At 33.3% G+C, this 72,089-nt stretch overlaps 5 protein-coding genes and 1 non-coding gene across 19 annotated transcripts; 4 read left to right on the top strand and 2 right to left on the bottom strand.

The window, feature by feature from the left end:
- Positions 1–1,459: 1,459 nt before the first annotated feature.
- LOC121218937 (small nucleolar RNA R71) lies at positions 1,460–1,566 on the bottom strand. The gene has a single exon (XR_005915418.1). It is a non-coding gene; the product is annotated as a small nucleolar RNA R71 (small nucleolar RNA).
- A 24,054-nt stretch (positions 1,567–25,620) lies between these two features.
- On the bottom strand, positions 25,621–26,706 carry LOC107902012 (fasciclin-like arabinogalactan protein 3). The gene has a single exon (NM_001398372.1). It carries the CDS (start codon positions 26,666–26,668, stop codon positions 25,796–25,798), a length of 873 nt encoding a protein of 290 aa, NP_001385301.1. The 5' UTR covers positions 26,669–26,706; the 3' UTR covers positions 25,621–25,795.
- A 2,797-nt stretch (positions 26,707–29,503) lies between these two features.
- On the top strand, positions 29,504–30,180 carry LOC107900430 (flowering-promoting factor 1-like protein 2). Its single transcript, XM_016826029.2, has one exon. The coding sequence runs from the start codon at positions 29,582–29,584 to the stop codon at positions 29,879–29,881; it is 300 nt and encodes a 99-aa protein (XP_016681518.1). The 5' UTR covers positions 29,504–29,581; the 3' UTR covers positions 29,882–30,180.
- A 15,703-nt stretch (positions 30,181–45,883) lies between these two features.
- On the top strand, positions 45,884–51,654 carry LOC107902013 (HBS1-like protein). 9 transcript variants are annotated; one of them, XM_041095437.1, is made up of 12 exons: positions 45,884–45,963; positions 46,305–46,488; positions 46,640–46,732; positions 46,949–47,104; positions 48,198–48,718; positions 48,829–48,939; positions 49,021–49,505; positions 50,230–50,398; positions 50,544–50,555; positions 50,649–50,888; positions 50,977–51,111; positions 51,223–51,654. In XM_041095437.1, the coding sequence occupies exons 3-12, from the start codon at positions 46,651–46,653 to the stop codon at positions 51,352–51,354; spliced, it is 2,043 nt and encodes a 680-aa protein (XP_040951371.1). In that variant the 5' UTR covers positions 45,884–45,963; positions 46,305–46,488; positions 46,640–46,650; the 3' UTR covers positions 51,355–51,654. The 9 variants fall into 9 exon arrangements, with proteins under 9 accessions (XP_040951371.1, XP_040951370.1, XP_040951376.1 ...); XM_041095436.1 differs by having other exon boundaries at positions 46,301–46,488; XM_041095438.1 differs by lacking the exon at positions 45,884–45,963 and adding an exon at positions 46,013–46,184.
- Positions 51,655–51,869: 215 nt separating this feature from the next.
- On the top strand, positions 51,870–54,627 carry LOC107902014 (uncharacterized). Of its 5 annotated transcripts, XM_016828225.2 has the most exons (4): positions 52,137–52,410; positions 52,544–52,587; positions 52,781–53,800; positions 54,430–54,627. In XM_016828225.2, exons 3-4 carry the CDS (start codon positions 52,902–52,904, stop codon positions 54,464–54,466), a joined length of 936 nt encoding a protein of 311 aa, XP_016683714.2. In that variant the 5' UTR covers positions 52,137–52,410; positions 52,544–52,587; positions 52,781–52,901; the 3' UTR covers positions 54,467–54,627. The 5 variants fall into 5 exon arrangements, with proteins under 5 accessions (XP_040951378.1, XP_040951379.1, XP_016683712.2 ...); XM_041095444.1 differs by lacking the exons at positions 52,137–52,410; positions 52,544–52,587 and adding an exon at positions 51,870–52,098; XM_041095445.1 differs by lacking the exons at positions 52,137–52,410; positions 52,544–52,587 and adding an exon at positions 51,939–52,114.
- Positions 54,628–55,708: 1,081 nt separating this feature from the next.
- On the top strand, positions 55,709–57,516 carry LOC107902015 (COP9 signalosome complex subunit 5b). 2 transcript variants are annotated; one of them, XR_001685551.2, is made up of 6 exons: positions 55,709–56,197; positions 56,311–56,592; positions 56,676–56,823; positions 56,894–56,967; positions 57,042–57,126; positions 57,202–57,516. XR_001685551.2 is itself a non-coding variant. In XM_016828227.2 (6 exons), the coding sequence occupies exons 1-6, from the start codon at positions 55,817–55,819 to the stop codon at positions 57,244–57,246; spliced, it is 1,008 nt and encodes a 335-aa protein (XP_016683716.1). In that variant the 5' UTR covers positions 55,712–55,816; the 3' UTR covers positions 57,247–57,516. The 2 variants fall into 2 exon arrangements, 1 of the variants encoding a protein (XP_016683716.1); XM_016828227.2 differs by having other exon boundaries at positions 55,712–56,197; positions 57,049–57,126.
- Positions 57,517–72,089: the final 14,573 nt, after the last annotated feature.

Raw genomic sequence — 72,089 nt, 5'->3', positions numbered from 1 at the left:
TCTATGAGATTTGTGTTCTGTTGGGTGTATGTTACTGAATTAAAATGTTAGGCTTAGATTGTGTCAGTGTATGAAGAGTCTGTAAAATGAGTTTGTTTCTGTACACCGTGATGTAATAAAGTCCTTCAGGATAAAAAAAATACGAACTCTAATATGAAACATTGAAGGAAAAGCACATGGCCATGGCATACTCTGAAAAGATCTATTCAATGGCATCTTACCTAGTGGGGTTCTCTGTGTGTTGATAACTCTTGAAAAGAGCTATAATTCATGCCTTTAGATTTGGTCATTTGTCTGTACTTAAGTGAACTTAGCTTCATTTTAGGATATTATTTTAGCATTTTCAGACCATTGCATAAGAATCTTGAACGGTGCTTAAATATTATTATTTTTTACTTTTAATTGCATATGGAAAGCTTGTGCAGGTTGAGGAACAAGAGATAAAGGAGTGAAGGCTTACCGGGGTAAAAGGCTTTACTTGTACCAGAAAAATCTGCCAAAAAAAAGAGAAGATAATCCTGGGCTGTTGGTTTTTATCATAGAAAAAAGAATTTAAAAAGAATATAATCTTGGGTTTTTGAAAAAAGAATTTAAAAAGAGGAGAAGATAAACATGGGATTTACCCTAGGAAAAAACCTATAAAAATGCAAAGGAGGAACCCCAAAAAGACGAAAAAGAGGAAGAGATTCTTAGGAAACAATAGAGTGTAGCGGCTAAGTAGAGATGAAAATAGGAAGAAGACGAAAAAGGAATCATTTTACACGTGACAAGTTTTTGGCATCATTGCCTCGGATCGACAATTTGGTGAAACTTGGTTTGGTTATTTAACTTAATTCCATTAGTTTTATTTAACTTAGTTTAATTTAATCTTTATAGATTTGCTGACAGAAGAGGTATTCCTGCTGCTAAAGAGTATACTTTTAACCTAGAGATCGATAGAACTTTGCGAAGAAGGCGAAAAAAATTGAGAAATATGGCTAAAAACAGGAATGATCCTAGTTTCAATGAAAATCCAAATGGTTGTAGTCTCAACCAAAATCCAAATGGCCAAGATGCTAATCCTCCCATTCGATGTGTGATAGATGACCAAGACAGACCAATTCAAGAGCATATTTTCTCGATGATGGATGATTTGAATCCAGGGATAGTTAGACCAATCATACAGGCTCAGCAATTTGAACTAAAATCTGTAATGTTTCAGATGTTGAAAACAGTAGGGCAATTTAGTAGACTACCCACTGAAGATCCAAGACTGCATTTAAGAATTTTTCTAGAAGTCTATGACTCATCTAGATAATAGGGTGTCCATGCAGACACTCTGAGGCTTAAGTTATTTCCATATTCTTTAAGAGATCGTATAAGAGCGTGGCTGAATACTTTACCATCGGGAACAGTGGCATCATGGAATGATCTTTGCCAAAGATTTTTGCTACGGTATAATCCCCCAAATATGAATGCCAAGCTTAGAAATGACATCACGTCTTTTTGGCAATCAGAGGATGAAACACCATATGAAGCTTGGGAATAATTTATAGATTTAATTTGAAAATGTCTGACGCATTGGTTTCAACACTAGACACAGATGAAGATATTTTATAATAGATTGAATGCACATACAAGGATGGTAGTTTATGCATTTTCCAATGGTACATTTTTGGATAAAACTTATAATGAAGCATATGAGATCCTGAAAAAGATTGCCAACAACAATTATCAGTATCCAACCACGAGAGTTGGGACAAGTAATAGAGTTGTCGGTACCATCGAGCTTGATGCAATCAGTTTTTTAACGGCCCATGTATATTCTCTAGCTAATATGATTAAAATAATGAAAAATCCAACTATAGTTCATGACATCAAAGAAGTCGAGCTAGCATGTGTTTATTGAGATGAAGATGTGTTTGAAAAATGCCCATCAAACTCAGCGTTAGTATACTACATGGGTAATTTCAACCGGAATAATAATCCCTATTCTAACACATATAATCCAGGGTAGAAGCAACATCCAAACTTTAGATGGAATAATCAAGGTTCAAGGAATTTTGACAATGCTGCAAGATAGAATGCCATCAGTGCACTACCTGATTATATTCAACCTATGCCGCGGCAAAATGTGCAACAAAGTCACGCATCATCATCTATTGAAGACTTGTTGAAAGAATATATGGCCAAGAATGATGTCGTATTTCAGAGTCAAGCTACATCTCTACGAGCTCTTGAGAATCAAGTGGGGAAAATAGCGAATGCTTTAAATTTGAGGCCACAAAAAGCATTGACAAGCGATACTGGGAATTGAAGAACATAATGGAAGGAGCAGTGCAAGGCCATCACTCTTAGAACTAGGACCCAATTGAAATAAGTTGTTCAAGATGCCACGGTAGAAGAAGACAAATCCAACCGCAGTCAGGAAAATATCTCAGAACCTACTGAATGACAGACAGCACTTAAAAAGGGTACACTTAGAAATGTTGTGACAAAATCAGATCATGTTACCAATAAAAATGCCACAACAAAATAATATCAGCAATCTGAAGGACGACCACCTTTACCTTTTCCTTAGCTATTTTAGAATTCTAAACAAGATATTCAGTTTAAAAGGTTTTTAGATGTTTTGAACCAAATCCACATCAACATAACATTAATGGAAGCTTTGGATTAGATGCCCAATTATGTGAAATTTATGAAAGATATATTGTCGAAGAAGCAAAAATTGGGAGAATTTTAGATTGTTGCTCTCACTAAAAGGTGCACAGGAATGTTGAAGAATAAATTACCTCTAAAGTTGAAGGACCCAGGGAATTTCACTATCTCATGTTTCATTAGAAATCATTCTATTGGTAAGGCGTTATGTGATTTAAGAGAAAGTATAAATCTAATGCCTATGTCTATTTTCAGGATGCTAGGAATTGTGAAAGCAATGCCTACTACGGTTACATTGTAACTGGTTGATCGATCCTACGCTCATCCGGAAGGTAAAATTGAAGACGTACTGGTAAGGGTAGATAAATTTATATTTCTTGCAGATTTTCTTATTTTAGAATGTGAAGTTGACCATGATGTGCCAATTATTCTAGGAAGACCTTTTCTTGCTATTGGCAGAACTTTAATTGATATGCAGAATGATGAACTAACTATGAGGATGAATGATTAGTAGATCACGTTCAATGTATTTAATGCACTGAAATGTGCTAATGAAAATGAAGAATGTCACGCCATTGACTTGATAGGAGCAGCAGTGAAGGAAGAGTTCACAAGATTTTGCCACAGCAATTCTGGCAGTGATGAAGATTCATTTGAGCGGAAACCCTTGTGCACTTTACTGAAGCAAAATAGACCTTTCAATTTTGATGAACAATGCTTGGTAACTCATGTATATCCGCATGGAGTTGTTGATGTCAGAGACATGAAAACGGGGGTTACATTTAAAGTTAATGGACAACACTTGAAGCACTACTGGGGTGCTCATGTAGAGTGAGACAAACAGTCCATTCATCTTCAAGATATTTAACTTCAAGATCTTGAAAATTATTTTTATTTTAATTTTATTTTGTCAATTTAAATTTCTCTTAGTTATTTCATTTCCTTTGTTTAATAAATTACAGGAATGGAAGGGGTCAGTCACACAGAACCCATTGACATGAATCCTGCCAATGAAAAGAATGCACCCAAAGCACCGAAGGAAGAACCAGAGAAAACAGAGTCTGTCAGCATTGAGATTGGTCGTGAGGATGAATACGAAGTAAATCTCTCAGCTGCACCACTAGTGGACAGCACTGTGGTTGTTCCACCTCTTTCTATTGAACCGATGACTGAACAGGATAGTGAGATTGATAGGATTATTAATGAACTCACCATATTTGATAATGAAGAGGAGGATATACCACTCAATTTACTTAAAAAGTCAATGTGTTATAAGATGAGTGCACGAAAGACCACTCGCTGCAATTAAAATACCACCATTCAGTTCCAAGCCAAGGAAGTTTTCTTTCCCTATCTCATGCATTTTACTTCTTTTGCCATGACATTTTCTATGCATATCTATCTTTTGTTTCCTATTACATATCTGTACATGCATTGACAACAATGCATCCCTTAGGTTTGGGGGTGTATTGTGCATCTAGACTGCATTAGATATTTATTGAGCATGCGTGTTTTAGTATTTTGTTCATTTTCCATTCATTTTGCCATAGCACACATAATTGCAAAAAAAAAATTTAGACTGTGATGAGTGTATGTTTTTCTGTGATGTTCAATGAGGAGTTTAATTCTTCTATAAACTTATAAAGTTGTAACAATGGATTAGGCGACGTTAGCTTAGGATAGTTTGCTTGTAAATTGATCCCTAAAATTAGGATATCATAACTTCGATTACAATTGATCTATAGTAAGTTTCATTTGATAAACTTAGAGACTCTTAAAGCTATTTGGTAACATAGAAATACTCAATAATGAATAAAGTGGCAATGTCTAAGAAAATTCTTTAAAAAAATACCATCAAAAACTCCAATGCTTAGAATTGTCGAGTACGCCAGCATCATTTTGTTTGTTCCATCGTGCTATTGACTAGAAGGGTGAGTTTAAGTAAGAGTGTGTAATAAAAAAAATTAGGGGCACTCCACTGTAGTAATGGGTTGAGAAGCTAAAAGGGTAGTTGTTTGCTCTATCCATCTTTTTAGTCAAAAGCTTTAGCTTTATGAGTGAGTATTCAAATCGTGACATGACTGGGTATTCAGCAATTTATTGTATGCCCCATTGCAATTGTCAAGTCAAAGAATCATGTGACGAGCTAAATCCCCTAGTAAGAAAAGAGAAAAAAAAGGCATAATAAATGGATATGTATGTATTTGAGTATGTATAAGGCCAGATGAAAAAAAAAGAAGGAAAAATGAGTTAGCTAAAAGATAAATTAAGTAAATTACAAGGTACATGCTATAGTGAAAATTGAATGAATACTTTCTGCACTGTCTTTGCTAAATAAGCTTATGAAACTTGATCAAATTTTTAGACATTGAAGATTGCTGAGAACTGAAGAACAAAATGTTCTCTTAAGGGTCTCACAATGCAAAGGTGATTATGTTGCTATGGCAATTAGTACATTCATGCATTCATGCATATCTTGCTTGAAGACAAGCAATAACTCAAGTTTGGGGGTGTGATAACTCTTGAAAAGAGTTATAATTCATACCTTTAGACTAGGTCAATTGTCTGTACTTAAGTGAACTTAGTTGTATTTTAGGATATTATTTCAACATTTTTAGAACATTGCACATGAAACTTGGACGGTGCTTAAATATTATTATTTGTTACTTTTAATTACATGTGGAAAGGTTGTGCAGGTTGAAGAACAAGAGATAAAAGAGTGAAGGTTTCCTGGGGCAAAAGGTTGAAAATTTTGTCAGTACAAATGTTGTGGTAATTCTAGGAAGACCAAGTCAACACTCAACACAAACCATTTTCATCCCAACTATACTTGTACTAGAAAAATCTACCTAAAAAAGAGGAGAAGATAATCCTGTGCTATTGGTTTTTATCCTAGAAAAAAGAATTTAAAAAGAAGAAAATCTTGGGTTGTTGAAAAAAGAATTTTAAAAGAGGAGAAGATAAACATGGGATTTACCCTAGGAAAAAGCCTATAAAAATCCAAAAGTGGAACCCCAAAAAGAAAAACAAGAGGAAGAGATTCTTAGGCAAAAATAGAGGATAGCGGCTAAGTAGAGACAGAAAGAGGAAGACGAAAGCAGTCCCTCGCAGCCATCGCAGTACATTGTGCCACTGGAGTGTGAACTGGACACGCGAAAGCTGTCTTCCTGAAGTCTTCTGTATTTTTTACTTTGTTCTTATGTGAATTGAATGATGAAAATGGTGTCAGATGTTATTTTGGTTTTGAATTTTATGAGCCAACCTATGAGCTAAATCTCATAGGGTTGGGATTACATGATGAAACTTTTATTTTATTTAATGGTTGAAGCACAAATCCGAATCAATTTACTATTTCATTCAATTGTTTTATTTTTAATTTTATGTGTGCAATCCCTAGACATAGATGATTGTGCAGCATGTCCATAAACTAATCTAATTCTGAAAAGGTTAAAGTATTTAGACCAAAATTGAATGATATGAGCAATTACTCGATCGATACTTGCAGTAAACTCTAGACATAGAGCAGCGTTCATACAGAAGGAAAATAGTGCAGGGTACCATATTAAAAGCTCACAAACACGGGCAAGGTAATTTGAGGTTTTTACTCTCGAAAGAAACAGACCATTTTAGAACACTTCTGAGTAGTAAACTGAGTATGATTTTGCTGAGGAATTATTGACAGTAAAGGTAGATTCTTAGTAATCTCGACCTTCCAAATTGACATCATATATCATTTATTCTTTGTCATCATATCTTTACCATATCATTCTTCGTTATTTACTTGATCATTTACATAATATTCTCATAGTGCCTCTCATAATTTCCATTACATCTCTACTTTCGTTTTGCCATAGCATTTCTAGTTATTCATTAATTCCACGTGTTGCTTACATCATTACTCCACTAATTGCCACTGTATATTTATCATTGAATTTGCCATAGCATTAATCGTATTTTATTATAATAACTTGACAACTTTTGTGCCTCAATCAGATCCTCATGAAACCGATACTCACTCATCATTTTATTACTTGATTCGACATGTATACTTGCATAAAATCGCATATCCTTTTACATGCGACATGTGTCCCAAGGAGAAGATGGACAAACCTTACTCTATGTGAGTTTAGGCAAATCCATATCGCAAACACGACAGTTTTTTATATCTCTATGGCACACTCTGGAAGGAATGCCTTTATGGCATACTCTGGTCGAATCGCCTTGGTGGTGTATTCTCTATGTCTACTTGTATGGCGTATTCTGTTAAGCCTATATGGTGTGAACTGATAGGATTTTTTGGTAAGACTTGAATCTGAATGATTGACCTTATGGTAGGATATGAGTGAATCCTATTAGTTTTGTAATAAGAGTGACCAAGATAAGGCATTGATATGTTGCGGGTTAATAGTTGAATAAATCTTAAGGGTTTCTACAAAAAGAGATGTGTATCAGTATGTTAAGAAGGGTATCTATCATTACGATTTGTAAGTATTAAAGGTGAGTTGTATTTTAACTTCATCTACAATCATTCTAAATATGAGTCAATGTTATCTTGAATTATGGGTTTCTGATATAACATGATATGGGTTCCATCTGAATGGACTATGTTGTGAGCTATCAGTAGGAAAACTGTGTGGCACTGAATCAGGGTACGTCTTATTGTGAATTAAAGGCATTAAATTATGTGTAAGTATTCGCCAAGCCTATATGTTTCCACCCGCGATAAATGTCAGTTAACATCTGTTGAAATAAGTGCATGGGTTAAGACATGGGTTCTCGGAAGTGGACTATAAGGATATGTTATGCTAAAAAAGTACTAGGGGACTAAGGATTTATGAATTGAATGGAAGGATCTCTTAGTTGACCAGATAAAGAAGACTTGGTTTGATAAGATCAAGATAATTGGCATATAAGAGAATGATAAAACTGTAATAGTATTAGTCAAAATAAAGGACGTAGAATAATGGTTAACTCGTAATATTTTTCAGAATATATCGAAGCATCCGTCAAGGAATGGTTATCATTCAACTCACTAAGTACTCATGTACTTACGAGATTTAGTATTTTCTTTTCAAGCATTTGTGAAAAGGCTTCGTCTGAAGGGACAACATCAGGAGTACACCAAGTTGGTCGTGAGGTAGGCTATTATGTATTCAGTGGATTTTGCGGCGCAGTTTGAATACGCCTTTTGAGTTTTTTATAAATAAAATTCTAACTTGTAAAGATTTGTATCAAGAATGTTGCAATCAAATATATTTTAAATACTTCTCTATTTTTTTATAATAAGTATTTAATTAAAATGCCACCGAACATGTTTAAAGAAATAGAAAACTGTAAATTGTTTTGGCTAATGATTAAGTTTTCTGTAGTAACACCTAAAATTTTGACCCAGTGAATCAGGTCGGGTTTGGGGCGCTACAATACGTAAACCTCTTGTTTGGTCACGTATATGAGTTCATAGCCATATCGTCAATAATTTGACAGTCTCGCTCATATGTGTGGTTCATTAAAGCACCTCTGAATGCTCCATCCACTGCGGATCTTATATTGTTGTCTAAATCATTATAAAATATTTTCATTTGAAGCCACTCTTGCATTCTGTGATAGGGACACATCCTCAACAGTGACTTGAATCAATCCCAAGCTTCATATAGATTTTTTCCTTCAAATTGCTTGAAGTTGGCAATCTCTCGGAGGAGTTGAATGGATCTACTAATCTGGAAAAATTTATGTAAAAAATTTCATGCTAATTCATCCAATAAGGTGATGGAACCTGGTTCCAATGAGTTTAACCAATCAACAGCATGGTCACATAAAGAAAAGGGGAAAAATCGAAGACACACTGCATCATCAGTTACCTCATTGTATTTGAAAGTGTCACATAATTAGAGGAATCGCTTCAGGTGATTGTTTGGATCTTCCATCATGTTTCCTCAAAACTTCAAGGTGTTTTGGATCATTTGGATCGTTTCCGTCTTGATCTCAAAATTATTGGAGTTTATCGTCGATCGTTTAATTCTGCCTTGTACAACATCGAGTGTTGGTAGTGCAAACTCACGCAATGTTCTTTGAGCCATCAGTAGCTCTCCACAAATATGGGCTTGTGGTTCAAGTGGATCGTCAAATAAAAGATTTTCTCAAGCTAAATCAGTTACCGCAGGTGAATCGTTTTGCATGAATTGACAGTTGCCTCTCAATAGTCTCTTCAGATCATGATATGGCTCGATTTGAGTACTTCCACTTCGGCTCATAAACTGAAAAAAAAAAAGAAAAACAATATTTTTGATATATTCAGTAAAATTTAAAATTAAAAAAATATCTAAAATCTTTAAGGTTCCTATTTATCTTACTAACTGTAGATAAATAAATTTAGATTCATCAATGTCAAAACCTCCCCGGCAACGACGCTAACAACTTGAGTGCCTCCAAACATGAAAATGTTTAGAGTATAAATCATGAAAATAAAATTATATAAAATCAATATGGTATCTATAAGTGAACATGTCAAATTCTAATATACATGTGTGTTACAACGAAACACTAAAAAGTATTCCAAGGATTGTACCTAATGGAAGTTGAATTAAATCTAAAAATATTATTATCTATAGCAGTAGGTCTAAATAGTAATTATTAAAAATCTTATTATGACAATCAATATTAAAGATTAAGATAAGAAAATAATATTAAGAATCGAAACTGCGCAAATAACGTTAACAAACGAAAATCCCTCGAATAATAGACAAAAGATTAACTCGCTTCAATGGTTGTAATCAACTTCAGACTTAAGGGTTTTATGAGAAGATTAATTATTACCTAGACAATATTACTTCTTGGCCTCTACTGCCTAACTAATCAACCAGTACATGCTTACCTCTCAGCCTCACTTTCCTAACTAGGATAAATACATGATTTACTCGGTAACCTCGTCTCTCGATCTGTTTACCTATATTACTTCCTAGGGTCGTGAAGCCTAGGGTTTAAGAACACATGCATTCACACCAACTATGTAACACCCCGTACCCGAGTCCGTCGCCGGAGTCGGACACGAGGGGTTTGCAGACTTAAATCACTTCTTTGCACAATCCATTTTAAAATTTTCCAGGCAAGCTGGCTAACTGCGTCACTGTCACCTTAAAAATCATATCTTGAGTTTTACAATTCGAAAATAAGCTTCGTGATTTTTCCCTGAAACTAGACTCATATATACATCTACAAATTTTTTTCTAGAATTTTTGGTGGGCCAATTAGTACAGTTTATTAGCCAAAGTCTCCCATGTTACAGGGATCGACTACATTGACCTTTGCGCATTACGACTTGGATATCTCCCTGTACAGGGCTTTAATACTGATGTCGTTTGTTTCTATAGAAACTAGACTCAAAAAGGAATCTATTCATATATGGCATGACTTCTAATTATCTCTGGTTAATTTATAATGAATTTCCAAAGTCGGAATAGGGAATCCAGAAACTGTTCTGGCCCTGTCTCACGAAAACTTTAGCATCTCATAATATACTGTTCATATGAATGTTTCGTTACTTTCCTATGAAAATAGATTCATCAAGGTTCGTTTGCATAATTTATTCACTATTTAATTCCATTCCTACTATTTTTAGTGATTTTCCAAATCTACATCACTGCTGCTGTCAGCATCTGCCTTTAAGGTAGACTTTACCTATTTCATAGTTTCCATGATTCAACTAGCCCTTTTAGCATAAATAGCACAAATTATGATAGTGATTAACCATTCCCATGGCCAATCCTTGTTAAGCATATCCATACCAAATGAGTATAACATTATGCTCAAACATATATAAGCTATTTTCGCATGGCTATCCAAAATTATACAAATCCAAAGGGTCCATGACCCACAACAAAAAGGGTAGTCCTATACATGCCATTTCGAAGTTCAACCAAAATTGTACCAAAAGGGGGCTTTGATAGTGTGGGCGACTTCGACTTCAAAATCCCGAGTCCGATAGCTGAAGAACCAAAATCTATAAAATAGAGAATCAAAGAAACGGAGTAAGCATTAAATGCTTAGTAAGTTTTGAGCAAAGAATTTAGACACAACCAAAGTATAGCATTCATGTAGCTAAACGGATAATTTCATATGCACAAATTTTCAATATCATACTTACTTCACATTACCAACCCTTTTATCCATACACAAAGATCAACTTAGCCAAAGGCCGGTAGCTCATTTATCAACTGAGCGAATACTTATTTGTAAGGGCTCAACTAATTCAAAGCACATACGAAACATACCTCAATGTTGGGATGTTACAAGCGTATTAACCGAAATTTTTACAGCAAGATCGTTCATTCCCGAATCACGTACCTTCGGAATTTAACCGGATATAGCTACTCGTTCAAATGCCTTCGGGACATAGCCCGGCTATAGTAACTCGCACAAATGCCTTCGGGACTTAACCCGGATTTAGTAACTCGCACCAATGCCTTCGGGCTTAGCCCGAAATTAGTAACTCGCACCAATGCCTTCGGGCTTAGCCCGGAATTAGTAACTCGCACAAATGCCTTCGGATCTTAGTCCGGATATGGTCACTTAGCACAAAGCCTTCGGGACTTAGCCCGGACATCATTCGAATAACCGTGCACATTTAACAATAAATCATGACACATTCGTATTTCATTTTCATTAGCGAAACTCAAACACAAGACACTTATCACTCTTGCAATTTCGGCTCAATAGCCACACACAAAGAGCATGATTTTGATTTGCTTAAAACATGATCTAATCAAATCATAATTTAAGCTCTATTACTCAAGAACTTACCTCGGATGTTGTCGAACGGTTTCGACGGCTATTCGACCACTTTTTCCTTCCCTTTATCGGATTTAGTTCCCCTTTGCTCTTGAGCTTAATTCAAACAAATTTAACTCATTAAAGTCTCATTTTGCTAGCTTATGGCCGAATATGACAAGGAGTTTGATAGGTCATATGGCCACCTTTTAGCTCAAATACACAATGGTCATACGCATTTTTAATCACATCAAGCAATTTAATACAATTCATTCGAACATCAAAAGAGAAGCTCAAGGTACTTAGCCCATATATACATTAGACACTAGAGTCACATATGTACGAAATCACGAATCGAATTCAACATACTAGCTAATATTTCCCCTTAGCCGAATTTTCTAAGTCAAGCTAAAGCCATCAATAGGCTACCTATGGCCGAACATACACATAACTTATGTACTTATTCATGTGGCCGAACATACATGTTTATGTTGGGGCCGATTGCATCACAACACCATACCATTTCAATTTTTGGTCATGGTTAAACAAAGAACTTAATGTCTCACTCAAAAATGCTAAAAAGAAGATTCAAGAATCATCAATCCACCATCACATGCACCATTACAAAGCTTCACTTTTAGCATGCAAATGATATCAACACCAATCCACCTTGGCCGAATATCATCTCCATGACATAGTAAATATTTGAACCATGGGTTATCTAGAACTCAAGCTAACTACTAAAACATGCATGCATCTCATGGAACATCATCAAACATACCTTAGTCTATCAAACCACCATAGCCGATTTCCTCAAAGCTCTTTTTCCTTCTTTTTCTTTCTCCTATTCGGCCAAGAACAACATGAGAGCTTTTCTCTTCTTTTCTCTTTTTTTTTCTCTTTTTTTTGGTCATGCATGAGAATGATGAACACATTTTTTTCTCTTTGTTTTCTTCCTTCAATTTCTTATTAGTTTATTGCCCATGCTTCTTATTTTATTCTTCCATTAACACAACATGTTTCATGACATGTTTTGCCCATGCTTCTTATTTTATTCTTCCATTAACACAACATGTTTCATGACATGTTTTGCCCATGCTTCTTATTTTATTCTTCCATTAACACAACATGTTTCATGACATGTTTTGCCCATCATCCCTTGTCATGGCCGGCCACTAGTACTTAAATGGGGGAAATTGACATGCAAGTCCACCCCTTTGATTACATGCACTATTAGGCCACTTGCATTTGCCTAGCACATTTCTAAATTTTCTCACATAAGTCCTATCAACTAAATTCACATGCAATTAATTAAATCGAAGCTTAAAACTTTCACACATTTATATTCACATATTTTAGGCAATAATTATCACATTCAAATAATTTGGTGACTCGGTCTAGCGGTCCTGAGACCGCTTTCCGACTAGGGTCATTTTAGGGCTGTCACAACTCTCCCCCACTTAAGAAATTTTCGTCCCCGAAAATCTTACCGGTAAATAGGTTTGGGTATCGTTCTTTCATCGAGCTCTCGGTTTCCTAAGTAGCTTCCTCGATCCCGTGTTTGAGCCATAACACCTTTACTAACGGAACCCTTTTGTTTTGCAACTCCTTCACTTCACGAGCTAGGATACGCATCGGTTCTTCTTCATAACTCATATCGGCTTGAATTTCAACCTCTGATGGGCTAATTATGTGCGATGGATCAGATCTATAGCGTCGAAGCATCGAAACATGAAAGACGTCGTGAATCTTTTCAAGTTCAGGGGGCAAAATCAATCGATACGCAACTGGACCAACCCGTTCGGAGATTTCGTACGGCCCAATAAATCTCGGACTCAACTTGCCCTTACGGCCAAATCTGAGTACCTTTTTCCAAGGCGAAACTTTAAGAAACACTTTATCTCCCACCTGATATTCAATGTCTTTTCGTTTCAAATCCGCATACGATTTCTGACGATCTGTGGCTGCCTTCAGACTTTCACGGATTACCTTTACTTTCTGTTTAGCATCTTTAATCAAATCAACTCCGAAAATTTTACTTTCACCGAGCTCGGTCCAAAACAATGGTGTACGGCATTTACGACCGTACAAAGCCTCGTAAGGTGCCATCTTAATACTTGATAGAAAACTGTTGTTGTAAGCGAATTCAATCAAAGGTAAATACCGTTCCCATGAACCGCTGAACTCGAGGATGCAACATCTCAACATATCCTCAAGTATCTGAATTATCCGCTCGGATTGACCATCGGTTTGGGGGTGAAAAGCGGTGCTAAAGTGCAGCTTGGTACCCAAAGCTTCTTGCAATTTCTTCCAAAATCGCGAGGTGAATCTCGGATCTCTATCCGACACGATAGAAATAGGTACCCCGTGTAATCTCACAATCTGAGAAATATACATTTCAGCTAGTTTATCCAATGAAAAATCCGTACGTACGGGGATAAAGTGAGCCGACTTAGTCAGTCTATCCATAACAACCCAAATGGCATCTTTCTTACTTGCCGATACTGGCAACCCAGATACGAAATCCATCGTGACTCGATCCCATTTCCATTCAGGTACCATGATTGGCTGGAGTAAACCCGTAGGCACTTGATGTTCCGCCTTTACTTGCTGACATATTAAACACTTCGAAACAAAATCGGAAATGTCTTGTTTCATACCATGCCACCAAAACTGGCGTCTCAGATCGTTGTACATTTTCGTACTCCCCGGGTGAATTGACATTCGGCTACAATGGGCTTCGTTCAGAATCATCGAAATGAGTTCTGAATTTCTTGGAACACACAACCGACTTCTGAACCTCAAACAATCGTCATCATCAATTTGAAATTCAGATTCCATATTCGGAACACATTCAGCCCGTTTTGCAACCAATTCATCGTCAACTTTCTGAGCTTCACGAATTTGATGAATCAATAATGGTTTGGCCTTTAATTCAGCTACTAACACATTGTCGGGTAGAACAGACAAGTGTACATTCATCACTCGTAAAGCAAACAGTGATTTCCGGCTTAAGGCGTCCGCAACCACATTAGCCTTTCCCGGGTGGTAATCAATGACAAGCTCATAATCTTTCAACAACTCAAGCAAACGTCTTTGTCGCAGATTTAAGTCTCTTTGAGTCATCAAATATTTGAGACTTTTGTGATCCGAAAATACATGGCACTTTTCACCAAATAAGTAATGTCGCCATATTTTTAAAGTGAATACGATGGCAGCTAGTTCGAGATCATGGGTCGGATAATTTTTCTCATGTGGCTTTAATTGTCTCGACGCATAGGCCACAACTCAACCTTCTTGCATCAATACGCAACCTAACCCAAGTAGGGACGCATCACTATAAATGACAAACTCTTTGCCTGATTCGAGCTGCACTAGAATTGGAGCTTCGGTCAAATAAGTTTTCAGTTGATCGAAACTTTTCTGACATTTCTCCATCCATTCGAACTTAACATCCTTTTGAAGTAGCTTCGTCATTGGTGTGGCTATCATCGAGAAACCTTTTACAAACCGTCGGTAGTAACTTGCGAGTCCCAAAAAGCTCCGAACCTCAGTAATATTTCTCGGAGGCTTCCAGTTAAGTATGGCTGAAATTTTGCTCGGGTCAACTCGAATACCCGATGCAGATACCACATGGCCTAAGAAGCTAACCTCTCTTAACCAGAACTCACACTTACTGAACTTAGCATACAACTACTTATCCCGTAAAATTTGCAACACTAATCTCAGGTGCTCAGCATGTTCGGTCTCATCTCTTGAATAAACCAAGATGTCATCAATAAACACAACTACGAACCGATCCAAATATAGTCCGAAGATCCGATTCATCAAATCCATAAATACCGCAGGGGCATTAGTGAGCCCGAACGGCATCACTAAGAACTCATAGTGACCGTACCTCGTTCTGAAAGCAGTTTTGGGTACGTCCGAATCTCGAATCCGCAACTGATAATAACCCGATCTCAAATCTATCTTTGAAAACACTGAGGCTCCCTTTAGTTGATCAAACAAATCATCAATACGCGGTAATGGATATTTATTCTTTATCGTCACTTTATTCAGTTGACGATAGTCAATGCACAACCTCATGGTTCCGTCCTTCTTTTTCACGAACAATACTGGTGCACCCCAAGGTGAGAAACTTGGTCGAGCGAAACCTCTACCCGTCAACTCTTGCAACTGAGCTTTCAATTCTTTTAACTCGGTTGGTGCCATACGATACGGAGCTATCGAAATTGGCGCAGTTCCAGGTACAAGCTCAATACCAAACTCTACCTCCCGAACAGGTGGTAAACTCGGTAATTCTTCAGGAAAAACATCCGGGTATTCACAAACCACCGGCACAGATTCGGGTTTCTTTTCTAATTCTTTGTCATCAAGTACATACGCAAGGTATGCTTCGCACCCTTTTCTTACATATTTCTGGGCCAACATTGCTGATATTACAGCTGGCAACCCATTTAAGTCCGTAGACTCAACTCGGATTATCTCGTTATTTGCGTACCTCAAATCAATAGTCTTGCTTTTGCAATTCACAACTGCATCATGCGCGGTCAACCAATCCAAACCAAGAATAACATCAAATTCATCAAACGGCAAAAGCATCAAGTCCACCGGAAAACAGGAATCTCGAATTACTAGGGGGCATTTCTTACACACTTTGTCGACAAGCACGTAACGACCCAAGGGATTTGACACCGGAATTACGAACTCAGTAGACTCAATAGGTAAAGTCTTACTGGATGCTAAGGTTTCGCATATATAAGAATAAGTAGAACCAGGGTCAATCAAAGCAATCACATTAGTATCAAAGAGAGTAAAAGTACCGGTAATAACATCTGGCGCGGAAGCATCCTCGCGTGCGCGTATAGCATAAGCTCTAGCAGGAGCGCGAGCCTCGGATCTGGTCGTAGCATCTCTGGATCCTCTCTGACCACCCCTAGCATTGCCCGTATTTCTAGATGGTCTACCTCGAACAGTGGTAGCACCCGGTTTCTCGCTTTGATTTATATTCTGTTCAGACAACCTCGGGCAATCCTTAATGAAGTGGTCAGCTGATCCGCACTTGTAACAGGAGCGATCATGGAATCTACAACTCCCCGAATGCCTTTTACCACAATACTGGCACTCCGCTCTGTCCCGACGATCATTTCCAACACTAGCGACCGAAGTGACTCGTGCATCCACAGGGGGTCGATCGCGATCTCGTCTAGAAAAGTCTGAAGTGTCTCTAGATCGGCCTAAGCCATCTCTAAATTTCTTCGATGACTGTGGGAAGGGCTTCCCCGAAGACCTCTTACGAAACTCCTTTGCTCCCACCTTAGCTTTTCTTTTCTCCATATTGAGCTCCTCGGCCTTGCAAGCTCGCTCGACAAGTGCCACAAATTCTCGGATTTCCAAAATGCCTACATACAGCTTTATATCGTCATTCAGCCCATCCTCGAAACGTTTACACATCACGGCTTCTGAGGAAATGCATTCTCGTGCGTACCAGTTAAGCCTCACAAATTTTCGTTCATAGTCGGTAACCGACATGGAACCTTGTTTGAGTTCAAGAAATTCCTTCCGTTTTTGGTCAATGAATCTCTGACTGATATACTTCTTTCGAAACTCGGTTTGGAAAAACTCCCAAGTTACTTGCTCTCTAGGCACAACAGAAGTCAACATATTCCACCAATAGTAGGCAGAATCACGTAGCAAGGAGATAGTACACTTTAGGCACTCATCGGGTGTGCAAGATAGTTCATCTAGTACCCGGATAGTGTTGTCCAACCAAAATTCCGCTTGCTCGGCATCATCGCTGTCCATGGCTTTAAATTCAGTAGCCCCGTGTTTTCAGATTCTGTCAACTGGGGGCTTATTTGACCTTATTTGGTCAGTTACCGGAGGTATCGTAGGTGCGGGGGTGGTATTTGTCGGGAATGGAGGTTGTGGAATAGCCGTATTAGTTCGAATGTATTGGTTGAACCAATCATTCATCACGCTATAGAAAGCTTGTCTAGCTTCATCATTCGGGTTACTAGCATTAGGTTGAGAGTCCACCGGTGCTGTCCCTTGTGCGGGAGTAGGCGCTACACTCTCAAGATCATCAGCTACCGTTCGGTCGGGATCGGGATCCATTACTATAAATAAACACATTTGCAAATGTCAGAAATCACCACACTATCAAATAATCACATAAAATGGCATGTATAGCTAGACCCAACGCATTACAGTAGTCCTAGAATCGACTAAACCGTAGCTCTGATACCAATAAAATTGTAACACCCCGTACCCGAGTCCGTCGCCGGAGTCGGACACGAGGGGTTTGCAGACTTAAATCACTTCTTTGCACAATCCATTTTAAAATTTTCCAGGCAAGCTGGCTAACTGCGTCACTGTCACCTTAAAAATTATATCCTGAGTTTCACAACTCGAAAATCAGATTTGTGATTTTTCCCTGAAACTAGACTCATATATGCATCTACAAATTTTTTTCTAGAATTTTTGGTCTAGCCAATTAGTACAGTTTATTATCCAAAGTCTCCATGTTATAGGGATCGACTACACTGACCTTTGCGCATTACGACTTGGATATCTCCCTGTACAGGGCTTCAATACTGATGTCGTTTGTTTCTATAGAAACTAGACTCAAAAAGGAATCTATTAATATATGGCATGACTTCTAATTATATCTGGTTAATTTATAATGAATTTCCAAAGTCGGAACAGGGAATCCAGAAACCGTTCTGGCCCTGTCTCACGAAAACTTTAGCATCTCATAATATACTATTCATATGAATGTTTCGTTACTTTCCTATGAAAATAGATTCATCAAGGTTCGTTTTCATAATTTATTCACTATTTAATTCCATTCCTACTATTTTTAGTGATTTTCCAAATCTACATCACTGCTGCTGTCAGCATCTGCCTTTAAGGTAGACTTTACCTATTTCATAGTTTCCATGATTCAACTAGCCCTTTTAGCATAAATAGCACAAATTATGATAGTGATTAACCATTCCCATGGCCAATCCTTGTTAAGCATATCCATACCAAATGAGTATAACATTATGCTCAAACATATATAAGCCATTTTCGCATGGCTATCCAAAATTATACAAATCCAAAGGGTCCATGACCCACAACAAAAAGGGTAGTCCTATACATGCCATTTCGAAGTTCAACCAAAATTGTACCAAAAGGGGGCTTTGATAGTGTGGGCGACTTCGACTTCAAAATCCCGAGTCCGATAGCTGAAGAACCAAAATCTATAAAACAGAGAATCAAAGAAACGGAGTAAGCATTAAATGCTTAGTAAGTTTTGAGCAAAGAATTTAGACACAACCAAAGTATAGCATTCATGTAGCTAAACGGATAATTTCATATGCACAAATTTTCAATATCATACTTACTTCACATTACCAACCCTTTTATTCATACACAAAGATCAACTTAGCCAAAGGCCGGTAGCTCATTTATCAACTGAGCGAATACTTATTTGTAAGGGCTCAACTAATTCAAAGCACATACGAAACATACCTCAATGTTGGGATGTTACAAGCGTATTAACTGAAATTTTTACAGCAAGATCGTTCATTCCCGAATCACGTACCTTCGGAATTTAACCGGATATAGCTACTCGTTCAAATGCCTTCGGGACATAGCCCGGCTATAGTAACTCGCACAAATGCCTTCGGGACTTAACCCGGATTTAGTAACTCGCACCAATGCCTTCGGGCTTAGCCCGGAATTAGTAACTCGCACAAATGCCTTCGGATCTTAGTCCGGATATGGTCACTTAGCACAAAACCTTCGGGACTTAGCCCGAACATCATTCGAATAACCATGCACATTTAACAATAAATCATGACACATTCGTATTTCATTTTCATTAGCGAAACTCAAACACAAGACACTTATCACTCTTGCAATTTCGGCTCAATAGCCACACACAAAGAGCATGATTTTGATTTGCTTAAAACATGATCTAATCAAATCATAATTTAAGCTCTATTACTCAAGAACTTACCTCGGATGTTGTCGAACGGTTTCGACGGCTATTCGACCACTTTTTCCTTCCATTTATCGGATTTAGTTTCCCTTTGCTCTTGAGCTTAATTCAAACAAATTTAACTCATTAAAGTCTCATTTTGTTAGCTTATGGCCGAATATGACAAGGAGTTTGATAGGTCATATGGCCACCTTTTAGCTCAAATACACAATGGTCATACGCATTTTTAATCACATCAAGCAATTTAATACAATTCATTCGAACATCAAAAGAGAAGCTCAAGGTACTTAGCCCATATATACATTAGACACTAGAGTCACATATGTACGAAATCACGAATCGAATTCAACATACTAGCTAATATTTCCCCTTAGCCGAATTTTCTAAGTCAAGCTAAAGCCATCAATAGGCTACCTATGGCCGAACATACACATAACTTATGTACTTATTCTTGTGGCCGAACATACATGTCTATGTTGGGGCCGATTGCATCACAACACCATACCATTTCAATTTTTGGTCATGGTTAAACAAAGAACTTAATGTCTCACTCAAAAATGCTAAAAAGAAGATTCAAGAATCATCAATCCACCATCACATGCACCATTACAAAGCTTCACTTTTAGCATGCAAATGATATCAACACCAATCCACTTTGGCCGAATATCATCTCCATGACATAGTAAAGATTTGAACCATGGGTTATTTAGAACTCAAGCTAACTACTAAAACATGCATGCATCTCATGGAACATCATCAAACATACCTTAGTCTATCAAACCACCATAGCCGATTTCCTCAAAGCTCTTTTTCCTTCTTTTTCTTTCTCCTATTCGGCGAAGAACAACATGAGAGCTTTTCTCTTCTTTTCTCTTTTTTTTTTCTCTTTTTTTTTGGTCATGCATGAGAATGATGAACACATTTTTTTCTCTTTGTTTTCTTCCTTCAATTTCTTATTAGTTTATTGCCCATGCTTCTTATTTTATTCTTCCATTAACACAACATGTTTCATGACATGTTTTGCCCATGCTTCTTATTTTATTCTTCCATTAATACAACATGTTTCATGACATGTTTTGCCCATGCTTCTTATTTTATTCTTCCATTAACACAACATGTTTCATGACATGTTTTGCCCATCATCCCTTGTCATGGCCGGCCACTAGTACTTAAATGGGGGGAAATTGACATGCAAGTCCACCCCTTTGATTACATGCACTATTAGGCCACTTGCATTTGCCTAGCACATTTCTAAATTTTCTCACATAAGTCCTATCAACTAAATTCACATGCAATTAACTAAATCGAAGCTTAAAACTTTCACACATTTATATTCACATATTTTAGGCAATAATTATCACATTCAAATAATTTGGTGACTCGGTCTAGCGGTCCCGAGACCGCTTTCCGACTAGGGTCACTTTAGGGCTGTCACAAACTAATCCTATTGGAAAAACCCTAACTCTTTCGTTAATTATTCCCACATCTTCTCGTTAATATCCCTAAAATTCTAACCACTCATCATCTTAAAAACCATCTTTTCTACAATTAAATTAATCATGCAAAGAACACAAATTAATATAAAAGAGAAAAGATAGAAATTGTCCATATGATATCTTGAAGTGCTTGGAACAGGGAAATCATTTGACAGTGCTCAAGATCTCATCGTATGCAAACAAAGAAGAAAAAAATACTGAAATATTGAATTGCAAAGACTTGGATTCAAATCGATTCCAAGCCGAAGAACAAGAAATAAAATTGTTTAGAAAAAATTAAAAAAACATAAACTAACCTAAATCTACTAAAATAAGACCTAAAACTAATGTTGCAAAAAGCTCTCCAAGGTTTCCACAACTTAACTACTTATAGGAGAGTTTAGCAACCCTAATTAGGGTAAACACCAATCTTAAGATGTATTGTGCTGACGGAAACACCCTTGCTTATTTTTGGCCTCATTTGCACCTGTGTTGCAACATAGACTTATGCATGTCGCGACACAAAACCTTGAATGTGAATTCCTTGATCAGCTCAATTATGTTGCGACTCCGAAAGCTTGTGCTATGACTCGGCTTCCATTCCGTATGCTCTTGGGCCAAAAATTAGGTGTCATTCACACTCAAGTAAATCGTTAAAACCACCTTAAGGATGATATTGGCCCAATTAGGTTAACTAACTCAAAATAATGCATAAAAATACTTATTTTGAAATATTTTAATCCTAAACTGAGAAATGTGAAAATGCAATAAAACATATTAAAATCCCTAGAAAATAAGCTCGTTAAGTGCCAAAAAATACCAAATCTGCTACTACGATTTGTAGCGTATTAAATCACTGCTAAAAATATCGTTATCAGCATCATTTCTGGATTCACCAGACATTTTTAACTATAAAACAGAGAAATTTATAATTAGCATACAAATCCAAACTCAGACTTGACTCGACAATGGCATGTACCTCTAGACTCAATTCTAAGCTTGATTTAGTCTGAGAATCAGCTAAACTTCTAGCTCTGATACCACTACATGTAACACCTTAGCACTCTCCCGATTGTCAGATTTGGGTTACGAGATGTCACATTCATTGCCGGAACAACTACGATTAAAACACAGATGATTCATAGTAGTTAATCATTAAAATTCAGTTAAAACATACAATCAATATGAAATAAAGTCAATTACGGGTCTTACACAAGCTTAAGTAAACATTATAGCAAACCCGAGAAAGAGATAGGACTTAATTGTAAGAATTCAAAATGAACTTTCAATTCCTCAACTATACTTTCAAACTTAACAATTTAACGAATTGAGACATGGGTTAGCTAGACTAGGCCTCCACGATCTCAAAAACATAAAAATTATAAGAAAATGACTAAATTGAACTAACCAATTTGTGGTTGAAATTTGAAACCCCTAAAGGCCGAAAGCTTCTTCTTTGAAATTCTTGGTGGTGAAGTTTAAGAACGGTAATGTTTTCTCTTTCTTTTCACACAAATGTTTTATTATAAAAATATCTTACTTTATAATTTTTTTATTAAATTAGAATTTTTATAAAATATATATCTATATAGTTACCTATCGTCAACTATTATTTCTAAAGTGGTATAATTTCCACTTTAGTCCTTAATCTATTTCTAATTAATAAAAAGCCATAGTAATTGAAATTTTATCACTTTTACAATTTAGTCTCTAAACCTTAATTAATCACTAATTTCACAAAATTACTATGAAAAATTCAATTCACCTATATAATAACTCCGTAAATATTTAATAATAATATTTACGAGCTCAATGTACAGAAATGGGGTCCTAGAACTATATTTTTCAACACCATTGACTTTTAGGTCATTACAATAGTTTTGTCACATTTTTAATTTATGTTAAGTGTTTACCATTTGACCATGTGGGTTTCATAAAAATATGATTAAAAAAAGATGAAAATATCATATTTCTTCTTCTTTACCAGCCAACCACTTAGGGAAAGAGAAGGCTTTCCACATTTCCCCATTATTCCATCATTTATATCATTTCTTTCTCTTTGACCATTTTTCATCATTTCTTTGCAAAATCTACTTACCAAAACCATTATTTAGCTTCTTCATTCATCATCTTCATTATCTAAAAAGCTAGGGCTTGAGCATTTATGTAAGGAAATGTATTTGGGAGATGAAAGGATGTAATTAAGGTATAGGTTCTATAGTTTTCACCTCATTCATGCTTAATCTCATGTTTATTGCAAGCTTTTGAGTTGTTGAATCATATTTATGGTCATTTAATGAATTATATAGTAATGAGTGTTCATTGTTCATGGAAGAAAATGAAGACGGAAAAAGGAATGCTAGTAAGTGAAAGGAAAAGCTAGTAGATTATGATGGATTTAAGCTTCTTCAATACTATTGAATATTTTTGTATGGAAAGATATATGAAAAACCTATTAAAAATCTCATATAGAATTTATATTATTTTTAGTTGATTTATTATTTAATTAAATAAATTGTAGTATATTAATGTTAAATAATCATAAAAATGAGGATGATGGCAAGAAGATAACCTTGTGAATGATTTTTATGCTAAGCCTTCTTGTGAGGATACTAATGGAATCTTGAATCTTGAATCTTGATTTGGTTGATTTAATATTATTAATGAAAGTATTGTTCATCTTATAATAATTAATGACTCGAATGTTGTTTTTGAATTTGTAAACTTAATTGAAGATGTAATGTTGTTATCCCGGAAATACTTAAACAAGGCCTTAGTAACGTAGTTAAATAGTTAAGATACAATTGATATGCTAATAGGGGACTCATGTCACTTGCACTTCGGTGCTTCTATTTCTAGCACTATGGTGGGATCCTTATTTGGTCTTCGAACCCTTGTGCTTCAGCGCTCTTGTTATCATAATCCAGGATAATTCGTCCCAAGTATCCTATCTTTATTTTCTAGGCATACTAAGGACCAAATTTAACTAACTTTGATTTTTGAGAATGACTTGATTATGGCATGATATAACTTATACGTAAACCGTTCGATGAAATTACTTATATGTGTTCTCATGGTACTAAACTGCTTATGGTTTTTCTAAATTAACATGTAGATGCCATTCACATTTCTTCTAATGTATTATATAATCTTGTATATGATGAGAATATAAGTTTTGAAGGTAATTATTTAAGGTTTTATCCATATTATCTTACTAAGCTTTATGCTTAACATACAGTTGTGTTTACGCATAGGTTTTCCGAAACCGGGCTCAGTGCTTCTCGAGGATGACAAGTATACACCATAGTCACCATTGAAGAGTATGAAACATTTGTATTTGCAATTTTTACCTAATGGCATGTACTAAAGGAGTTATCTAGGGGTGCATATAAGATTGTTTCATATTACTCTAAATTGTAATAGTGATATCTATTTTACTTATTTTGCTCGACCTTGAGTCGCATGCTAAATTTATTTTCAATGTATGGATGCATGCTTTGGTTTTCCATGCTTTAATTTGGTTATTGAATGTTTTTATATAAGTTTAATATGCTAGCTTAACATCTTGAATGTTTGGACATGTTTTGCCACATTTTGACTATGTATCATGAATAGGCCCGGCCCTGAGGGTTGTTTGAGAGTGCAACCACCCATGGCCCAAAACTGGAAGGGGCTCAAAAAAATATTTTTTTAGCTTTTAATGTGAAAAAAAAAATTCAGATTAAAATAAATTAAATTAATTAAATGCCTAGGGCTTTTAATTTTTCACCATAAATACTTCATCTTTTAGGGCCCCAACAATTTTTTAGCTTTTATTGTATTACATTTTATAATTTTTTTAAGAGGGGCCCAATTTATTGTTTCGCCTAGGGCCCCAAGAATGTCAAGAACAGGCCTGTTCATGAACAAGAATGCTAGTCCTTTGATTTTTTTTTAACATGTTTTATGAAAGTCTAGTTTGAAGGTGTTTCGAAAGTTGTTTTCAACCATTAAATATGATTTCTAAGTTACTAAAGCTAGGCTTTTAATATGGTGAAGTTTGGGGTTGGGAAAGGGGTGTTTCAATTTTTGGCTTTAAGGGTCGAAGTATCGGTAGAAGGACTCAGAGGTATCGACACAAGTGAATTAGAATGCCTCAATGGGTTTTCTAGAGCCCTTGTATTGATACATCTAGGCACATGTATCGTAACAAGTGCCCTAGACTTAAGAAACCACATTGTTTTGAGTTGTTTTGATTTTTCGAGGTCAATTTTGGGTCTCAAGCACCTCCGACCACCCTCTAACATCTTCAAAAGGGTTTTAAATCGTCTCTAAAGTCTTTTAATTAATCAAAACTAGGATCAAAGATTTTATGAAAATGTTTTTAAATTTTCAAGTTTAGTAAAACTCTTATTTCTCTTAACCCAAACGACTCCACTTTAAGCCGATAAGCCTCAAACATTTGGTTTATAAACTAAATGAGTTTTAACATGTTTTTAAAGACCCAAAATAATTTCAAATTTGTATATTACTCTTTCTTGAACATTGAGAATTGTTTTAAATAAATTTTATAAGATTGTGAAATGATGTAGTTTATCCAAATTTTTAATATATATATTTATTACATTTTTCTTTTTTCACCTAAATACCCTATTTGTGGTTATATAGCTGTAGCGTAGAGCTGATAGCAGCAAGTATTGTTGTTACGAGACATGAAGGGCATGATAGTTTATTGATCAAGAAAAGTACTAGGAATTTTATTAAGATATCTGACATTAATATAAAACTAAGTAAATGGGAATCCTTAATTATACCTTGTCTATCAGTTATTGTCATAACGGGGATTAGGCTATTCTCAAGCCCGGCTTTCGTTATACTATATAATTAAGAATATAAAGCTAAAATATGTTATCGCTCTCCACTTCGTCAATTTACCGTAACTTCCTCAGAATGCTACTAAACTTGCGATCAATCCTATAACCGCTGCAACGCCTACCCTTAACCACACTACTCTAGAAGAAGCTGAAGATGTAGGCTCTTCAGCGTCATCGTCTTCGTCGGAATCGGGCTCAGGAGGCGACTCCGACCTGGACTTCGCCTTCGCCTTCCCGGCCTTAGGAGATTCAACCGGCGATTCTGATGGTGAAGGGGACTCCGCTTCATCTTCATCCTCCTCTTCCTCCGATGGACCAGGGGAACTGGGGGACTTCTTGGGAGCAGCGGCCGGGGGCTTGGAAGAACCCGGTGGTGGAGGAGGAGCAAGGATGGCATCGCCGAAGCCAGGAGCTACAATGGGTGTGCTAATGTGAAGCACAGATAAGTTGAAAGGCTGGGAGATGACAGACCCCAAAAGCTTACCAACTAGGGGTGCACCCTTCACGGCGGAGCCAAACACAACCTCACCCCGTGCTATCCTGGTAATGTTGACGAAACCTTGTTGATTGATAGCGGAACCAGTGGTTTGATACAAGGTGGTGAGGAGGGCGCTCTTCTTCCCAAGCTTTTGGATCTTTTGCCTATCGTAATAGTCGAGGATAATGTGATTCATGAGAATCTTCCTCAGTTCATCGCTGGACCTGTCTGTGATGGATTGGATGGAACTATTGTCTAGGGCTAGTATGGTAATGGTCTGGCGACGGTTTATAGCATCAGTCAGCTTGGTCTTTCTGAAAAGATCGCTGAGAGTGCTGTAATCAGAGTACGGCGCAAGCGACTTAGTGATGTTTAAAGCTGTACAGGTAGTGGACAAGGCCAGCAAGATTGCAGCAATGAAGAAGAGGAGGAAGGCTCCGGTATTGGCATTCGCACTCACACCCATTTCTGTGTGGAAAGCTGATTAAAACAAAGCCTGTTTAATCCTGCCTTACCACTTGGCCATTATGCCTTTACTTATATACGAACCTGGAGGCTGGACCGCTCTGAATCTGCCTACATTTCCGGTTCCTTCTCTCCGACCTGGTCCTTCCAACCATGTCTTAACTTCTGCTTTCCACTTGTCAATTCTATATCATACAATTGGAACGTTTCCAATCCATGTTATTACTATTTTGGAATTCCTCCTTTAATTTCATTTCATCCTAACCTTATTATAATCATTCATTCACAACTGAAAACAGAAAGTGTGTTTAGCTGTTGCGCCTAACATTTATGTCCGTGGTCAGCCCACCCCACCAAAAATATAGCCATTCAACTTTGTCAAATCTTTATATCCTTATCTAAAGCATTTAAAAGCCATGTAGTTAGTGTAGGATGGAATAGAAGTTAAGGTCTACTAGTTGGAAATCTTTATCTATAACCAAAACCAAGACAGTGGGGAATGATAAGCCAAGGATATCTTATACATATAGTGTGTGTAGATTGGCCGATAGACGATTTAGCAAAAGATATATATATATATAATGGGTAATGAAGGGTCTGTGTCATTTAGGAATGGTGGCATGCTTAAAGAGGAGCACAAATAAAGAAGAAAAAAAAAAGCAAGGCAGCCCCTTGTGTCTGAATGGTTGATAAAGGCATGCACAATCACTTGCACAAGCCATTATCCCTTCTCCTTGCCAGTTAAGACTTGGGAGGACCACCATTGACTCAAACACTCGAAAAGGAAGTTCTGGAACATCATTAATTCTAATTGTATATGTATGACCAAAAATGATTCACTGATTAAAGAAAATTAAATTTAATTGTTAAACACTTTTTGAAAAAGAGCTCATGGTTTTTCAATAAAAATAGGAAATATTCTTATATTAATAAAATTTTTAATTTTATTTTTAAAAATATCAAACATCATAATTTCCAATAGTATATAATAGATTATTACTATAATTCAATTATTTAATAATACAATTTTATTTTAATAATAAGTTTTAACATTAATTATACTTTTTATTATTAATATTTTATTAAAAATACTTTCTATTAATATTTTAATAATAAATATATATTATAATTTATAAGTATTTAATAATAAATATTTTATGATAATATTTTAATTGTATAAATATGGCTATTTGTTTAAATCCAATTGAGATTCCTGTATTCCTTTCCTCCACTCTCGTACATTTAACTTTGAATTTTAATTAGGTATTTGTTACCATTAACTTTTTATAAGATAAAATAGTTATTTTTAGATAAATTTTGGTTGTTAAAAGATAATTTTTCAATAATATTTTGTAACAAATATAATTTATATTGTATTTATTTTATTTAAAGAATTTTAAAAAAATAATTTAAGAAAAATTTTCCAAAATGAATATGTATGTGTTAATGTTATTTCATGGCGCTCTGAATTAACAGTCTAGTTCAAAAAATATTTTATAAAAATTGGACTTGGTCTTAATTCTCAAGAAAATCTAAATAAATTAGTAAATATTGAATGTAATAATAAGGTACTAGCATCTTAACAAAAAAAATATTATTATTAAAAATAATAGTCACAGTTTATGAATCCTACACAGAATAAAAAAATTATCCAAACAACTGTAAATGGGGAAAATACAAGAAAGGAAAAGAAAAGTAGAGTTCATAATGTAGCATAGGATGGATATCGAAGACAAAGTACATGGTAATGATAGATTTGACTAGACGGGCATGAAGGACCATCCAGCTAGCTACCCCATGTGATGCCATGTGGGTTATGTTGCATTTTTTACCAACTAAAAACATTGAGGATAAATTTCTAGTCTCTCATATAAAGATGACTAAAACGTAATGTTGTGGTCCTGTTTTCACTTTGCTGCTTTAGGCTCCAATGATTTTCGAATTGACTTTAATATCTATATCAACATTAGTTTTTAATTAATTAGATTTCCATTTCCTGGTGTTCACACAAGTTTTCATTCATTATTGGTAGGATCATATTTATACAAGTACGGTAATTAGAGCGGATAGATATCTAGTAGTGGGACAGGCAAGGGTCCTACCCTCTTAAGAATAGAAATTTGTCTCTTTACATCAAAAATTCATTTATAACTTCTTCAAAATAAAAATAGTAAAAGTTTATGTTAATCCAATATCAACTTTTCGATAGTATGGCCATTTTTCAGTCATCAAAACTCAAAACCCTATTTGTAGCAATATAATTAGTTGATGTTTAATGAAATCTAAGGAAGGGGGGGGGTAGGGTATCTTCTGCCTTCCACCAAAATCAGTCCAAGGACAAAAATTGTGCGGCGTGCGGCTTTCTTTCACGTGGACATCTCGTGATGTTAATAATAAGTGAGCTGGCTTCAACCAGCGATAGAATATGCAGACATACCTTCCACTGCCATACTTTTCAAAACGATTCCAGTGAGTCACCCTATTATATAACATAAAACAAGATTCCATGCTCTAAAAGCAATGAAAACTTACATAACATACATATACATATATTATTATAAATAAGAAAAATTAGATTCTTTGTCAATCTAAAACCACACCCCCACGGATGGTATGTGTACCCTAAATTACATCCTAAAGGCATCCATGTACCCTGTTATTTAAACCCATGGTCTCCCACAATATCTGGATTCTCTACCAAAACCAAACATGTCCATCATCAACTCTTCTTTCTTTACCTTTCCATATCATTATTTCATGCTCCTCTTGTTTTAATGTGTCCCCCTCGACACACACATTTATTTATGTATATATATAGACCCCATCACCTCCCCTTCTTCCCTCACCACCAACAACCTACAGTAGTTTTCTTTCTTCTTAATTCCCCTTTATAGAAAAGAAAAACAAAACAAAAATGTCAGGAGTGTGGGTGTTTAACAATGGTGTATACCGGTTGGAAAGCAGTCCGAAGAGAAGGGTGTTGGTACACTTACCATCAGGTGAGGCAGTATCATCCTACTCATCTCTTGAGAATATATTGAGAGGATTGGGGTGGGAGAGGTACTACGGGGGTGACCCTGACTTCTATCAATACCACAAGCACTCTTCCATTGACCTCATTTCACTTCCTAAGGACTTTTCCAAGTTCGGCTCCGTTCACATGTATGACATTGTCGTTAAGAATCCCAATGTCTTCCACGTAAGGGATATGTAAGCTACGTACCTTAGTATATGCACTGCAGCCTTCAGCTCGATCTCTGTTTTCTCCCCCGTTTCTGAGGCTGCTTTTATTTCATATGTTAGGCCAATATATATATATACCATAGTGTGTGTGTGTGTGTGTGTGTTTAAAATCGGTTCCACTAGGATTTTAGCAGGTCTCTCCTCTTTACGACCTGCTATAGCTAGTTGGTATAATAAAGTGGACTAGTTAGTGTCTGTGTTGTGTATGTATTTATGGCTTGCTTTGTTTGATGTCCGTATGTACATATTTGCGATCTTTAATAATAATGAAGTCATGGAGTTGACAGCAGTTTAAGATTGCATCACAACTTTATGCCATGTCAGCCTGCAGCAGTTGTTTTGTCGAGAGACATGACAGCTAAAAAGTGTGAGCCCCGCATAATCAGTTTATCATTTCTTCTTACCATTTGCTGCTAAATTTCATCAAACATATACTCTTTTAATCATCACACAAAACTTTGATTTCGAAAGGGTTAATTTTAAGATTGTAAATATAAATATGGAAAATAAATTCAACTGTAAAAATTAACAAAATATTATCTCCTAGTAGATAATCTATTCTATTCTGAAATAATGGCTACATGGGTTTCGATAAACTAACAAATTTAATTGAGAAAAAGAATGATTTTGTTAACCAGTTTGCATTCTAAAACTAATAAATACATTGGAAAATTACACAACTATTTTCTTTTCAAACTAATAACAGTTTCTAGTGCATGATCACATACACCAAGTCTGATAAAATGAAGGAGAAGTTGAGAATAAATAAAAAAGGAATTATCCCAAAGGATTAAACTTAAAAATATTCCTCTTTAAATTAATCTTAAAGAGAGAACAATCAATTGACAAATAGACAAAATGAGAATATTGATTATATATATGAGATATTTGGAGAGCTAATTGATGCTCGAAATTTCTTTTAATTGATTCACTTGCTCAACTCTATCTAATTAACTCAAATAATTTGGAACATATTTTCTCACTGAAAGTATTGGTCACATTTTGCTATTATCCCCTATACTATGCATAAATTATTGATGGAGTCCTTCTATTATTACTTGATCATTTTTAATTTATGTATTTTTGGAATTTTGAAACTCTAGTCTGGACACAAACGGTATCAATTAAATTTATTAGGCAAAATTCTACTATTAGTTGTCTATTCTCCAATTTGATCATTTCTAATTTTTTTAAAAAGTTTGAAATTTCAATCTCGACTAAAACAATAGACATTAATTGATTAGCTAAAATATCATAGTTTTCCTAAGAGAATTTTATGAAAATAACAAGTTGACATGACATAATATATTTGTCGCACAAAATTTTGAAAGTAATATAATTTAATGACTATCATTTAGATAGAATTGAAATTTCAAATTTTTAAAAAATCAAATTAAAATATAAAGATTAAATTTACAATTTATACATTATACAAGGACAGATATAAGGAATGGACCAAAGTGTTGATGTAATGAGGATCAAATCATAAACTAGAATCGGAGGAGTCCTGATCCAAGATTAGGGTGATCCCACAATGGCAAAGAGGTCCCGAATCGAGCAGATGGGGCATCATGTGAAGTGGATCGCAACAGTTTATTCAAAGCCAAGAAATTGATTTTCATGTGTTTCAAATGACATGTCACTCCACCAAAGGTGATTGCAGGCTAAGATGTGAGTGCATGTGGATAGTGGACCTTCTCTCTTTATTTCAATATATAAAAATTGGAATCCCCAAAAAAAGTGACCACACTCACATTCCTTGATGTTACACTTCCGAAGTGTGGGTTTTTTTATACATAAATCATGTTTTAATGGTCAATATTTCCTTTCAACTTTAATTCTAATTTACACAAATTAATAAATAACATATAAAAATATGGTAAAAATATTTTCAAAAATAAATATATTAATTAATAATATTATTAAAGTAATGATTTTAAATATGTGTAATTGTTTATCAAAAAATATATCTTATTTAACATCTTTTTTTCTTAAATATCATGTAGCTTATCATAAATATTATATTCATGTATTCATAATCCTAACTAAATAATGAGACGAGATCATTGAAATCCTTGAATTTTTCATTATCTCTTTTATTATTTGATCAAGGGATAAATATCAAATTATACACAAATTTTGGTTTAACGTGTAATTTGATATATGAACTTTGATTTGGTGCAATCATACACATGAAATTTGAATTGTGGCCCATATGTATACATGAAACTTTGATTTTGGATCAAATTTTGCACATTTAAAGGAATGGCTACATACATTTATTTTCATATTTGATTAATATAATTGTTAGTGTATGCAATATATCAATGTAAAATTATGTTAATTCAATAATGTTGCTAGTAATTTGTGAAAAGAGAATCAAATTAAAATTTCACATGTAAAAAATCGCACAAAATCAAAGTTCATGTATAGTTTTGATATTTACCCATTTGATCAACTCAATTAACTTAATTACTTCAAACAAAAAAAATAACTAATATTTATATAATATGAATTTATTTTATAATGTGACATAATTATATTATAAAAAATAGTATACATACATATTTAAGGACATATAATATATCAAATGTTATATATGTAAATTATGAATGCATAATGCTATTATACAATTATGATATTATAATAAACATTCTTTTATTAATGATATACAACTTAAATAAACGTGTAAATAATTTTATGATAGATTATAATATATACAATTAACATTGTATAATTAAGGTAAATTATTAATGACTATTAACTCTATATTCAATTACGTTATTATAGTGTACATTTTATATTAATAATATGTAATCTTAACGAAACTTCATTACTATAGTCAAATAAAGGCAAGAACTACCGACCAATAAAATAGAGGATTTCCTAACCCAAGCTAACAAACTTTACAAATATATTTTTAGTAATCTCATATATTTTTATTTTTTATAAATTATTATTAAAATAAAAATGCATAAAATTTGATATTTTATAAAATCTAATGTTTGGACAAACATATTTTTTATATGTTACAAAATCTTTTTGAAATAATATATTTTATAAATTTCATCGTAATAATATAAAAAATTTAATATTTTGTTGTAAATACATTAAATGGATGTTTATAACCTTTAAACATTTATGATAGTAGTGAGATAAAACCCCCAATAATTATGAAAGATGTTTAATGTACGTGTTAATGAAGCAATTAAATAAGCTTCATTTATTTGTGTTCCATTAAATGTCAATGGCTTATAAATAGAACTCTTTTGTAAATGAAAAGACGATACGAGAAAATTCTCTGTTTACTTTAAGTATTGTTTTATTTGATTATTTTATAACACGTTATCAGCACGAGCTTCTACAAGTTCATAGTGAAGTTCACATTATTTCGACTTTATATAATTTGCTCGTATAATTCCCGTTAAACTATATATGGTATACGTATTTTTATAATTATTTTATTTTATTTTCTAGATGAATTTGCTTTGGGTAACATTTGCACATTTATTATTACAACTCAAATCTAATAATGATAATTATATATACATGTTTTTTTTAGTAAAAGAAATTTCAATTAATGTAATTTGTGTTAAGTTATTATTATGACTATTCTTCTCTATGCCAATATTTGACATACATATTATTATTTAGCAAATTTGGTACATATAATTAAATTATTTTACAATTGAGAATGTCTATTATTTTACTAATATTTTTTTTTTATTTTGATTCAAGTGATTATAATGGCAAATCTTGTCAAACTTGAATTTGCAACCTTAGACATCTCAGTCAAGAATTATTTATCATGGGTGTTAGATGCTAAAATTCACCAAGATGCTAAAAGTCTAGGAAATATTATATTAGCAGATAAAGAAGCATCTAATCAAGACAAGGCAAAAGCAATGATTTTCATCCGTCATCATCTAAATGAAGGATTAAAAGTGAAATATCTCACTGTGAAAGACCCTCTTGAGTTGTGGAAAAATTTGAAAAAACGATTTGACCATCAGAAAACGATGATACTCCCTAAAGCTCGTTATGATTGGATGTACTTATGGTTGCAAGATTTTAAGACTGTAAATGAATATAATTCAGAACTTTTCAAAATTAGTTCTCAACTAAAATTATGTGGAGAAAACGTAACTGATGAGGACTTGTTAGAGAAAACATTTTCAACCTTTCATGCAACTAATGTGCTCCTACAGTAGCAATATCGTGAAAAAGGTTTTAAAAGGTATTCTGAATTGATTTCATGCATTTTGGTGGCTGAACAAAATAATGAGCTGTTGATGAAAAATCATGGAATTCGTCCCACTGGTTCTACACCATTCCTTGAAGTGAATGTAGCAGTACACAATAATTATGAAAATAGAAAATATAGAGGTCACAGTAGTGGTCGTGGTCGTGGATTTAGTGGGAGATGTGGTTAAGGACATACTAGTAATCATTATCATGGCGGTCATAACAATGATACTTCTAACCACCAAAAAAAGAGTAACAATGAAAAATAAGAAAAAAGTGGTCAAAATAATCCTTCAAAGATTGTTGAGAATATGTGCTACCAATGTGGTATGAAGGGGCATTGGTCATGTACCTGTCGTACGTCTGAGCATTTAGTGAAACTTTATCAAGCATCCATTAAAAAGAAGGGAAAGCATATGGAGACAAATTTTATATCCTAGAATGATGAAATGGAGGTAAAAGATGAAGATATTCACTATAATACTAAAGCTGACCATGCCTACGAAGGTGATAAATTTAATGATCTTAATAATATAACTCACCTAGATGTGGCAGATTTCTTTGAGAATCATTAGAAAATTTGATGTTATTTTGACATTTTTATGTTGTTTTAAATATGCTTTATTTTCTTACATAAAGAATAATTTATATATTTAATAAATATTTGCAATGTTTCTCATATTATATTTTGTTTGTTTTTATGAAGAATATAAATATTCAACCAAATTTCGATAGACCCAAAATCAATAGAGACATGTGTCTTGTAGATAGTGCTACAACACATACAATACTCAAAGATAAAAAATATTTTTTTCATTTGACAATAAGTAATGCCCATGTTAATACAATATCGGGTAGTTCAAAACTTATTGAAAGCTCCAAAAGAACTATTATATTATTACCTAAAGGTACAAAATTTGTCATTGATGATGAATGAGAAAAATATTCATTTTAATGGATATCATATTGAGACTATGAATGAGAAAAATATTGAATATCTATATATTACAAATGTTGAATGTGGAAAGAAATATGTTTTGGAAATGTTACATGTTTTCTCATTAGATTTATATTATACACATATTAGTGCAATTGAGTCACATGTTACTACAAACTAGAAGTTTGTAGAACCACATACTTTTACTATTTGGCATGATCAATTAGGCCATCCCGGATCTATTATGATGCGAACAATCATCGAGAATTCAATTGGACACCCATTAAAGAACCAAAAGATTCTTGAATTCAAGGATTTATCTTGTGTTGCTTGTTCTCAAGGAAAATTGATTTAGTAGACCATCACCTGTTAAAGTTGGGATTGAATCTCCCGCATTTTTGGAATGTATTCAAGGTGACACATGTGGGCCCATTCATCCACCATGTAGACCATTCAGATATTTTATGGTATTGATAGATGTATCTAGTAGGTGGTCACATGTGTGTTAATTATCGACTCGCAATCTGGATACTTGCTCAAATAATTCGATTAAGAGCATAATTTCTAGATTATGCAATCAAAACAATTAGTCTTGGTAATGTTAATGAGTTTACATCCCAAGCTTTTAATGATTATTGTATGTCAATTGGGATAAAAGTTGAACATTATGTAACTTATATTCACACACAAAACGGTTTAGCTGAATTGTTTATCAAACACTTCCAACTAATAGCTCGACCATTGCTTATGAGAACAAAACTCCCTGTTACAGCTTGGGGATATGCTATTTTGCATGCAGCAGCACTTGTGCACTTAAGGCCAACAAGTTATAATAAGTACTCTACATTACAATTGGCTTTTGGTTAGGAGTCAAATATTTCCCATCTTAGAATTTTTAGATATGCATTATATGTTCCAATTGCTTCACCACCACGCACAAAGATAGGTCCTCAAAGGAGATTGAGAATATATGTTGGTTATGAATCTCCTTCTATAATTAAATATGTTGAACCATTAGCTGGAGATTTATTTACTACACGATTTATTGATTGTCATTTTAATGAAACAACATTCCCAACATTAGGGGGAGAGAAAATACAACTGGTAAAAGAAATTACATGGAATGGATAATCATTATCTCAATTAGATCCTCACACAAGTCAATATGAAGATAAAGTTCAAAGGATCATACATTTGCAAAACATCGCCAATCAACTACCAGATTTATTTACTGACCTAAAGAGAATTACAAAATCTCACATACCAGCTGAAAATGCTCCAATACGAATTGATATCCCAATAGGACAAATTGTTAGTGCAAAAGAAAGTAATCCATGCTTGAAGCGTGGAAAGCCAATCAAATCCAAAGATAAAAATCCTCGTAAAAGGAAAGGAGCAATTATTCAATATGGTAATATTGTGGAGGCAAGTGCCCAAGAATAGGCCAAAGATATAACTAATCAAAAAAACCCCAGAAGAGGTTCAGGTACCTGAAAATGGTGATAACAAAGAGATCTCAATAAGTTATGTTACTTTAGGAAAAATATGGAACAGAAAAAATATAGTTGTCGACAATAATTTTGCTTATAATGTTGTTATTGAAATAGCAAAAGAAAATGAGGATCTTGAACCTAAATCTATTGAGGAATGTAAAAATAGAAAAGATTGGCCAAAATGGAAAGACGCAATTCAAGCAGAATTAAATTCACTTTCTAAACGTGAGGTTTTTGGACCTATAGTCCAAACACCTAAATATGTAAAGCCGGTAGGATAAAAATGGATATTTGTGTGAAAACAAATTGATAAAAATGAAGTCGTAACATATAAAGCACGACTTGTAGCACAAGGATTTTCGCAAAGGCACAACATTGATTATGAAGAGACATATTCTCCTATGGTGGATGCAATCACATTTAGATACCTTATTAGTCTGCCAGTACGTGAAAAACTTGACATGCATCTAATGGATATTGTTACAGCCTATTTGTATGGTACACTTGATAGTGAAATTTATATGAAAATCCTAGAAGGATTTAAAAGCCATGAAGGATATAGAGTTTCTTGGGAAAATTGCTCAATCAGATTAAAGAAAAGTTTATATGGATCAAAATAATCTGGACGCATGTGGTACAATCGTCTTAGTGAATATTTGTTAAAAGAAGGTTATAAAAACGATTCAATCCACCTAAGTGTTTTTATAAAAAAGTTTGGATCAAACTTTGTGATAATTGCTATTTATGTTGATGATCTAAATATTATTAGAACTCTTAAAGAGCTTCAAATGCAGTAAATTATTTAAAGAAAGAATTTGAGATGAAAGATCTTGGAAAAACAAAGTTTTGTCTTGGCCTACAGATCGAGCATTTAAAAGATGGAATCTATGTCCATTAGTCAACTTATACGAAAAAGATCTTAAAGAAATTTTATATGGATAAAGCACATCCATTGAGTACCCTGATAGTTGTACGAGCGTTAGATGTGAATAATCAATTTCGTCCTTGCAAGAATGATGAAGAGTTTATTGGTCCAGAAGTACCATATCTAAGTGTCATAAGAGCATTGATGTATCTTGCAAACAATACACAACCTAATATAGCTTTTGTTGTAAACTTATTAGCAAGATTTAGTTCTTCTCCAACACGTAGACATTAGAATGGAATTAAATATGTATTTAGATATTTCAGAGGGACCATTGATATGAGGTTATTTTATTCAAATGATTCAAAATCCCTATTAGTTGGCTATGCTGATGCTGAATATTTATTGGATCCACATAAAGGTCGATCTCAAACGAGATATTTATTTACATGTGGAGGTACTACCATATCATGGCGTTCGACAAAGCAGACATTAGCTACTAGCTTTTCAAATCATGTCGAAATAATTGCAATGCATGAGGCAAGCCGAGAGTGTGTTTGGCTAAGGTTATTAACCCAACATATCCAGAAGATATGTAATTTACCTTTACAAGAAAAGATGACAACTATCTTATACGAAGATAATGCAGCATGTATAGCTCAATTAAAGGGTGGTTATGTCAACGGTCACAGAACGAAACATATTTCACCAAAATTATTCTTCACTCATGATCTTGAGAAGATATGTGATATAGAAGTTCAACAAATTCGTTCTAGTGATAATTTAACAGATCTTTTTACTAAGGCATTGCCAACTTCAACTTTTGAAAGAATACTACACAAGATTAGAATGCATCAACTGAAAGATGTAATGTGATATTGCTATTAGGGGGAGTCAAAAACACGTTGTACTATTTTCCTTTAACCAAGGTTTTGTCCCACTGGGTTTTCCTGGTAAAGGTTTTTAACGAGGCAACTTGTAATGGGAGATTGTGTACTCTTTTTCATTTAGGTTTTTATCCCACAGGGTTTTTCCCAATAAAGGCTTTAATGAGACACATTTTTATTTAAAAGACATCCAATGGGGAGTGTTGTAAATACATTAAATGAATGTCTATAACATTTAAACATTTTTGAAAGTAATGAGATAAAACCCTCCATTAATTATGAAAGATGCTTAATGTACGTGTTAATGAAGCAGTTAAATAAGCTTCATTGATTTGTGTTTCATTGAATGTCAATGGCTTATAGACAATACGAGAAAATTCTCTGTTTACTTTAAGTGTTCTTTTATTTGATTATTTTATAACATATTTTATAAAAATTAAAAATATATAAGACTACTTAAAAACATGTCTAGAATGAATCTAATTAAATAGTTGTTTAGGTTCAAATGTATCTAGACAACTTCCTATGTGAAAAAATTATATTTTTTTAATAATTTTATTTTTAAATTTTTTGTCACATGTCCAAATGTGAGGCTGACATGTCACCATGCTATTGGTCGACAATGCCACATCATGTATATTAACGGTGTTATTGCTAAGGTACTAAAGGATCTGTTTGGAAATCACAAAGTAATTGAATGAAAATGTAAGGGTAAACTACCAAAATAGTCACTTTTGTTTACCTCAGGTTACATTTTAGTCACTTATGTTTGAAATGTTACGATTTAGTCACTTACATTAACGTATTGTAACATTTTAATCACTGAGCCGTTAATTGCCATTAACAGTGTAACAGTAAGCTGACATGGCACGTTAAATCATCATTTCAAACAAAAATTTTAAATTATATAATTAGTCCCCATATTTTTTCGTTTTGAGTAATTTAATTTATTCATTTATGTTCTTTTAACTTTTTTTTCTTTGTTCTTTATTTTTCATTCTCTTCTGCTTCTCCCTCTATTTTCCTCTCTTCTCCATCTCTTTTAACATAATTTTTCTATGTTTTCCATTTGTTAAAAAATTACTTCAATGCTAGTTCTCATGCCTTCTTTCATGTAACTGCAACTCCAAGAAAAAAATTAATTACTAACTTAAGTTGTGTTTAGTAGTGCTTTTTAGAAGCACTTTTGACATGAAAAGCACTTTTGAAGTAAAATAAATGCTAAACAAGCAACTTTTAAAGGAAATTTTTGACTTTTCAAAAACAATTTTCCCCAAATAGATAAGTTAAAATTTTTAGCTTTTCTCTCCCAAAAGCACTTTTGATAGCTTAATTATGTTTTCACCCTTCCAACACATGGTATTTTCCCTTCTCTGGTTAATTGCTTAAAAAATATTTAGAATTTATTTTTATATATATTAAAATATTAACAACAAATTATAATAAATTATTTTCTATATTTTTATTAAAATATCATAATATTAACTAATTTAAGCATTATTTAAATGCTTATTTGTTACTTTATAACACCATGTCTAAAATGGATATTTTATTTCTCAAAAGCATTTTTTGACAGAAATACTGAACACTTAAATTTTAAACTAAACTTTTCAAAAGTACTTCTCAAAATCAATTTTTCAAAGTCCTTCTCAAAAGCAATACTAAACTATCCCTTAATCTCATAAAGGAAAGTTTCAACATGCCAACCTGTAAATAATCTTATGCCATCCATGATTAATTCTTCAAATAATTGGCGCCTATTTTCTTTTTTGAAAAAGGGTTTTCTTGCTTTTACTTAATCCAAAAACCAAGTCAATACTTTTACATCATCTAAAAAATGATAAACAAAATCAAAATCTCAGTTCAAATGTTATATGTTTTTTGCTAGTAAATAGGCTTTGAACTACATATTGCCCCCAGATCCCAACATGGTCTAAGAAACGAGAAGTAGCTAAGGTTTTGAAGACCACCGACTTAACTAATTCCAATAGTCCAACACAAAAGCAATTACAAATTAGCCCCTTTTTTTCCTTACTTTCTTTTCCATATTTTGAAACAGAATAGTACAAAGGAACCTTAAGCACAAGAAAACCCAACTTCAAGTCAGCATTCTCATGAGCTAAAAGGGAAATTGGGTTTATCTAGGGATTTTAAAAATCCTGAAAAATATGAAATTATACAAGTAATAAAATGCAAAAAGCAAAAAAAAACATTTTCAAAAATGAGAACAGGAACCAATTACTTGAAGAATTAATCGTGGATGGCATAAGATTGCTTACAAATTGGCATGTTGAAATTTTCCTTTATATGAGCTTAAGTTAGTAATCGATTTTTTTATTAGAGTTGTAGTTACATGAAAGAGGGCATGAGAACTTGCGTTGAAGCAATTTTTTAACAAACGGAAAACATAAAAAAAAAACTACATTAAAAGAGATGGAGAAGGGAGAAAAATAGAGGGAGAAGTAGAAGAGAATGAAAAAAAAAAGAAAAAAAAAGGAAAGCTAAAAGAATATAAAAGAAAAAAAAAGTAAATTGCTCAAAACGAAAAAATATGGGGACCAATTGTATAATTTAACCTAAATTTTTTGTTTGAAATGATGATTTAACGTGCCACATCAGCTTACTGTTACACAGTTAATGGCAATTAATGGCTCAGTAACTAAAATTTTACAATACATTAACGTAAGTGACTAAAACGTAACATTTTAAACATAAGTGACTAAAATGTAATATAACCTAAGGTAAATAAAAGTGACTATTTTGGTAGTTTACCCAAAATGTAATTGCTAGGGTAGTAATTCCCTTTACATGTTTGGTTGACATAGTGTAATCACATTGTAATTCCCTATGTCATGTTTGATAGTACAAACAATAATTACAAATTGTAATTACATAGTTACAGAATTTAAAAAAAAACATTAATTACTATAAAAAATTAGTACAATAAAAAAATCAAAATGTGTAACAAAAATTAAAATCAAATCATTATATGTAATATATTAGTCCAATAAAGAAGTCAATAATACGATTACTAATAAAAATAATAAGAAAAATAAGCACCATATGTAATTTATCTAATTGCTCTAGCATTCCATATTTGTTAGGTTATTCCCTCTTTAACATTTAACATATATTCATTATCATCATATGTTGGTCCTTGATCGAGTTCTTCATCATCTGAATCTAAATATGTATCATTAATATTATCAATATCTCTTTTTCCCATGTACTCTTCAAAGTATGAATTATCCCAACTTTGCCTACGAGTAAAGTTATGAAGTATGCAACATGCTAGTACGATACGACCTTATTTTTTTATGCTATACTGAGATGATGTTTATATGGAAAAAAATTTAGAACAAAAATTGTTATCTCAGCCACATTTCAAAGCTTTGAATGTTTAAAATTAAATAGTTTGTGAGCCGTCTCTAGTACTTGCCTCCAACTCTATTTTCTCAAATGGTACTGTACCACATGATACGTGTAACAACCCGTTTTCAATGAAATCGGAACAGTGGTTTCGAGACCACAAATCCGAGTCTAAAAAGAAAATTATTTTAATATTATTTCATAGGCTGCATTATGATTGAAATATCGTATGAAAAATTTTTAAAGAAATTTTATCGATTATATGTTTAATTTAATAGAGAGGACCAAATTGCATAAAAACAAAAGTTGGATTCTAGTAGCTATAGGTATCAAATAGCTATGGAATTCAAAATTAGAGGTATTTATATGGTACATAGACCAATTAGTGGAGTTAGTAGCTATGTGTGATGATTCATCATTGGAAATTTAAGAAAAGAAAACGACTAAATTGGAAAGAGAAATAATTAAAGATGATAAAAATATAATATCATCTTATTTCATCATCTTTCCCAAATCAAAATATATGGAAACCCTAGCTATGGAATTTTGGTTTTGAGCAAACTTATTTGGCTCAATTAGGTATGTTTTCTTGTCTCGTTTTTAGTAATTTTTATATTTTTGATATCGTAATAACTTAATCTAGCTATCTCGGGGATTAATTTGTAAAGTTATCAAAGTGTTAGGGGTTTTTCATGGATAATTATTTATGAATTATGAAGTTTTATGGTAGAAAATGAAAGGTTGTTGATAGATAAATAACTTTTGTGAAGGGAATTTTGATGAAATTATGATTTATGGACTAAATTGAAAAGATGTAGAATTCATGGAAAAATTCTAAATTTTTTGAAATACATGGGTTGCTATTGTTACCAAGTAAAATTGGCTAGGCTTGGAATAAGGATTAAATTGCATGAATTTTATTTTTCGAGCCTAGGGACGAAATTGTAATTAATCAAAAGTATAGGGGCAAAATGGTAATTTTTCCTAAGGTGTGATTTGGATTGAATTGAGTATGAATTGTATTAAATTAATGTTAAATTCATTCTTATAGATTCGGATAGACCAAATACGGAGTTAGATCGAGGAAAAGAAAAAGTGTCAGATTAGTAGATTTTGTATACACGAACAATTATCGAGGTAAGTTCGTGTAACTAAATTGTGTATATTTATATGTTTGAATTGAATATTGTATATGTGAATTATGTATATGCCATGTATATGAAATTGATCACATATCTGACAATGCCCGACAAGTAGTAAGTTCCGCTTAAATAAATGAAATTCGATGGATACAGGACTCTCGAATTGGTTGTGGTCCTGCATGTTTTGCTAACACACCACAGCTTGAAAGAGCGTCCCGTTATTAGCTCTCATGAGCTTCCCGTTATATAGTTCTTGCGAGCTTCCCGTTAATAGCTCTTCAGAGCATCCCGATTGGTTGTGATCCTACATGTGTTGTGGACACACCGTAGCTCTTATGAGCATCTAGATATATGGCTCTTCGAAACTTCCCGATTAAAGGCTCTTTCATGAGCTTCTCGATTAATGGCTCTCTAGAGCTTCCCAATTAAAGGCTCTTTTATGAGCTTCTTAATTAATGGCTCTCTAGAGCTTCCTGATATGGCTCGATTAACTTCCTAATTATGGCTCTAATGAGCTTCCCGTTACATGGCTCACATGAGTTTCCCATTATATGGCTCGAGAGAGAGCTTCCCGTTTATGTGCTCATGTGAGAACTCCTGAATATGAATTGACGGATTTCAGATTTGTACACTTCGTGTGTACTACTTGTGTATCCATCAATATTTTAAATGATTCAATAGGCAAGATCCTGATATAAGAAAATATATGAATTTAAAGTGAATTTATTACCCGTATATACCTAAAATACATGGAAATTTGATATTTGATGAGCTCATACATGTTTCTTGAAATTCATTGAAATACATGACTAACATGTTTGATGAGGTTATGTGTGTTTAGGCTAATTGCCAAATTACTTTGGATGTATTTTGCATGCTTACCTTAAATATAAATGAATGGTAAGTTAATTTCCCGTTATACGAACTTACTAAGCATTTAAATGCTTACTCTGTTTTATTTCTTCTGTTTTACAATAATTCAGAAGCTCGTTGGATTGGAAGCTTGGCGGAGATATCTCACACTATCCTTCGGCTTATTTCGGAATAAATAGTAAATTACTTTTGGTTATAATGACATGTATAGGTTAACTAGCCAATGTTGGCATAAAGATGTTTTGGTTGTAACTAGCCATTGGGATGGCTTGTGATGAACATAATTTGATGTGTATGAAAGTGGTTGTATTATGTTTAATGTGTGCTAGTATGGTTAATTTGGTAAGTTTGGATAGATGAACATATGAGTTGATATATCATGCATATGACTTGGTTTTGGCTTGAATTAAATGTTTGGTATTGCCGTGTGAATGTGTTAAAGGGTTAATGTAGGTGAAAGACAATTTGGGTGAGAAAACTGGCCTTGGTAACGACCTATTTTCGTCCACACGAGCAGAGACACGGGCGTGTGTCTCAGCCGTGTGTGACACATGGCCTAGCACATGGGCTTGTGATCTGGCCGTGTGTCCCCTGTATCTTTAAAATTTCAAAGTAGAGTGCTAAGAATTGACCACGCGGCCTAGCACACAGGTGTGTGGCTTGGCCGTATGACCCCTGCACCTATTTAATACAAATCATCATGTTCACACAGCCTAGCACACGGGTGTGTGACTTGGCCGTGTGACCTACATCAGAGAGTTACACGGGTACGGACACGGGCTGGAACACGGCCGTGTGCCCTATTTCGAATGCCACACGGCCTGACCATACGGGCATGTGTCCCCTACACCTTGAAATGATTTTGAGATTTTGCGAAAAATTCTGTAATTACCCAGTTTAGTCCAACTTGTTTCTAATATGTATTTTGGGCCTCGAGGGCTTATATAAGGGACTTTATGAATAATTTCTGACATGAATGTTAAATAATATAAAGTATCTGTATTTGATCTGTAAATCCCGGTAATGCTCTGTAACCCTGTTCCGGCGACGGATATGGATTAGGGGTGTTACAATATGGTGCAAGAAAACTTTTTGTATTTGAACAACTATCATATACAACATAATATTTGGGTTTATAGTATAAACAATTTATAGCTTTGATTATAAATACTCATATAAATTTAATGTGGAAAAAAATTATGCTAGGCTATAACTTTTTTTATAATACGTAAAATAGGTTTAAAATAATATAAAATTTATGATATATAACATTTACAAAAAAAAATTGTAAAGCCTCTAATAACTTATAAATAATATAATTTTTTACTATAACTTTATAAAGTTATTTTTTATAAATAAGTTATGGCAAAAAATATATTTTTTTTATAAATAAATGTATTTTTTTTATAATATATAACACGAACACGTAAATAAGTTACGTCCATGCTTTTTTGCTATAGTTTTTTTTATAAAAATAATTATATTATAACACATTTATAATACGTATTTTTAATAATATGCATTTGTTACCATAACTTCAACATTTTTATAAGATTTGATTAATATAATTTTTTATTATAAATTTATAAAATGCTCATGTTTAATTTTTATAATATGATTTTTTAAGATTTGTAATATAAATTTAAAAATTTTTGGACGTAATCATCCCAAATGCTCATACATGTTTATGCTTACAATATAATTTTCATAACTTAAACTTGTATAAAAATATTTTTTTAAAGTTAAATCATGTATGAATGTTTGGAAAGCTATAGAGTAATTGAGTTTAGGTATAATTATATGCGTAATTACTCAAATTCTCACTCTCTCCTTAAGAATTGAAAAGTGTAATGGGGATGTTCTTATTACACCCAATTTAGTGAAACTCACCAATTACCCAAACATACCATCTGTGTAATCATAAGTAATTATACGCAAATAGTAGATAGTTTGCTAAATACTACCAATGACAGAATTAAAATTCAAATGCTAAAAAACTTAGGTACAAATTAGAAACAAGTGGTGAAGTTCAAAATGTATATATATTAACACAAAAGATTACTATTAAAGAGAGAGACATGTCGCCGGCCCGGCCCATTTGGAGTAGGCTCTTCCCTTATACTTGGCAAAAAAACGTTTTGGGCTGCAAAAATGATTCAGCCCAACAAATAAAAATAAGAGGAGAAAGGAACAAGAAGAGGCATTCTCCATCTTCATCATCCTCACCCTCGGCCTCACTCGGGTACTTTCTTTGCTTTTTTTTTTTTTCCTACAAAAGTGTTAAGCTAAGTTAAATGAAAACAGTAGTATCAGACTATTATAATATTGGGGTTAAATTCCAAGAAAACCGTAATCGATTGCGATTCTTCCAAAAACATCATTAATGCTTGCAGATTGATTTTTCATAACTCATTCTCAACCTTGTTTGATTGCTCAGAAAACCTACACTAACAAAAAAAATCTGTTGAGTTTTTTTTTTTTTTTTTTAACTTTTAAAGTCTTAACCTCACTCCTCACCTAAGTCAGATAGTTTGAATCTTTAGTTTTTTTTTTAATTTTTACTTTACTTTTAATTGAAGGAAGCTTTTAGTTGGGGCAAAACGTAAGTGCAAGAATGTATATGCTTGTTTAACTGAAGGATTTTGGGTTGCTGTTTCATTGATGTGGGAGAGAAACTAAACTTCGTATCGGAATCAAGCTCTTTCTAGTCTGGCTATTTGCAGTTATCAACGTTTTCATTTTTAGGTTAAGGTCACTGCCTGGGCTTGTAAGTCTTTAACCTTATTATCAATTAAAGTTTGATTTGAGTTCCCTGTGAATTCCTGCAATTATTAAAGCATACGTGACTCTTTTCTTGGCTTAAACTTCTGTTTCTCAACTTGTTCCATCTTTGATTAAAACATCTGATTGTTTTTTAGGTGCTAGAACTATGCCTCGAAAAGTTAACTATGGACCTGATTATGATGATAACTACGACGAATATGACTACGGATATGAAGTAGATGAAAATGGTGAGTGGATTTTTTTTCCTTTTTTTCTTGCTATATCTCAACTTTGTGATCAGAAACCAATCAGGTCATCTTGTTTTTTCTTGTTGGTTTGCTCTACGTTTCTCTAAAGGCTCTGAAAGATGATTAGCTCAATTTGATAGGTAGTAAACTGGTTGACAGCTCTTATGCATGTATCTTTCTGCTTACCAACTGAATGCTATCTGTTTCATAAAACAGCAGAAACACCTCCCCAAAAAGAAACAATCAAACACAGTGTGTGGCGTTGCTCCATTTGTACATATGATAATGATGAAACCATGTCATCATGTGATATTTGTGGGGTTCTTCATGGTCCTTTGCTCAATAACTCTATCTATGATAAGAAGAGAACAGGTTTGTTGTAATTGCCCTTAACCTATTGATGATTCTATTTATATCATTTAATATTGGAGAATGAGCTACTCTTCTTCTTATTCAATATGAGAAGATTGTTCTTTATCTCTTTTGTTTTTCTTTATCTCCAGGGTTCTGTTTTCTTTAGAATGTTATCAAGTAGATAGCTTGCAGGTGTGTGGTTGTCCCATGTAAAATTAACCATCTATATTCTATAGGTTTCTTTTTTACATCAATGGTACCTTTTATAGATTAGATCTTCTTCCTGTAATGAATGGCATATGCAAATATTCTGGTGTACCTACTATGGCCAAGTCTCTTTTTGCATCACTGCTGCATCGGATGTTTAATACACTTGGGAACAGAATGATGATTTTGTTGTGAAATAGGGCAATAAATTCCACCCATTTGGGAATAACCTAGAACCATTTCATGAAATCCCATAAAGCTTATAGTTCTCCTACAGTCCTATCCATTTGTATCAATATAGGTCTTGACATATGTTGAAACAGGGCGTAGATCTATTGCTAGTTTTACTTTAATTTGAGAATACTTATTTCGAAAACAATAGAAACATTTTTTTGTTAAAATTCCTGGAGTATTCTGTTGGATGCTGCCTCCAGTGCTCAATATATTATTCTGTTATTTGTACGCTAATTTTACATGAATTAACAATTTCTTCTCCAGATGAAATTATTCCCTAATTGTTGCATATCTAGGTGTTAAAGGAACTAGAAGATTGTTTTATCATTGTTCTGAACCATTTCTTTTGTGCTCTACGCAGTTTTAGTTTTAGAATGAATTCTTGGAGTAAGGTACAGCGTATCACATGATATCTTCGTGTTGCACTTTGGTTATATCACTCTGCATCTTGGAATACATATGCAAATTCAACTTTACATTTTAAATAGTTGCTCATTTTATTTTATGTAGTACATTTTTGTTTCTGAGGGTTCTAAGAGTGTACCTCTATGCATTACAGTTCTGAGCCTTTAAAATAGATCTAGAGCGAATGAGACTTGTGGATAAACTTTTAGTTGTACGAAGTGGAAGTTTTGTCGTATCTTATTTCCATGCTTTCATTCACTTGCAGCCAATATTTTTGACTTAAAATCTTCCAGAGTTTCCTCGACTGTGGTTGGGAGGGATGAAGCTGTTAAAGTAAGTTCTATGAGATCAGATAGTTCAAATCAGTCAACAGAAAAAGGCAAGCACAATAGATTAGATGAGATTAATATTTTGAAGAATATAGAAGTTGGTCCACCAGCAGGTTCCAGAACTTCAGATAACTGTTCTGCTTCAGTGCAAGAAGGCTGGCTTGGTCATGTGGATGAAAGCAGTGTTGCAGTTAATCTGCGATCTAGGGGGAAAAGCTCTTTGTCATTGATGCCAAAAGAAAGAAATGTTATGGTGGATGATAGCAGCTCTTCAAGGAATGGAGGTGAGGCAAATAGTCTCACCAGTAATCTGGAAAATATTTCTTTTGCTGCTAAATCCAGGCACTCCAATGATGCAAAACCTGGAAGAGCAATTTCACGGGCACAGTATAAACCTGAAAAGTGGATGCTCCCTGAAAAAGCAGAACATTCACTGACTCAACTAAATCTTGCAATTGTACGTTACATATTGAGTTTGGGTCCTAAAATTTTAGGTTTTATTTTCTTCTATTTTAAAAAAATATATATTTAACACAATTTAATTACTTAACTCTTCACATCTCTTAGGTTGGGCATGTGGATTCTGGAAAATCGACGCTCTCTGGTAGACTGCTTCACCTTTTGGGAAGAATATCCCAAAAAGAAATGCACAAATATGAAAAGGAGGCCAAATTACAGGTTATCTCAGGACTATTTTCTGTTTGTGTTATGTGAACACATGTCCATAATCTGATTATTTTTGCACTTATATTCATTCAGGGAAAAGGATCCTTTGCTTATGCTTGGGCATTGGATGAAAGTGCTGAAGAAAGAGAAAGGGGAATTACTATGACTGTGGCTGTGGCTTATTTTGATTCAAAAAGATATCATGTTGTTGTCCTTGACTCCCCAGGGCACAAAGACTTTGTTCCAAACATGATAACTGGGGCAACACAAGCTGATGCTTCAATTCTTGTAATAGATGCTTCTATTGGTTCATTTGAAGCTGGTATGGATGGCACCAAGGGGCAGACTAGGGAGCATGCACAACTCATCCGAAGTTTTGGCATTGATCAACTTATAGTTGCTGTTAACAAAATGGATGCTGTAGATTATTCTAAGGAAAGGTTTGATTTGATAATATCACAGCTTGGGGCATTTCTCCGTTCTTGTGGCTTTAAGGATTCCTCTGTCTCTTGGATTCCATTGAGTGCTGTTGAAAACCAGAACTTAGTGTCTGCACCTTCGGATTTTCGACTATCCTGGTGAGTTTCTCTTTCATGTATGTGAAGTTACTATACTTTTGGAGATTATATTAGTTGGCTGCTTAATTGTAGCGTTGCATTTGTCAAATTCTGAATTACAATTTGTAGCTAAGCACAACCTTCTGTCATTGGATGTATCTGTCTTGATAAATATAGCTATTGCCTCTGAGTATATAGTTGAATTTGTCTGCTTCAATTCCTGTTATCCTCAATTTGTGATGGCCTACTATCTTATTTTTAATCTCACAATGTAGAAGATATGGGCTGCCCTTTGTGCATTAATCAAGTAATCAGGTGACTACTGTCAAAACTCAGATACGCACTTGACACTGGAGCTAATTGGTCTAGCACTGGCCTCTAATATTGTAAATATTTTTAGTTGACTATGAAGAGAGTCAGCTTGTCAAGTATTGTTGCTTTGAAAATACAATTTGATCTTTTGTGTCTGTTGCCCTGATCTTATTGAAAGGCAACTTTGGTTCAGTGACTAACACTCTCATTTAGGTTAAAACAACTCTAAGTGTTCATATTATACTACAACACAGCATTGTTTTCTGATGTTCATTACGTAAGATATATACATATGTTGTGCATCTCACTGCTAATTATGTAATTAAATTTATCATAACTTAGAAGCAACTGCCTCTCTGTAAAAATGTCAAAAGATTCTTCCTGACTTCCCCTTGACACATTTTGTTGAATTAACTAAGGTAATTTAATGCAGGTATCTTGGACCCAATCTGTTAGACGCGATTGATTCCTTCCAACCTCCTACTAGGGAGTTTTCAAAGCCTCTAATTATGCCTATATGTGATGTTATAAAGTCACCTTCACAAGGGCAGGTGTCTGCATGTGGCAAGTTGGAGGCTGGAGCTGTAAGAAGCGGATCAAAGGTATGCCATTTTCTTGGTGATTGAGGTTTTCAGTTTCTGGAGATTACATGCTACCTCCTATTAAAATAGCTGCTAATGTTATTTGAATTTGTTTTCCTGTCTTGGTCCTTGCTGCCTTTATCTGATTGATGTTTACCTGTTCAAGCTTCTCATTTTGGTTGGTTACCAATTATATGGATTTCTAGTTTCAATCGAATAACTTGCATATCATCTTTAACCATAAACTCAATGTATGTGTATGTGGCTGTAGGTTTTAGTTATGCCATCTGCAACTATAGCAACTGTGCGTTCGTTGGAGCGTGATTCCCAAGCTTGCCCAATTGGAAGGGCTGGAGATAATATAGCTGTCAGCCTGAATGGAATAGACGGAAACCATGTGATGGCTGGTGGTGTGTTATGTCATCCTGATTTTCCAATTGCATTTGCAAAGCATTTGGAGTTGAAGGTGCTTGTTTTGGACGGTGCAACTCCAATTTTAATTGGTTCTCAGGCAAGTTTCGTCTGTAAATTTTATAGCTTTCTGTTATTAATAATTTTGTTTATTTTTAACAATCTAATAATTTGAATGGAATAAGTAGTTGGAGTTTCACATACACCATGCAAAGGAGGCTGCAAGAGTTGCAAGGATATCATTTTTACTTGATTCAAAGACTGGGAAAGTTGTGAAGAAAGCACCCCGCTGCATTCTTGCTAAGCAGAGTGCAGTTGTTGAGGCAAGTCAGGAGGATGATATTGTTGTTGCTAGTTGCTGGTTTATTTCAGTTATTTGCCTGATAAATACAATAAAATCCGGATTGACCTCGGAGCGTGTTTTCTTCTTTCAGGTGATTTTGCAGGAAGCGGTTTGCGTGGAAGAGTTTTCGAAATGCAAAGTCCTTGGAAGGGTGTTTCTTAGGACATTAGGAAGAACGGTTGCTGTGGGCATCGTGACCCGAATAGTGGAGGAGCAGCAATAGTTGCCAAAGTGTGGTCAAAGACTCATACACACTTAAAACACATACTTGGGCAGCTTTTAAAGCACCAACTTTGTTAGAGAGGAATTCCTGTAGTATTCAAGATCAATGTGAACAATGGAGAGATTTCCTTTTAAGCGGCTAATCTAATACCTACCTATTCCATGTCTGACCAAATAATTTCATGTGTGATTTGATTCTTTACATATAAGTTAGGACAAGGACTTGGAAGAAACGTGTGAAAAATGTGCTGCACGTCTTGGCTTATATCTCCTTGCAAGAAATGGAACCAATTAATTTTAATCGGTGGTCGGTTGTGATCTGAGTTGTTTTATTATTTTTTCTTTAACTGAGCAGAACGACTGCTCAGGGGCAGACGGGCCATGGTTTTCTCAAAAATTTTGGAAAATTTAATATTCCCTTGAAATTTTTAATTTAGTTATTCTAAAATTTCTCATTAATTTTTCAGATTTGGTTGAACTCTATTTAAAAAGAAAAAAATTAATTAACCCCGCAACCAGTCAAAAAACAAAACATGTGTAAAACTAAAACTAGAAGAGATGGCTGGCAGCAGCTTATATGATTGATTTGGAGTTTGCGTATTGGTTTCAAACATGGAAGTTGATTTTAAGTAAACAATTGCAAGTTGCAGTGCAAGCAGGTCGGGTTGATCCTTCTCTGCTGGTCAACCAAAGAAAATTCAAGTGATTGATTCAAATGGAAACCTATGCATGTATACGTACGTATGTATGTATTCCAAGCAGTAAGTTCCCTCATATTTTAATTACATCGTATTCCTTACTCCTTCGCCTTCCTTTTTTCCTTTGCTTTCGCAAATGGAAATTTGACAACACACACGCCGGGGCACATCTATTAAAGTAACTCCCCCCGATTTTAATCACTCCTCTCTTTCTTCTTTGGATATGGTAAGTAAATAAACAGCTTTAAATTTGGTTGATTTTCCTTCCAAGTTTCACCTTCTTTACCCATATTTGTTCGTTTCTTTATGAACGACTCCTTTTTTCCCAATACCCAATTCAGACTTTGGTTACAGTTTAGGTACGAAGCTTATTCTGATTGTTTTCTTTAGTCCCCCCCCCCCATTTTGTAAATCATTTTCATGATCTCATATTAGAGCGAATAGAATTATGGCATCAAAGTTAAACAATTTTATTTGCTTTTTTATTTTCAGTTTACGAGCAATAGAAACAATAACCATCTACAGTTTTAATCTGGGTAATGACTTCATCACTCTGTTAGGAGATCATTTACATGCTATTGCAGGCATCCGATTAAGTTGATTGTTTTTAAGCTTATAAACTTAATCCACAACTTAAAATCCCTTGATTGCTATGATGCGTTTGTTTTGTGGCATTTAGATTTTCTATCCCTATGAATTCATCTTACAGTTTTCTTCTACGATATGCAGCATTTTAGTTGGCAGGTTGATTGTACTTGTTTGATGCTTTGAAGCTATTGTTGGTTGATTGTTGTCATACAAGGAAGGTGAGTGCCATGTGCTTGTAGATTATCTTGCAAACTGTGTCTCTATGGCGTTCAAACCTTTTTATGAAAGAAACCTCCAATCCCCTACTTCTTACATTGAGGGTGTTGTGGTGAATACCAATTGGGATGATGTGATTTGCCCGATATGTTTGGATGTCCCCCACAATGGTGTACTCCTCCAATGCACATCTTACGAGAAAGGTTGCCGTCCTTTTGTTTGTGACACAGACCACTTGCATTCAAATTGTTTGGATCGATTCAAAAATGCGAATGGGATGTCATGCCCTTCAACATCTCATACAATTTCTACAACAACAAGCATTCAGCTAACAGTATCTGAAGACGACTGCAAGCCTGCTTGCCCCTTATGTAGAGGGGAAGTCACCGGATGGTTTGTTGTTGATAAGGCTCGTCTACTTCTAGATAAGAAGAAGCGTTTTTGTGAGGAGGAGCAGTGCTCATTCGCAGGCACCTACTCAGACCTACAGAAGCATGCTCAGTTAGAGCATCCCCATGCACGTCCTTCGAGAATCGATCCTGCTCGGCAGCTTGATTGGGAAAATCTTCAGCAGTCCTCTGAGATAATAGATGTTTTGAGCACTATACATTCAGAAGTCCCACGTGGGGTGGTTCTTGGGGACTATGTAATTGAATATGGTGAAGATGAATCTGGAGATGAGTTTGATGACTTCCCCGGTGAGGGCAACTGGTGGACCTCTTGTATTTTATATCAGGTGTTTGATAACTTGAGGATTTCTAGAAATAGAAGGAGACCAAGAGTGACCGATTCTAGAAGGGGAAATCGTCGATCTAGTTATGCTTCGTCAAATTCTGATGAGGGTTCAGTGGCTTCTGTAGAATATGCAGAATATAGAGTAGATGAGACTGATGATGAGTTTGTAAGCAGAAGTGCCCCCTTCCGAGGTAGCTTTGGCTACCGGAGGTCAGTAATGTTTTCTTTGTTCTATTCACCTCTAGCTTTACTTATTGTCTTCCTAACTAAAGTTTTTCATGAGCATCACATAAGAAAATGCGTTACATTAGCCGCAGATGTCGAAAAGCGTTGCATAGCCCATGGTATTTATTGGATTTCTGCCTAGACAGTTATATGTGAAATCATTTGTCTCCCTGAAGATAATCATAAAGACAGTTTTTTAGATAATTAATGATATTTGGCCTGCATTAGAACAGCTTCTGCGGTTAGCCATGGTATCTAAAGAGAAGTTCGGAATGAAACAAATTTGTGATGCAACTAGTACCATAAATGATAGAATTTGTTTCAGCTTCATAATTGTGCATGGTGTAGCTGCATGCTATGTAAACTAGCTTGATTTTTCATGCATCATTGCTGTTGGCTACTGAGCGATAGGTCCACATTATATGTTGTAGATTTCTTTCTTCTTCAACATCATCGTCCATGAGTAAAAGTGAGCAGTGAAAGCTATAGAAGTCGACGCAACGCAGTTGTTATGTTGACATGCCTAGCTTGTTAGGGTTACGCAACCTCAGTATCTAGTTTCATGATTTTATTTTCCTCGGAAGTTTAATTTCTGGTTTTTCATGATTTTACAGTTCACCAAGACGTCGCTCCCGCTTTTATGACAATTGAAGCGAAGCGTTAATCGTGTAGAAGTGGAAAGCAAATTAGACACATTGGTGCAGGGCCAGCAGATAGTTTTAGATTTGAAAACATGTGAAAAGAATATATGATTGAACTTCTTATGGTTGTGGTTAGATTTGAATTTCAAAGAAGTGGAATTTAAAGTTAAATTATTCGTATATGGTTGATAATTGCCAGTTGAGAAGTCGCCATCATAGTTTTTTATTTCTCATACAGTCATACTGTTATATTAATATGCCTGAAAATGACTTTTTGTTGTTACATAGTGTTTGGTATCCACATTTCTCTTACGATTTTCCATTTGTAGATACTTTTTTTTTCTTCTTCTTTGGCTCAAATAAAAAAAAAAAAAACTCTCACATATGGTCTAAGAATGCTTCTTTATTTAAATGTTTGTTATACTTAAGTGGAAGATGTTAGGAAGAAAAACTAAACACTTGTAAGATATGTGAGCCATAAATGGATATAAAAATTGTTTCCTTTGGCTCCCTATCATTAGAAATAAATTTTGTAGATGCCAATTTTTTATTATATGGTTTGTAGTGTCTTTTAAGTTGGATCGATCAATTAGATTGGAACTACTCGAGTATTGAACTTGAATAATGAACTATTTGAAACTATTTGAATTGGGTTAAAAAATTAATTATTTTTATTTTCTAATGTTTTTCATTTTATGATTTTTTTAATGATTTATTTGATTAAATGAGATAAACTGGTCGGACCAATCAATTTGAAAATTGATGATCTGTTCAATTTGACCAAAACTTTACTGATTTATTTGACTGTTATGGTTTATTTCATTCCCACTCGTGTAGTAAATAAAAATGTGATACCAATTGCTGATGCCTAAATATTAGGCTTGATTAAGTTGTTATTGCTGCCGGATATTGTAGGTGAAGCAATGGACATGGCCAAGTACATGAAAACGCATCCTCCATGTCCAATTTTTAAAGATGAAACATGATACATATTCATATTTTTTTAGAAAGTCTATTAACGAAAACTAATCTTTTTAGGGCCGAACATAAAATTTTTGTCTGAAAATGCAATGTTGCTGGTAATTTGTGTTTCTTTCAGTCATTGAGCAAAGCTTTTGTATGCACCGCATCGTCAGATTTTGATTATGCAATCAATAATAATTAGGAGCAAGTACAACATAAAAGGCCAAGCCCATTAAAAACCAAAAGTTTTGGGGGCAACCGATAATAACGGGACTAAAACAGGCGACAGTTTCGATCCCTTTCTTTCAGGTAGGTTGATATATAGAAAAAGAAAAAGCATGGGCATGGGAATGGCCTTGGGTCAGTAAGTTGCGAGTGCGAGTGCAAGTACAGAAGAATGGATTCCGCAATAGCCCAGAAAACGTGGGAGTTAGAGAACAATATACTAGCAGTGGAAGCGCCTAACCCTTCATCCGACTTCATATTTTACTACGACGAGGTGGCTCAAGCCATGTCCCTCAAAGCCAAGCCTTGGGGCAATGATCCCCACTTTTTCAAACGCGTTAAGATCTCCGCCCTCGCTCTCCTCAAGATGGTCATCCACGCCCGCTCTGGTGGCACCATTGAGGTCATGGGCCTCATGCAAGGCAAGACCGGTGGCGATGCCATCATTGTCATGGACGCCTTTGCTTTGCCTGTTGAAGGCACAGAAACCAGGGTCAATGCTCAGGCCGATGCCTACGAGTATATGGTCGATTATTCCCAGACCAACAAGCAGGTCCTCCTTTCTTTTTAACATTTGTTGTCAGTCATACCCTGTAATGAAAATCATACATGCATGATAACATGTTGTCTGTCTTACATATGAAAATGGTTTCTGTTGGTTCATAGGCTGGTCGATTAGAGAATGTTGTTGGATGGTACCATTCTCATCCAGGGTACGGTTGCTGGCTCTCTGGAATCGATGTTTCAACCCAAATGCTTAACCAGCAATTTCAGGAACCTTTCCTGGCGGTTGTAATTGATCCAACCAGGACTGTTTCTGCTGGAAAAGTCGACATTGGTGCTTTCAGGACATACCCTGAAGGTTATAAACCTACTGATGATCCCATCTCAGAGTACCAAACCATTCCTCTCAACAAAATCGAAGACTTTGGCGTCCACTGTAAACAGGTCGTTATCATATAATCTTTCACTTTTAATTTTCTTTTCCTGGACTGCTCCTCCTCTCACTTACTATGTCTTTTTTCTTGCAGTATTATGCTTTGAATATCACTTATTTCAAGTCCTCTCTTGATTGTCATCTCTTGGATTTGTTATGGAACAAGTACTGGGTCAATACCCTTTCTTCTTCACCTCTTCTTGGCAATGGAGATTATGTTGCTGGACAACTTTCAGATTTAGGTATTTCTTTCTTGTGCACATAGTATATGCACATGAAATTGTGACCAACTTTGTTGTTTATTTCCATCAGCTGAAAAGCTGGAGCAAGCAGAGAATCATTTGACACATTCTCGTATTGGTCCCCTGGGGACCTCTCGAAAGAAGGTCGGTATTATCTTTGTCATTTCTACGTTCTCTCAATCTATTTCAAGGACAAATGACTAAATATACAATGTCAGATACCAGGAAGAATCACATCTTGGTAAGATTACGAGAGATAGTTCAAAGATAACAGTAGAGCAAGCCCATGGTTTAATGTCACAGGTGACTGAGTTGTTTCAGATTCAAAGAAATAGCACGCCATAAATTGATTCTCAATTTTATGTTATATATGATCAGGTTATCAAAGACATCCTTTTCAACTCGGTTAGACAGTCAAAATAGGTGTGTGGTGAGGCTATCAGCCAAAGATGAAATGATTACAGCTTGAGAGACCCATTTTTAACAAGAAAAAAAGGGAAATTGATTGCAGGCTGAATAGCTTCGTAAATCCTTAGTTGTGGTGGTCATCTTGGAACTAAGCTTTTTCATTCTTGGACTTTTTTTATTTTTTTCTTAAGTAGGTTTCATGAATATGTTGAAATCTTAGAATTGATTTCTCTGACTCTTCTGTGCTTTGCTAATGCTTTTTAATTAGAATTTTTTTTCAAACCACCAATTATTTCTTCTTGCAATTTTACTTCTTTAATAAAAAGAAAAGTGAAAAGTACTAACATCATCTACCAAAGAGCTCATATATGATTTGGTACATGAGGTTGATTTCAATGTTCAATTTTGTATTTATTTTTTTTTAATTAAATACCTGAATTTAACTTTAATGTTTAATTTGATATCTGAATTTTTCTTTTTCTAATGAAGTACATATGTTTTGTTTTTACTAAAACAAACATGCTGATTAATCTAAATACTAAACTAACTCTCTTCTTTTTGTTTGTTTGGTGAAAGTTTAAGCCAATAAAAAGAAAGACAATGACATGTATGTTAGTAGCAAATATTCCCTCAAAATCTGTGTTCGCATCTTTCTTCCCTTCCTTTATTTCAGTGGCTCAAATCAAATGAAATGGGCGTTCCAAGAAAAAGAAGAAGCTTTTGAATAAGTTAAAGAAAATATACGGTGAGAGTGTTGAATGAATTATAATTGTAGAGAGCAATAGGAATAGCCACTAGTGGAGTGCAGTGGTACTTTTGTAAGGAAGTGGCAGTGGGAATAAAGTGGGGTATTAATATTATTAACAACATATCTGCTGCACTGCCATCATCACCCCCCCCTTCTTTCCTTTTATTTCTTACCTTCCAACTTTGAGGGTAGAGTTAGATTCTATTTTATTGTATCTATTAAAAAATAAATAAGTTCATTTTATTTTATTATTAAAAAAATAAATAAATTAATCTTTGTATATTAGATAAAAAAATAAGTTGGTTATTTTAATTAAAAATTTCATCATTTATATTATTAAAAGTTAATGTGCATGACAGAATAACTAAACAGTGATATATGGCATGCATTGTGTACTTCATGCTGACGTACTGGAACTAATTTTTAATAGTAGAAATAGATGAATTTTTTAACAAAAGACTAATTTACTATTTGATCTAATATATAAAAACTAATTTATCGATTTTTTAAATAAAAAGAATAGAATACAATTTAACTTTTAGTAAAAAGATCACTATGATAATTTTATCCTATTTTTCTTCTTTTCGTTACTTTACTGTATCAAATCAAATGAAATTAAAAGTGTGTTAAAATGCAAGAGATACTTTGGTGCTCCCTAAATGAGGCCTAAGATGCTGAGAAATCATGGTCTAAGACTAATCTCTATAGCCTAATTTTTAATTAATAGTAATTTGACTGCTTTTTTCACTAATTAATTAGTATGGCAAGGACCATTGCCTTGTGGTCACCACCACATTAGTTAGTGCTCTATCTATCACTATATACTACACACACTTTTATTAAAACGAAATTTCAACTACTAAATATTGGACCTGCAGAAACGAGGTTATGCCATTACAAAATTCTCACTATTTCTTGGATTAATATATTATTTTATACTTAAATTTAATTTTAATGTTCAATTTAGTATTTGATACCTAAATTTAATTTCAATATTCAATTTTGTATCAAAACCAAATTGCATCATATGATTAGATAAATGTTTAACACGTGTACCCTAATAAAAAATACATAAGTACTTAATTCAGACGTACAAAAAATTCTAATACAAATTAAACATTGAAGCCAAATTTAAATATTTAACTGAGACAAAAAAAAACCCTCAAATATCAAAATAAACATTAAAACTATACTTAAATACTATATTAAAAAAAAACTTAACTATTCAATTAAATATTAAAACTAAATTAAAGTAGTTAATTTTACTTTCTTAAAGGTCGAGTATACAAAAGGAAACTATTGTTTTAATGGGCACGAAAATTAAAGGTAAACATATATACATTTATTGAAATGTCAAAAATAATTTAAATACATGGATGCGGACATACGCTGCCAAATAGGCAATAGGACGGTTTGACTTTTTATATGCAACCTATGCCCTTCAAATCAATTCCATGAAAATGAAATTAAATAATTTTTTTAAATAATTTCCATACCCAATTTCAAATTAAAAGGTTATATAAAAAAATAGCCCTAAGCTTATGACACGACAAACATTTACTCTTTTAATTATGGGATAAATTTTAAAATTATATATGAATTTTGGTCTGATGTATAATTTTATATATGAACTTTAGTTTTGTGCAATTTTAAACATGAAATTTTGATTAGATCTAATTCTCACAAATTATTAACACAATTATTGACATACCATCATTTTATGTTTATATATTGCATACACAAATAATTATATTTACCCAACATAAAAATGATTTGATGTATTTATTTCTTTAAATGTTTATAATTAAATAAAAATTAAAGTTTCATATATACATTTTGAGCTACAATCAAAGTTTCATGTGTATAATTGTACCAAATTAAAGTTGATGTATCAAAATTACACATTGAATTAAAGTTCATGTATGATTTTGAGATTTGTCCCTTTAATCACTTTGATCATAACCCCTTTTTTTTGTAAAAAAAAATCACATTGACCCTCAACGTTAAAATTTAGTCAAATTATTTTTTATATGGAAAAATCAATTGGATTGTTAAAATTTTAACAACACTGATATGGTAATACATGTGGCAATCTATGTATACTTCATAAAAATATTCTATAAAAAATCAACTAATTTAAAAAAAAAGGTGATAAAAATGTTTAAAAAATTATCCATGTCAACAATAAAGTACACGTGTACTACCACATGAGCTACACGTCAATGTCATTAGAATTTTAAAAATTCAATTAAAATTTGAGAGTTGATAAAAGATTAAAAGTGAAATGAGTAATTGTTTAAAAAGTATAATGAGATTACATCATTTTAACAAATGCATGTGCTTATGTATATGTAATGGAAAAACTGCCAAAGATTTGGAAGAGGAGAAGACCGAATACGTTATGTTCTATTTTATTTATTTTATTAATAATTCAGTTAGGGATTGAAACTTATGTACATGTTTGTGTGATGGAAATGCAAACTACTGTAACGGAGATTTAACGTCAGGGTCAGGCTAGCTGGTCAAATAAATCAAGCAGAATAATTTTGAAAAATGAACCTTTTACATCAACACAAAAAGTTCACACAATGTGTTCTACTTTATGCCTGCTTTATTTTACTTCTTTTTATTTTGTTATACAATTTCTTTTTATTTTTAATAAATTTAAATATGATTGTAGAGGTTGAGAGACTTAGAAGTAATGGAATTGAATTGGGTGGAGAAAAATGTTGATCCGAGTCTATATGAGCCAATTGAAGCGAATTAAAAAATAATTTAATTGATTTTTTTGACTTTGGGTAAGGGTAAGATAGGGTAAAATAGAGAGTTGGTTAAGCCGGCGGATGTGGGAAATTAGGGTCTGTCTGGATCTCCATTGCTTTCAGCTTGGTCCCGCCATCTTTTGAAGGTCACCTCAATTAGCCTTTTAGTACTTTTCATATCTCTTCCACCACAGAAGGATTTTTCAGATTACTATTGCAAAAAAGCCCAAATTCCACGTCTTTTTATTTATTTATTTGGGTATCATTCAACGGTGGAAATGGGAATGGGTGGTTGTGGGATTGAAAGAACAAAGCAAACATTTAAGAAAATAATGTTTTTTTTTAGATTTTCAATAATTATATTAAATTAAGAATTAAATTCTTTATTCAAAAAATTCAAACTACCAACCACTCCCGGATTCATATCCATGTAATGGTAAATGGAAAATGGTGTCTTCAAATCACATGTGAACACCTTTGAGGGAGTGCACAAATTTTCCTTCTTCCTTTACTTTTCCTTAGTGTTAAAGACAATAATAAAATTGGGCAACATTGATTTGACCCTACTACCGCTGGAAACAAGGAATTGGTTTGGGTTTTCCTGAATTTCATTACGTGAGAGTCAAATAAAATGCATATTTCATACAGTTAATTTACTTCCTCAAGTAATATTTAAATAGGGTACGGACATTAAAAAATTTCAACATTTTCTCTCTACCTGTCCCCCTTTTTCTTTTTTATTGATAAATTTTATCATTTTCAACTTCACCTTTGTTTCGTACAAATATTCGGTAGAAGAAATGTACTTGCAAATGACTAAATTACAAGTACCCACAAACAATTAAAGCCTATTACTTAATCCTTTTCAATTTTTTATTTTATTTTTTAAAATTAATTTTTTAATTAAGTAGTTACAAATTAAAAATCAATTTAATATCAGTTTAATTTAATCCAATCATCTTAATAATCAATCTGATATGTCACGGATACGTTGCGGGGGGTACATTGGAAGACAAAAGCAGGAGACGGGCGGAAACTTCCTAGGTGAGGGTGAGGGTGGGACTCGGCCACCACAAATTGCATGCAACCCTTTTGACAAAGTGATGTTGTGGGCATATGGGAGAGAACCTAACCTAGTGTTATTAATTGGAAAGATTTTCCATTTACTTTCCTTCCTTTCATGCCCACCCCCGCCCCCTCGCGTAGGCTGCACGCTCCCCCTCTCCACCCAAACAAAACTTTGGTTTTTCTTCAAAATCAGAAATTTGATTTCATCAATTATTACCAACACTAGGAAAAATATCATTGTACAAAGTGCAAGAATATTTTGGACCATAAGGTGAGGCCATGTGGTGTCCCCAAATTCCCAAAACGTCAAGCAATAAAAATCAACCCTTTTTTTTTTCTCAAAAACACACCCACGATATCTAATCCTCATTTTTAAAAAAAAAATTTATTTAAGTCTTCACAATATCATTATTGTATTCAAAGACGGAGCCATGTGGAAGGTACAAGCTTTTCTTCTCTTTAATTAAATGGGTCCTTTGCATTTTTAATCCTTATTTGAAATTAACAAATCAATTGAGTTATTTTTAGTTTTGGCCAAATGAAGGAAAATACATTTTTGGCCCTACATACACACACACACACGCAAAATTGCTTTTACCCCTCCAAAATTTTTAAATTCCATTTTATCCTCTTAACACAAAATTCATGGATTCATCTTTGATAGTATAAATCAGGTCCTTCAATCAACGGTCAATTATGTGTTAAATGTCAATTTAAATCTAACTTAAAGCATATTTAAAATACATAGATTAAGTTGTAAATATGTGCATGTCTGTTGCATGGTTAATTTATATCTAACATGTTAAGAAAAACAATTTCAATAACATTTAGGAGGGTTATTTTTTTTAACATATCAAATCCAAGTTTTCTATATAGTAGTTACAAATATGTTTACAATTTAACCTGCATGTTTTAAATATGCTCTATATCAAATTTGTGATCACATTTATCGCCCTAGCTAGTGGCTTAACTAACAAAAGGACCTAATTTTACACACATGTTTATAATTTGATCCATATGTTTTAAATATTCTCTTGTTGGGATCTGATCCCCTTAATGTAGTGATTTCATCAGTAATGCTTATAATATTTTCAAATCGATTGATTAATAAAATTCAATTGTCGAAATTATTATTTTTATATGTTTATCCTATTAGGATCTAATGTCCTTAGTATAGTGATTTCGTCTATGTACTTGTAATTTTTTAAACAAATTGGTTTATCAAAAATCTATTATTGTCATTAATATCTTTTATATGTTTATTCTCTCTACTTAACTAGAAACTAAAGCTTTTCACATAAAATAGAATTTATTTTCAAAATAATTGTTCACTATTTTCTGATAGAATAATGACTCTCAAAGTTGTGTGTATAAATTTTTATTAAACCAAGTTTTTCACATAAAATAAAATTTATTCTCAAACTATAACCAACTTTGAGATCCCGATTTTCTATCGAATAGATTGATTAATAAAATTCAATTATGTTCACTTGGTTCATTTTGTTTGAGCCACACTCAAAGCAATTTGGGGGTCAAGGATAGCAAAGAAGATCGTTTGATAGAAAACTAAGATGTACTTAAAGCACCTATTATAAAGCACAAACACAATTCGATTAAGGTTTATTACTATAGATATCACAATGCTCAGTTTAAAGTTTTAAGAAAAAATTTAAACTTCTGTATTGCTTAAAAACATTGTTTTCTAAACCTATTTTTCTAACATGTCCTCAACAGAGTTTTTTTATTTTTTTGCATGAAAAGCAAAATGATAATAATACGTAAGGTTTAACTAATATTAAGTTGCGCCATGTGGTCGGATTGTGATGCAAAAGGTTGTTGCAAAAATAGGTTTAGAAAAATAATGTTTTTAGGCACAACAAAAGTTTTGCTTAAAATCAAGCCCTTGTGATATATATAGTAATAAACTTTTAACTGAAAATATACCAGTGTTTTGTATGAAAGCGATCAAGGTCAATTCCCGACTTTCAACTGATCAATCTTCTTCGCTATCTTTGAACCCGAATTGCTTTGAGTGTGGGCCCAAACAAACTGAAACAACACATAGAATAAAAACTTTATTTAACTATCAATAGTAATGTTAATTCTCTCTATAAACTAACATTACGAGTATTCCTGCAAAAAATAGAATTTATTTTTAAATATAAATTACCACTATTTTTCGAAAAAATATCGATGCTCAAAAGTGTATGTAAATAGGTTAACTCGTAGTTCCTATTTATAAAGACACGATACACAAGTTTTATTTGAATAAAGTATAATTAAATAATAATATTTTAATAGAAAATAAAATGTTCCAGTAGAATTGGTACACAAGGGTTGGCAACATCCCTTAAATACCATCATTTGCCACCCTTATCAAATAATCAGGCCTTATTGGGTCTTTCATGTATTAGTTACAATTAATGTGTTATCCAGACTTTATCCAACACTTATAATTTATCCAACCTAATAAATATTTTTTATTACCAAAAATATTATTTATTTCATTTAATTAACTAACTTAACTAAATTAATTTCTCAATTAAATTATTTTTTAATCCAATTCTGATTTTGTTAAAGTCACAACAACTTTACTGTATTAGAATCTACGAGAAAATTAACTTAATTATCTTATTCAACAAATTTATGCTAACTAATTAATTTAATTCTTAATTTGAACATCAATTATTTAATTACAAATCAATTAAATAACAATTTAAAAAAATAATTTAATTTCTAAGTCATCTTTTGTACTTATTGAGAAAAACACATTCACTGCGGATAGCGGTACATATAATCTATTTCTCTTACTTATTGATTTGTCATATTTTGACGTGTCAAATTAGGCTCATCATTACACTTGACAAGTTTCTTTTCGAGCAATTTAAATGTTTTCCTCATGTTTTTACTTAGTTTTTGGTTTTGGCTTTAGTAAATGAAATGTTGTGTTTTTACTACTTTTAAGACCCGAAATGACCAAACACGCCATCAAGGACCTAATTGTGGGTTGAGTATTGTAGGATTCATCGGAGGCCCAATTGTGAGTGAAAATATTACCTAAAAGATGGGTATCGCGACATCAGAGCTTGAAAATTGTGATACTTTGGACAATGCTGAATTGAAGAGGACTGAGACACTTCACAGTGATATCATGATATCAAAGCATGGGTATCACAACATCCAACTCCCAAGGAATCCCCCAAGTCAAGACTGATGAGGATATCATGATACCAGACTATAAGCATTGTAATATCCCTGACGAAGCAGACAAAAAATGACTACAGGGGGTGGTCTTTATCCAACATGTCCCCCAAACAAAATTAGATGTCTAGGGGCAATTTGGTCCAAAATTTTGGGTTGTAATAAGATATTAAAAGCCACTTTTGGCTGAGAACAAAGGAGTAGTGTAGTGTAGATAGAGCTTTTAGCTTAGGGTTTCTTTTATCTTCTAGTTTAGGTTTAGGGTAGTTTTTGTAACAACCCATTTTCAGTGGTGTCAGGGAAAGTAGTTTTGGGACCACGATTCTGATGAGTGAGCTAATATTGTGATGTTTATTTAATGTCTGTAGGATTACATTAAAGTCATATTAACTTTTCGCTTAGAAATTTTGAAATTTAGATGGTTAATTAACTAAAAATGATTAAATCGTAAAGTTTCAAAGGTTGATCTCTATTAGTGAAGGGTATTAAGTTAATTAAAATGCATGTTTGAGTGGCCTTATAAGGCAAATAGACCATCACATATTTGAGTGGATGGTTATGGGCTAGTGGTTGTCAAATTTCATGTGTTAGTTAAGGGTATATATGTAATTGAGCAATTAAAAATATAAACAAAAGAAAAATAAACACTAAGTTTCTCCTTCCTTGGATTTCTTTTGCCGAAATTGGAGAAAGAAATAGCCATTTTAGAGCTTGAATAATCGATCAATTAAGGTGTTTACATGTAAGTGATTTCAACCTTGTTTTTGTTAATTTTTGTAATTTCATGATTTTTGAAGCTTGATTCAAGCAACCCGTGTATTAATTTGTAAAAAAGTGATGAGTTTGTAAGTTTACCATGATTGAAATTAGATATCTTGCTGGTTGTGAATAAATTTATAAGTTGAAGGTGTTTAGATAGTCTAGTAACATAGTTGTGAGTTGGTTTTTAAAGTTAAGGGCTGAATTATTGAAATCTTGAAATTTTAAGGGTTTTTTGCTAATATCTAGATATTTATGGACTATTTTAGAGCTAATGAAAAATAGATACAAGCTATTTATTTTAATTTGTTTAAATTTAGTAGTTAAAGACTAATGACTAATTTGTGTGAATTGTAAAATCTTAGGGATAATTGTACAAAATGCCTTAACTACTGAATTGTGGAATTTTATGCTACTAAAATGTTTAAAGGTGTTTAGTTGAGTTAATGGAGTTAAGCTGTTATAAATAGATCAAAAAATGAGTGCCTCGATAGATAAACGTGGAAATGAAAATGTAGTTGAGTAATCATTAGTGAATACCATTCGTTACAGCTGAAGTAAGTTCGTATTATAATTTGTGTTCACATTTTAATTATCATTATCATTTGCACTTCAAATAGTATGGTATTATGAAATGATGTTTGGAGAAGTATTTCATGAAAATATTAGGCTTAGTGCCTAGCAGGCTTGGTGCCGGTGTTATTCAGGCTTAGTACCTAACATGCTTTGAGCCAGTGTATCAAATGTTCACGTTCGTTGGAACTTGGTAATATGTGGAAATTGAGTTGACTTATCAAACTTACTAAGCTTAATTGAGCTTACTCGTTTACATTGATTTTGTAGGACTCTTGGAATCGTAGCATCAATTGGATCAACTTGAGAGCTCACACACTATCATCCGTACCTTGGTAGTCATTTTGTGTTTTGTTTTGAAGTTGGTTAAAAGTGGCATGTAATTAAGAAGAGTCTTGTAGTACTATGATATAACGTAGTTGAACAAGTATGTTGAAATGGTTATTTTGAGGTTTGTATGGTATGCTTGATATCTTGGTGTTTATGCTTGTAAATATGTTATGTTATGCATATATAATATTTGAAATAGATGAGATATTGATTGGGATGATGTTGGGTTGATTGAATATTTATAAATGGTACCAATGAGGGTACATTAGTCAGTTTATGGAATTAGATTATTTATGTGTGTTTTTCATATGTCTTGGTCTTGTTTAGGAAAGTATTGAATAGGTTTATAGGTTGGTTAATGGTATGCTTGTGGCACAAGAAAATATAATTGGTAAACTTGATTTTTAAGGTACATTTTGGCACACACGGCCTGAGACATGGGCTGCCACACAGCCATGTGCCACACACAATCTGTTCGCACGGCCGTGTGTCTTTTAAGTTTCAAGTGTAGATTTTACATGGTCAGGCACATACGACATGACTGTGTGTCCCAAAGCAATGAGTTACACGGGCAGACACACGGGCTGAGACACGACCATGTGGTCCTAGTCAGTGAGTTACATGGGTTGGGGGAATGGGCATGTGGATTTACGACACAGGCGTGTGGGGTAGTGTAACAGCCCGATTTCGACTCTAATCGGACATAATGGTTTCGGGACCACAAGTTCGAGTCAAAAAATATTTTAATATTATTTTATGTGTTTATTATGTGTGAATTTAGTTGTGTGAAATTTTCGTGTTTTGATTTCGTCATTTGAGTGTCCGATTAAATAAAAGGATTAAATCGCGTAAAATAAAAATTTAATGGTTAAATATGAAAGTATCTATTTGTTGTTGTCTTTATAATTTGGAGGATTTAAAAAGCAATTAGTCCACCATTAGGTGAGTGGACGACAATGGTCAAGAATGACCTTATAATATGTGTTATATATTATATTTTAACAAAGGTTAATTAAGTAAATTAATTATTATGGTTAATATATGTTAAATATAACAAATTTAAAACCATGTTCTTCATCTTTTTTTTACCGAAACTAAGAGAGAAATATAAGGTTTTAAAGCTTTGGAATATTCGACACTTACAAAGTTTGATTAAGGTATGAATTTTGTTCGGTTTTTGATAATTTTTATGTTTTTGAGATCGTTGCTTTGAATACTTCAAAACCCATGTCTTAATTTTGTGAATTGTTGATGATTTTGAAATGTGCCATTGATGAATGCTTGAACATTGTGATAGTTGATGATGAAAAATGAAAAAAATGTGATAGATTAACATGTTTTGTTTTTGAATTTTTAATGAATTTGAGAAATTAGAGCTAAATTGTGAAAATGAATTTTGAGGGATTAAAATGTGAAATAAATGAAATGTGTGGACTTGTATGAAGACAAGGAACATTCGGCCCTAGCTTAGTGTGGGCAAATTTTGTGTATTTTGTGTTTTGTGCAAAAAGGACTAAATTGCAAAAAGTGTAAAATGTTAGGGGCAAAATGGTAATTTTCCCATTTATGTATTTTTGGACTTAATTGAATATTTTGATGAATAAAAGGTTAAATTTTATTATGTTTAGATCAAGAAACGAAGAAAACGGATTTGGATCGGGGAAAAACGAAAGTAATTGAATAGTCAATCGTGTCCGCTGATATCCGAGGTAAGTCTAATAGCAAATAAACATCATTACATTAGTATATATATGTTCTATAAGCAAAAATATAATGGTATGAATTGTTTAAAAATGTTAGCCGAATGTATATATATGTTTTGAATTTTATAAGTTAAAATAAAATGTATGAATTGTATATATATATGTGAGTCAATGTATATTTGAGTTTTATAAGTTAAAATAAATTGCATAAATTCTATATATATTTAGCCGAATATATATGTTGAGTTTTGTAAGTTGAATGAAATTTAATGAATTACATATATGTTAGCCGAATGTATGTATTGAATTCGATAGGTTGAAATTAATCATATGAATTATATGTATGTTAGCCAATGTATGCTTTGAGTTCTATAATTTGAAGCTTATAGTATAAAAATATATATATAATAACCAAATGCATGTATTGAGTTCTATGAGCTGAATTTAATGAAATGAACTATAGATATGTTATTCGAATGTATGTTTGCTACGAAGATTGGAATATAATTCTATTTTTGCTGAGATACGATTATTGAAAAGATTTATATGAGATATAAAGAATATCTAGATTTTCTTATAAAGAATTTTGTGAAAGACCAATTTCATATCCGTGGTATTCAGGCTCGATGCCTAGCAGGGTTAATGCCGGTGAATTATTTCAGACTTTATGTCTAGCAAGCTTAATGCCGGTGAATTATTTCAGACTTCATGTCTAGCAGGCTTAAGGCTGGTGAAATAATTCGGACTTTAAGTCTAGCAGGCTTAAGGCCGGTGAAATAATTCGGACTTTAAGTCTGGCAGGCTAAGTGCCGGTGATCTGAATCAGGTTATAAACCTAGCAGGCTAAGTGCTGGTGATCTGAATCAGGCTATAAGCCTAGCAGACTAAGTGCCGGTGAATATGTTAAATTAAGTGATTATATGCATTTGATATATATAAATATATAAATGATTTTGGGTTATATATAATGGATAAGTAAATGAACATTTATTTATATGTATTTGATGAGCATATAAATGTTTGGATCTATGTGTTTAGTGAATAGGCACATATATTGGTTGTTATGAAAATTGTTGAATATACATGTATGCATTCGGCACATGTGGATTAGAAGTATAAATATGCATTTGGTTCATGTAGTTGATAAGTAAAAATATAAGCTTTTGACATATGTATTTGAAAGATCATAGATATGCAATCGATGAAATGCAAATGATAAGTATATTAGAAATTAGTATATGCAATTAATGATTATGTCTGTAACTTGATTATAAGCATATAATGTTTATACATATGTTCGTTTATATGTATTTTAGATATGCTATAAACTTACTAAGCTATAAAAGCTTACTTTGATTGTTTTTGTCCATTTGTTTTATAGATAAAAACCAAGCTGCAGACTCGGGGATCGTTAGCGAAGATCATCACTCTATCTACTATCTCGGTATTAAAACGTTTAAATTTTAACTTATGGCATGTATAGGCTAAATAATATTTTGGGAGTCGTACTTTAATGTACTGTATATATAATTAATAGCCATATGAAACTAGCTTATTTTTCTTACGGTTTAACTGAACTGAAATGTTATGTTTTGTTATAAAAGGTTAAAATAAAATTTATAATTATACTTACTTCATATTTAACTAATTTAACATAAATGTAAAATTCTTGAATTCTACTGAATGTCTGTGTTAAGTTGTGTTTTATCTTGTAACGCTTTGTAACCCTAATTTATCGACGTATACGGGTTAGGAGTGTTACAGGTAGACACATGACCATGTTTTGGCCACACGGTGTGTGACCCCTTGTATTCCAAGATTTTTAACTTTTACCTAACTTTTCAGGTTTGTTTCAGACTGACCTCGAAAGGTTTCTAAATTATTATTAAGGTCTAGTAAGCTCGAATTAAGGCTCTGTAACAGCCCGATTTTGACCCAAATCGGAACAGTGGTTTTGGGACCACAAATCTGAATTAAAAAAATATTTTAATATTATTTTTTGTGTTTATTATGTGTGAATTTGATTGTGTGAAATTTCTGTGTTTTAATTTCATCGTTTAAGTGTCCGATTTAATAAAAGGGTTTAATCGCGTAAAATAAAAATTTAAAGGTTAAATCTAAAAGTACCTAAATGTTATTGTCTTTTTATATGGGAAGATTTATGATGCTATAAGACCAAAAGTTAGATAGTGGGTGGCATTTGACAAGAGTAACCTTAATATATATGTTAGACAAAATTATTAGTAAAAGGTTAATATAGTAATAAGGTAAATATTAACTTTATAATAAAATTAAGTTATGAAAAGATGAATGTGTTCATCTTTTGTTAGCCGAATATTGAAAAGGAAAGAAACATACATGGCTTTTTTAAGTTTCGGCACTTCTTTAGCTTGGGTAAGGTATGTTTTGATTTCGATTTTTGATGATTTTTACGTTTTTGTAATCGTTGCTTCGTGTTCTATTTAGCCCATGCTTTAATTTTAGAATTTGAAGGTGATTTTGAGATAAGCCATTGATGAATACTTGAGCTTTATGATAGTTAAAGATGAAATATGAAAGATATGTGATAGATTATAATGTTTGTTTTTGAATTTTTGATGAATTTGATTATTTTGGGTTAATTGTAAGAAAATATTAAATTGAGGGACTAGAATGTGAAATAAATGACATGCAAGGGCCTATTTGAGTCTAGGGAATATTCGGCCAAATTACATTCTGATTAATTTGGAATATTTTGTGTTTTGTGCAATTTGGACTAAATTGTAAAAATGTTAAATATCAGGGGCAAAATGGTAAATTGTCCATTTATGTGTTTTTGGACGGAATTGAATGAAATTATTTTTGAATGAGTTAAATTTGAATGTGTATAGATCAAGAATTAAAGAAATCGGACTTGGATTGGGGGAAAAATAAAGTCGTCGATTAATTGTTTCGTTCCGATTTATCGCTGTTCGAGGTAAGTTTATAAGCAATTAGATGTTAAAATTTCTGAATGAATGTTAATTATATATATGCTGAAATGAAATATGCAATTATATATATAGCTAAATGCATTTTAGTTCGGAAAGTAAAAATAGATGTGAATGCGATTTTTCGATATTTAGCACTAAGTGTGCGACTATGGAATAGCTATGGCTATATGAACGGCACTAAGTGTGAGAAATTAAAATAATGATGTTGGATAATGGGTACTAAGTGTGCGAAATTAAAATGATGATGTTGTATAACGGGCACTAAGTGTGCGATACCGAGAGCAACTTGGTTAGATGAGAAAGAGCACTAATTGTGCAACTTCATTATGGCCTCAATCAATTATTTAGTACATGATAGTACAAGTATACAATGGATGAATAATACTTGATATCAAGGTAATTAGGTTATTTCAATTGTGAAGAGAAAAATTTATACGAGGTAAATGAGAGTATATGATTATATGAAAGTTTATATTCGGCCAAATGGTAACTATATAGGATTTTATAATTATGTTTTATATACATTTATTTATGAATGAGTACATTTGGTAAAGAGAGGGTATATGAATTGAATATGAGAATAACTATGTTATTGTTTAAAGACCTATTCGGCCTAGCTGAAATTAGTTCATGGTTTCATATTTGATATTTAAGTTTTGCAAGCTCGAATATGTATATAGACTAATATGATTGCATTATTTGATTTTATTATTGAATTGTTAATGTCATTGAATTGTTTAAT

This window comes from Gossypium hirsutum, chromosome D06 (genome assembly GCF_007990345.1).
Source record: "Gossypium hirsutum isolate 1008001.06 chromosome D06, Gossypium_hirsutum_v2.1, whole genome shotgun sequence".
Lineage (NCBI taxonomy): Eukaryota > Viridiplantae > Streptophyta > Magnoliopsida > Malvales > Malvaceae > Gossypium > Gossypium hirsutum.
The sequence above is the reverse complement of the archived record's forward strand: the minus strand, read 5'-3'. Positions and strand labels throughout refer to the sequence as shown.

Bases quoted from the DNA above. Each gene is read 5' to 3' on its own strand.
- LOC107900430 (XM_016826029.2), top strand. From the start codon at position 29,582: ATGTCAGGAGTGTGGGTGTTTAACAATGGTGTATACCGGTTGGAAAGC.
- LOC107902014 (XM_041095444.1), top strand. From the start codon at position 52,902: ATGGCGTTCAAACCTTTTTATGAAAGAAACCTCCAATCCCCTACTTCT. The intron at 53,801-54,429 runs GTCAGTAATGTT...ATGATTTTACAG, and splicing joins GGTAGCTTTGGCTACCGGAG to TTCACCAAGACGTCGCTCCC.
- LOC107902012 (NM_001398372.1), bottom strand. From the start codon at position 26,668: ATGGGTGTGAGTGCGAATGCCAATACCGGAGCCTTCCTCCTCTTCTTC.
- LOC107902013 (XM_041095437.1), top strand. From the start codon at position 46,651: ATGCCTCGAAAAGTTAACTATGGACCTGATTATGATGATAACTACGAC. The intron at 48,719-48,828 runs GTACGTTACATA...CACATCTCTTAG, and splicing joins CTCAACTAAATCTTGCAATT to GTTGGGCATGTGGATTCTGG. The intron at 50,889-50,976 runs GCAAGTTTCGTC...TGGAATAAGTAG, and splicing joins CAATTTTAATTGGTTCTCAG to TTGGAGTTTCACATACACCA.
- LOC107902015 (XM_016828227.2), top strand. From the start codon at position 55,817: ATGGATTCCGCAATAGCCCAGAAAACGTGGGAGTTAGAGAACAATATA. The intron at 56,198-56,310 runs GTCCTCCTTTCT...GTTGGTTCATAG, and splicing joins ATTCCCAGACCAACAAGCAG to GCTGGTCGATTAGAGAATGT. The intron at 56,968-57,048 runs GTCGGTATTATC...GTCAGATACCAG, and splicing joins TGGGGACCTCTCGAAAGAAG to GAAGAATCACATCTTGGTAA.